Source organism: Notolepis coatsorum (genome assembly GCF_963971535.1).
Source record: "Notolepis coatsorum genome assembly, contig: SCAFFOLD_197, whole genome shotgun sequence".
Classification (NCBI taxonomy): domain Eukaryota; kingdom Metazoa; phylum Chordata; class Actinopteri; order Aulopiformes; family Paralepididae; genus Notolepis; species Notolepis coatsorum.
The window spans coordinates 196,671-268,759 of record NW_028169795.1 but is presented as its reverse complement, the minus strand read 5'-3'; the positions used below and the strand labels follow the sequence as shown (position 1 = coordinate 268,759).

Genomic DNA, 72,089 nt, shown 5'->3' with positions numbered 1-72,089 from the left:
AACAAGGTATATTAAACGAGGTAAAGTCAGGAATCAGCCATTTTTGCTCCATGGAGCCCCCCTTGAGGATTCATGTGCAGTAAGCTCCCCCTGGTGAAGAATATAGTTACCCCCTGGGGACACAGGAAAACATGGCCCTTTTTGCCGACCCCAGGTATTACCTGGTATATGCCCTGGGTGGCTTGTTGGCTTCAGGCATTCGCTGTCTGGACCCAGAACCCCGCCTCTTTCGGACATTCCGAAGCCTTTCTTCAATGAATCCAGTAGCTGGATAGTAGAAAGGTTTGCCATTCTTCATTCCCTTCCGGCCTTTGATGCACCATATGTCCTGGAAACGATAAGACAAGATAGAACTCTGTCACCCTTTGCAATGTTAAATTATGGAAAAAGTCCTGTACCTGAAACAAAGAGCAGGGAGGGGGGGGGGGGGGGATAAAATGCATCAACCCTGTACCTGGAGTACAATCAAATTGGATCTGATTGATTTTCGTGCAGGAATGGAAAGTGTTGTATTGTAAAATGCCATACATTTTTTTTAAACAGCTATTTACAAACACCACAAAATACTATACTTTATACTTATAGCACATGCATGATCCTGGTCTCTTTTGAAAGATTACATTCTGAAGTTTCTGATACAATAAAGAAAACTCACTTTTAGTGCTACTGAAATAGAGCAACATAGGTCTGAACTTGAGTTGTAGAAAAACTTGTTACTCAACAGGTTAACATTGGGTGTCCTGTATGTGATGCGAGAGAAAAATGACTCCTTATTTTCTACTAATATTACTACTCATCAAATGTTCCATTTCTCTATGAACTCGGCTGGAGGAAGAAAACTTACATAGCCACGGTCTAAATACTGACAAGAGTATAGATGAGTTAGTTTAAGTATTGAAGTTCTGAGATATGTACTGGCTCCAAGTGCTTCCAGATCCATCCATGCTTCTTGAACAACTTACAAATAGTGGAACCGGTCGTAGAATCACAATCTGGTCTGCTGCCCTCGATTCCTCTACGGTGGAGACCTCCTGGCTTGATCCAGAAGCTGCAGATTCCTCCATGGGGGATATGGTAGCAACAAGGCTTGTTGCAGGTGGCTCAGCATTCAAAGCCTTTTGCAGCAAAGAAAGGTTATCAGCTTAGAGGCATTTTATGTTAAAGTGAGTTGTTGTGTACAGATACAAAATATATTTGCAGTCAGCAGTGTCGTTTTCCATTTAACCGATTGACACCCAAGATGGCCAATAGCCTACACACATGGAAAAATTTAAATACTGGTGAAGATTTATTTTGTCATAGGGTTTAAAGTGGTTAGTGTTTAGTTGTAGAACTATTTTAATTAAACACATTCTTACTTACAACAATTAATGTCATCTCAGTAGTCCAAGGAGTTTCCCCATCCCAGCAGTCCAACAATGTATCTCAGTCATCGAAGAGTTGTAGCAGAGTAAGGCAGTCCACAGCATGAAACTAAAGACTAACTATTCAAAATATGTTCGGAATATATACTGTAGGCTATCACTGTGTTTCTAGTAAATCAAGGCAGTGTTTCTTTCCTGATTTTTTTCCTCACTATTTACAAGTGGCAGTGGCCATTCAGATGGCCATTCACAGTCTAAAAACGTCTATAGCGCAGAGAGATGAATAAAGTGTCAACATCTCTGTATGACTGGACTGCATGTAGTGGGTGATTATCAAGCAGCTCTTTCACATCGATAGCCAACAAATCTTTGGTTTGGATCACACTGTAAGCAAAGAAATGCTTCTCAAACCCCATTGTCTCCCACCTCTGAACAACTAGCTTTACAGATGGCTCTAAAACCAAAATGGCTTTAATAAGCTCAAACTGAGGCTCTCCATCTTGGTCATAGGACATAAACACTGTCATGCCTGGTCTGTATGTTGTACCCTTAACAGTGACCCTGGCCGGTACATACAATTCAGCGAAAAGGGGGATTCCTGTGAGACCACTTTGAATTTCATTATAGCCTTCAAAATGAGCCAGAAAGGTAGCATACCCTGGACCAATTTCTGTGTTGTGGCTTAACACAGACCCACACATGAAACTAGCATTGCATTATCTGATGTCGATAAGCCATGGAGGAAGATGAAGATAATGATGATGAATGGGACGAACTAGAGCAAGAGGGAATCACAGAGAGAGTAGCCCATTTTATAGCTCATCTTAGATCAAAATCTTCCCAGACCTTTACAAATATAAATGTTGTGGTTCAGCAAACCTCAAGTTTAATTGGAGATTTAGTGAGCAGACTACAAACAAAGACCATGTCGCTTTTCAGTCAGTTTGGGCATGATCAAAACCCACAGGTAGAGGAGCTCAGGCAGGACTTTTTAGATGCAGCTAACCCTTTCGAGGGTCTGGAGACAGACTATAAACAGATTAGGTATTTTACTAACTCTGGGAACTTCATCCAGCCAATTGAGGAGTGTTTCTCCGATAACCAAACCTTTGTACAGTGGAGAGACTCTGCCACTGGCACCGTTCGACAAGTTGCTCTGACTGATACCTTTCAGCGTATTCCACTAAAGCGTCTTCTGGTCAAGATACTGGAGCTTCCTGGTGTTTTACAGGCCATGATGGAATGGCAACAGAGAGAGAGTGATGCTCTTCAGGATATATTTGATGGAGATTTCTGTAAAAATCCTCCACTCTTTTTGAAAGAGGTGTCAATCCCATTGCTGTTATACAATGATGATTGTGAAACTGTGAACCCCCTCGGGTCAAAGACTGGGGTTCACAAGTTAGGATTTATATATTTTATCTTGAAGAGTTTGCCACCAGACATCCTATCCAATTTGCAGTCACACTTCTTGTTGGCAGTCTATAAATCAGATGATGCAAAAACCTATGGCATTGATGCAGTGTTGCGCCCTATTGTGGAAGAACTAAAGTGTCTTGAGAGGGATGGCATAACTGTTAACACGCCTAGCTTCCAAGGCGTTGTCAAATTCGCCGTTGTTCAGGTAGTGGGAGACAATTTAGGATTGAACGCAATACTTGGTTACATAGAGAGTTTTTCGGGGAACCATGTGTGCCGTTTATGCAAAATACACAGAGATGTCTTGAAAGTACAGACACAGGTAGACGATACGCTGTCCCGAGATGTGAATACTCACGCAGAGGATTTACGGACAGACAACCACTCTCAGACAGGCCTTAAAAGAGACAGTGTCCTCAACAGTCTGTCTTTTTATCATGTTACGGACAATATGGCACTAGACATAATGCATGACATCCTCAAAGGGGTAGGGCCATACGAATTTAAACTTGTGTTAAATGCACCCATAGAACAAAAGCTTATCTCACTAGATAAGCTAAACTATCGTATCACCAGCTTTGATTATGGCTTTTGTGATGTGGAAGCCCTCTGTAATAAGTAAGAATGATTTAAAGAACCTTGGAAGCCCTCTGCATCAGTCTTGTATTATATTGTGTGCTAATCGTAAATGTGAAAAGAGAGACTTGGCATCACCAGGAATTAGCCTTTTGCATTTAAAGCATGTATACGCCATCTGCCTTGATGTTAGAACACTTAGTGATCACTTACAAATTCTCTGTAAAGTTTTGAAAACTTGAGCCTGGGGCCTATTTTGGGGATGAGGTTCCGGATTGTTTCGCCATCTAAAAGGTGAAACGCCTCCTCATCGATATCTTGATCTGAAAGACAAAGACAGAAAACAAAAATACTTTTACAGTAATTTCAGTGCCATCCAGTGGCAGCTAACTCCAACACAGGACCAGGACCAGAGAACCAAGATGAAGAACAGAATAATGTGTGTGTGCCTGCATGTGTGTTGAAACCCTATACAATACTGCTTTGTCATGGAAACATTTTCATGGTCAAGAAAGTAAAAATTCTCACCTTTAAAACTGTCTGTGAGCTCTGGCAATTGCCACTCAATAAGCTTTTCTGCGACAAAGCTGTCCATAAAGACTGGCCTGAAACAAAAGAGAAAGCAATGTGGAAATGAACACATCTGCAATTAATTAATGCCTCATGCGTGCCCAAGTACTCAGCCACGTGTGAACGATAGGCCAAGTATACTTGCTGACATAGCAGCCTAGAATATTTAGCACTGATTTCAGGTGTAAAAAGCCTCACCACATGTCTGGCTTCCGCACTCTACTGCTTAATTTAGTATAGGATGTTGTAAATTGATGCCCGAATCGTGGGACATTAGAGAGATGATGGAAATGTAGACCTCAAAATGGCGCAAAATGGCGCTAAATCTCAGTATGTAGCTAGCTAGCGAATCAGCTATGTCACCGCATTGAGAGGACAACAACTTCATTACACACATATGGTTAATAAAGATATCAATCATATAACGTTACACAGCTATAGATAGTCTCCAGTTAATCTGGTATCATTACAACCCAAAACACGGTAAAATTAGCAATAACAGTAACGTTACTAGTACTGGTTAACTAGGCCTAGCTACTAGCCAGAACCTTTGTAATACTCATAGACTTGGTCACTTTCGGTAGCATGCTTGAACGGTAATGATTTATGTGTCGTGTCGTGTCGTGTGGCTTATTTATTAATAGAGGTTACCACATATTTTTACAAGGTTAGAGATGAACCGATTATAGAAATGAGTAGCTAAGTTGCAACTTGCGGTGGATAGCTAGCTAGCTAGCTAGCTGATGACGCGACAGATAGCTGTGAAGAGCTAGCTAATTTAGTTCCACAACGTTCACAGTGCATGGTTAACACGACGCAATATGTACAATGGATGGGTTGAGATATAAATACTGTGCTAACGAAACGAGATCTTACCTTGAGTCAGTGAAGTCTTTTCCGTGATCGTGAAGAGGGTTTGTTGGATCGTGTTGACTGTGAACGTGGGACCGTGTTGACTGTGAACATGTCTGACTGACTGGAACATATAGTTCCCAGTGGGGGAGGGGTGTAGCTTTGCAGATCCCGGCGGAAACACCCAGCTCTCTGACCCAACACATGGGTTATGTCTCAGAAAATTTACCCATAATTATTATAACTCACAAATTGGGTCAACATTGGGTCAAAATTAAATCTCAATAACCCAAATAATGGTTATGCTCAGAGAATTAACCCATAACTTTAACCCAACACGATTAACCAAGAAATTGGGTTATAGAATTGACCCATCTGTTTTTAGTGTGTACATATTTGTTAACGTTAGATCGTGCATGGCTTTTTTTTTTTTTTTTTTACTTTGACCAGTCAGCTGGTTCTTTTCGCGTTTATCGCTTTTTCTGGTCAAGTATGACCGACAGAAACAGGTTGAATGGGGTATAGATGGGGGGAAAGACACTGAGAAAATACGGCGAGTCCGGGAGTCGAACTCGTGTACCCCAGATCCGTGACGCGCACGGTTGTCCCCGACGCCGAAATAGCGTTCGAGGTACGCGGTGAGCTACTGGAGCTCCCCTCGTGCATGGCTTTTACATTGAAAAATGTACTTGTCACGTGGTTCCGTACTCTGCCCAATATTTACAAATTTTTTTCATTTGATTCTGACACCAAAATACGAAAAACAGCTCCGTATTTCAGTTTCGCCCCGTTTTTTCGATTTTGGTTTCAAACGGAAATAGGAAAACACCTCGTATTTCAGTTTTTTTCAGTTTTTTCGTATTTCCGTTTGAAACGAAAAACGAACTATCAAAACGTACACGGACCTTAAAGTTACCATTTCGAGTTTTAAGTCGTTTTTGCAAACCCTAGTCTAGATGGAAACATATAGACCACAGCAACACTTCCGGGGTTCTGAAATCGGGGAGGAGATAGCGGGGGGAGCATATGAATGAATGTGGATGAGAGCCGTGATGCTCCCCCCTCTGATGGAACAGTCCACATTCATTCGTGCGTCATCTCGCGTTGTCCAGACTCTGTTGACAATGCGCATGTGTATGGGGAGTAGGTGCTGGAAAAGGGACTTGATCTCGGCCGGTTTAGTTCTGATCGATTAGGAATGGGTCGCGCCGTGTTCAGGAAACTCAGGCGCATAAAAGTCTATTCGATCATGTCTCTAGCGCCCCCCCACAGCCGTAGCTGCAACCACTTACATCACGGCTCTCATCCACATTCATTCATTTGCTACCCCCCCCCCCCCCCCCCCCGCTATCTCTTCCCCGATTTCAATGTAACACTGAAGTGCAGTGGTCTATAGGTCCACCTACATGGTCTGGATTTTTTTTCGGCACCTGTTTTTTCTTAATCCTTGAAGTGGCTATTTTAAGATTTTAACAGGTAACAGGTTGAAATAATGTCCCATGGGGTTTATTTTTAACCCTTTATTACACCTATCCTGAACGAAAACCTGAAAAATAAGAAAAAGAAAACAGCATAACTTTTGAAGTTAACAACATATAGACAAATTAAAACATTTCCCCAAACAATATTGACCCAAGGAATTCAGTAAATTGTTATTTTTAAGATTCAAACAAATTTTTTTTTATCCACTTTTTCTCCTTATTTTCTATTTTTCTCCCATCCCAATTTTGTGTTTCCAATTCTCCCCTCCCCTGTCTTGAACGTCGCTCGCATATGCCCCCCACTGGTCAGTTGTAGGGAGGATAGAAGCCTTGCATCACGTGTCCCCTCCGGTACACGAGGAGGCAGCCTGTCACATCTTTTCACCTGCCAGTGCGGACTCATTGGCGAGGTGTAACGTGTGGGAGGCTCACGCTGCCCCCGCCACTTCCTGTCTCTGCTGTGCAGGCATCCCCCAACCAACCTGTAGGGGGTCGCTGTCCACAACATCCAGATTACCACCCATCGACTTCCACCCGCTGACTCTGCCAATTGAGCCAGTATGACGGCCGGCCCAAGCCGGAGGCAATGCTGACACCCGGATTCGAGACCGGAGTCTCTTGCATTGGTGACGAGCGCAATCTCCGCTGCGCCACCCAGCCGCCCCCTGATTCAAACACATCTTGATTATATTTCAGGACAAGAAAATGCACAAAAAAAAGCTGAAAATGTTTAGATCACATCTCTATTTTCCCACTTTACTCAAATGTAGTCCATCAGATGAGATCAATTTGAGGTTAATATTGGAAATACAATGTTAATAAAGATTGTATCATGCTGTTATGCCCTAAATATTGTAGATTTTGTGTAAACAAGGCCAAAAGTGGAAGACTAATGTGAAAAGACTAATTCGTCCTACATAGACACATTAACACAGTTTCCTATACAATTTGAAATCCAGTGAAATATGTTTTGTTATGGTTCAAACAAAGTACTATTACAGTACATGTACAGTTCTCTGTTGGCACAACATTAAAACCTAAACTACTAATCATCTCTTCTGACTCCGCTTTCTGGGCCAGTACCACAACAATCATCACCAAACATGAGACAACAAGAGAAGGAGGGACGATGGGTCCAATCGTCCAGACAGGCTCTAACACCCGAGCCTCCGCCATCATCTTCTCCGAGTCCCAGCCAGTTGGTCGTCCTATCCAATGTTGTAAGTCTAGTTCATTGTCCTTTCCTTTCAGTCCGTTCCCAAACCCTTCAATAATTATTTCCAGATTAATTCACATGTTTACAGGCAGAACACCAGGCAGTCATCCCGTCTCCACCCTCCTTATTACCTCCCATGGCAAATTATCTTTCAAACACAAGGATGTGATTCATTGGAATGACTATCAAAACAATGCAATAACATTTTCTTCTCTGAATGTTTACAATTGTAAATGTCTAAGTTCCTAATTGACCAAGGTTGAACGTAGATAGAAAACATATCTTTTGTCAGTATTTCTGTCCCTTCCCTCTGTGATGTTTACAGTATTGTTTTATCATTGTCTTTAATATGAGCTCATAGAAAATGTACGTATGTTCTGTTTTTAAGTGGAGGTCTTTCATAGAAAGCTAACATAACGTTGTTGTTTTGTGTTTAATGTATGTTGTTTTCAAGTGGAGGTTTCTCATGGGCCCGTTTGGGTCTCTGCCTCTTGCCTCTGCTTTGGCACTGACCCTTTACATTTTTTTTATTTGTTCTCCCTCCCCCTCTCCTCTCCCACTCCCTCCCTCCCCTTCTCTCTCCCTCCCTCTCCCCCTCCCTCCCCCTCTCCCTCCCTTTCCCCCTCCCTCCCCCTCTCCCTCCCTTCCCCCCTCCCTCCCTCCCCCTCCCTCCCTCCCCATCCCTCTCTCCCTCCCCCTCCCTCCCCTTCTCTCTCCCCCTCTCTCCCTCCCTCTCCCCCTCCCTCCCCCTCTCCCTCCCTTCCCCCCTCCCTTCCCCCCTCCCTCCCTCCCTCCCTCCCTCCCTCCCTCCCTCCCTCCCTCCCTCCCTCCCTCTCCTGCTCCCTCTCCCTCCCTCCCTCTCCCTCTTTCCCCCCTCTCCCTCCCCCTCTCCCCCTCCCTCCCTCCCCCTCCCTCCCTCCCTCCCTCCCTCCCTCCCTCCCTCTCCCGCTCCCTCTCCCTCCCTCCCCCTCTCCCTCTCTCCCTCTAGGGTTAGGGTTAGGGGTAGGGTTGTTAGCATTAGCATTAGGGGGAGGGTTAGGGATAGGGTTAGGGATAGGGTTATGGATAGGGTTAGGGATAGAGCCAGAGGTAGGGATTGCATTATGGCCCGTGTTATGGATAGCGCTAGGGTTCGCATTAGGGGTAGGGTTAGCATTAGGGGCAGCGGTAGGGATAGGGTTAGGGAAAGGGTTATGGAAAGGGTTAGGGGTAGGGTTAGCATTAGGAGTAGGGTTAGCATTAGGGGGAGGGTTAGGGATAGGGTTAGGGATGGAGTTGTTAGGGATAAGGATAGGGTACGGGTTAGGGGTAGGGTTAGGGTTAGTGTCATTAGGGGTAGGGTTAGGGTTAGTGTCATTAGGGGGAGGGTTAGGGTTAGGGATAGGGATGGAGTTGTTAGGGATAAGGATAGGGTACGGGTTAGGGGTAGGGTTAGGGTTAGTGTCATTAGGGGTAGGGTTAGGGTTATTATTAGGGTTTTACAAATTGTTAATTTTTGTGGTTCAGGATCTGCCCCTGGAGCAGCAGCTGAAGGTGGTGGACGTGGGCCAGGATCTGCTAACCCTGCAGCAGATCCGGGACCTCCCTCCATCGTGAGCAGCTCCCTCCCTCCCTCCCTCTCCCTCCCTCCCTCCCTCCCTCCCTCCCTCCCTCCCTCCCTCCCTCCCTCCCTCTCCCTCCCTCCCTCCCTCCCCTCTCCCTCCCTCCTCCCCCTCCCTCCCTCCTCCCCTCTCCCTCCCCCCCCCTCCCCCCTCCCCCTCTCCCTCCCTCCCTCCTCCCTCCCCCCCTGCAGCAGGTCCCAGCAGAGGTGGAGGCCGTGGTTCAGGGTCTGTCCCCAGAGCAGCAGCTGATGAACCGCCTGGACCAGGTGCTGACCTACGTGTCCTCGCTGCGCTCCGAGGTGGCTGAGCCGCGGGGGGGGCGGGGCCTGCAGGACATCAAGTGAGTGGCAGCGGGAAGCCGGAGATGCTGTGAACATGGCTCTGCATTATGTCCTGGAACACCTGGACACTGCAGGGACCTACGCCAGGATTCTGTTGGTGGACTTCAGCTCGGCCTTCAACACCATCCTCCCGCACACATCCTGGAGCACCAGATGTCCCTGCTGCAGGTGCCGGACTCTACCTGCAGGTGGATTACGGACTTCCTGACAAACAGGTCACAGCGGGTGAAGTTGGGAATTAACATCTCCGATCCCAAGTTCATCAGCACTGGCTCCCCACAGGGCTGTGTTCTGTCCCCACTACTATTCTCCCTGTACACCAGGGGCGGATTTAGGATTATAGGAGATCCGGGGCTTAGCTCAGATAGGTGCCCCCCCTTTTTTTATAATTTTTTTCCTTTTTTTTTGCAGGCAAGGAGTGGTTTGGAGGGGGTCAGACACGACCCCCTCCACGGCAGATTTTTTTTTAATTTAATTAACCTGTACGTGCAATTTCCTGCAATATAGAGCCTTCAATCTTGACCAATAAAGCTGCTCTTTTCACTATAAACTCAGTTAACCATAACGTAGTTATGGTTAGATTTATATATTGGGGGGGGATATATCATATTTTTCATATGATCAAAAAGTGGTGGAGCAAGAGCATACCTTTGCTCCCCCAAGTTCAATAGTGGGAGAGCAGAGATGCTCCGAATGCTCTTATGGCCAGGCGTCTATGATTCACTGATACAAAGTAAATTATTACATGGCGTTTTCACATTCGCCGAAATGCTTGCTTGTGATTGGTCAATAGCCCCCCGACAGCGGTCTGTTCGCAATCAAGCCCACTGACGCACACTGTTTCAGTGCAATTAGACACTGCCGGTGTTCTGCTGCCGGCGATGACAGGGGGCGGAGCGACGAGCGGAGCCAGAACGCAGCCAGAACCAGTGTAGACTGAGTCGATGTAAAATGAATTAGGTATATTGTTAGTAAGTTAGCCATGTAATAAGCGGGATAATGTATAGCTATACTCGATCATTGTCGCAAAATAATTGACCTTCACTGACGTTTAAAACACCTTGCCGAGGCGGCTCGGTATTTTAAACTCTGTGTCGGTCAATTATTTTGCGACAATGACCTTGTAGCTATACATTATCCCTTACATAGTGCAGTGCAATAAAATAGTTAGTAAAATAGAATAAAATAATGCAATAGTGCATTGCAATAAAATAGTTATCATCGTATTTTTTCGGGAGGCCGGTAAGGAGTGCATTACAGTAGTCGAGTTGGCTTGAGATAAAGGCATGGATCTGGTTTTCAGCGTCCTTTTGATTTATAAATGGCCGTACTTTAGCTATGTTTCTAAGGTGGAAGAATTACGTTTTTGTCAACTTGTTGATTGTGATTTAAAGCTTAGGTCTGAGTCTACCATGACACCAAGACTTAACTCACTCAAATACAGTTAGCAGCTGGATAGACCACAGATTGAAATTAGCTTCTGCTAAATCTGGTGCAAACATATTTTCATGTAACAATGATGAATTGTCAAAAAAAAAAAAAAAAAAAAAAAATTAAATAGATTCGGGGCTTTTCAGAAAACATTCGGGGCTTAAGCCCCAGTAGCCACCCCCTAGCTCCGCCCCTGCTGTACACCAACAGCTGCGTCTCTCTGCACCCCTCGGTCAAACTCCTGAAGTTTGCGGACGACACCACCCTGTGGGTCTCGTATCCAGGGGGGACGAGTCCGCCTACAGGAGGGAGATCGAGAGGCTGCTGAGCTGGTGCAGCTGCAACAACCTGGACCTCAACGCCCAGAAAACAGTGGAGATGGTTGTGGACTTCAGGCGGAAGGCAGCCCCCCCCACCCCGATCATTCTGGGAGGCACCCCGGTGGCCTCTGTGGAGTCCTGCCGCTTCCTCGGCATGACACTCCCGGGACCTGAAATGGGAGCTGAACACCATCGCTCTCAATAAAAAGGCCCGGAAGAGGATGTTCTTCCTACGTCAGCTGAGGAAGTTCAGGCTGCCGAGGACTATGATGGTCCAGTTCTACACTGCCATCATCCAGTCCATCCTCACCCTCTCCATCATCACCTGGTTCCCTGCAGCCACGGTCAGGGACAAGGCCAAGCTACAGCGGGTGATACGATCAGCGGAGAGGGAGATCGGCTGCCCCCTTCCCTCCCTCGAGTCCCTACATTCCTCCAGGGCCTTGAGGAGGGCGAGGAAGATCATGGCAGACCCCGCCCACCCGGGTCACAACCTCTTCACCATGCTCCCCCACGGCAGGCGGCTACGGCTGCCCAAGACATTAAAGTCCCACCGTAGACTCAGCTTCTTCCCCTCAGCAGCTCGCCTGGTAAACGAGTCAGGTGTCCCCCTGCTCCCCCCCTCTATGGCGAGCTGCTAGGGCTGGACCTCTGGACTTGAACTGTGCTGCACTGTTTCCATGTCCCCCACCACTGCACTTTTTACAGTCTATTGTTGTCTCACTGTTCTGTCCTGTCTTGCACTTTACTTATAATTATTTATTTACTGTTGTATTGTTCTTAATGTGGAAAAACGCATGCACTGTAAACGTCAAATCACGTTCCATTTGTACTGCAATATGGTGAATAAAGTAATCTGAATCTGAATCTGAAATACCAGGATCTATTCGATTAGATTCGATTTTATTGTCATTGCACGAGTACAGAGTAATAATAATAATAATGCATTTTATTTATAAGGCGCCTTTCAGGACACTCAAGGTCGCCGTACAACAATTAAAAACAGTTAATTAACAATCACAGTCAACTTTTCAAATAAAATCAGACATACGCCTGCCTAAACAGGTGGGGTTTGTTTAACCTTTATTTACCCAGGGTAGGTTCGCTGAGCACAGATGCTCTTTTTCAGCTATGCCCTGCTTCACATTCACACAGTTCAACTCCTCCACAGAATCCGAATGCAAAAACATAGAGCCCACTGATCTCCCCTCAATGGCAGCAAGGCCAGCAGGACCAGAGGCAACGAAGCAGCCCACAGAAACGACTAACGCCTAATGAATCATTCCGAAGGAGAGTTGGAGAATAGATAGTGGTCCATTTTCTCCAGTTGTTCTCGGGCGGGGCTGTTGATGGAGGCCGTAATAAGCTCCTGTTGTTTCATTAAAGGGTTTGTCTGATACTGTAGTCGTTTCTTTTCAAAACTTTGCTAAGCAAACGAAATGCAGCTCTCACAAGGTGTGCTGTAGATGGTTACTGGTTCTGACACATCAGGTCAACGATAGCTTCGTAATATTTCTGATTACAGTATGTGTCCTACTACAGTATTTCTCCTTTAATGCAACAATAATGCATTTGATGGAACATGGGTCTCTTCATTTATGTGTTCTACTGGTCAGAAAGAGACCGGTCAGGCAGGGGCACAGAGAGAGAGGTAAGACTGGACTGTGAACTAATGTTATCTTTATAAAAACCAATCCTTGTCCTTTGAGCATTCTTTTCAACTAATATCTCTGGCAGTTCATGGTCAAGAAAGTAGTTGTATTCATGAGTGTCGTCTCCCCCTCCCTTTCTACATCACAATAAATAATAATTACTATAGTGTGGTTGCAACCTGGCTTCGCCAGGTCACCCACACTAACTATACTGTTAATAACACAGCTCTGGGAGGTAATATCTTAATTTTACCAGCAGGTGGAGACATTATACCATATATAAATTATTACACTCAGGTCAACTGAGGTCCTATTTTTGGTTTGCCATTCCTGTGTACAAATGCGATTCTGTAATGCAGAATCATAATGCATGTTTAACCTCAACACTGTAATGCAGAATCATAATGCATGTTTAACCTCAACACTGTAATGCAGAATCATAATGCATGTTTAACCTCAACCCTGTCATGCACAATCATAATGCATGTTTAACTTCAACACCATAATGCAGAATCATAATGCATGTTTAACTTCAACACTGTAATGCACAATTATAATGCATGTTTAACTTCAACACTGTAGGCTAATGCAGAATCATAATGTATGTTTAACTTCAACACTGTAATGCAGAATCATAATGCATGTTTAACTTCAACACTAATGCAGAATCATAATGCATGTTTAACTTCAACACTAATGCAGAATCATAATGCATGTTTAACTTCAACACTAATGCAGAATCATAATGCATGTTTAACTTCAACACTAATGCAGAATCATAATGCATGTTTAACCTCAACACTGTAATGCAGAATCATAATGCATGTTTAACCTCAACACTGTAATGCACAATCGTGTTACAAAATACCAGGGGTGTAAAGTACTTGAGTAATTGTACTTCGTTACAATACTTAACAATTAAACAGGTTCTTTATTGTGAACATGGAGCATAATACGACAAAACAAATACTTTGAAACAGGGAAAGAAAAGGGAAGACATTAGTCTCCAAAACAAGGAAGCAGTTTAACTCAAACTGAGAAATGTTTGCAAGGCAAACATCCACACGATAAATACATTAATGAATACACGAATACTATATGGATAAAGCACGACACCAACCATGGTATCACAATTATGCTCCCAGCGTGAGCGATAACAAATGCTTTTTCTCAAAAAAACTTCGGTCTGAGCAAACACTCAAACCTCTTGAGCAGACATCAGCCACTACTGAGCAACATACGTCACCTGCCGATTAACCAGTTAGTTGATAAGCGGAAACAATCTGAGAATCTTAATTTCCCTCAATGTCTAACATAAAGATCTATACATTTAGCTGATACACAGATATAATACAAAAAGGCATATTATATTCCTTAATCAAATATTTATTTGACCATTTATTGATGATACAGAGCAAAGTCCTTACTTTGGCGGTGGCGGTGTGAGTCGTGTCACTAACTTTTGTCTTTTTAGGAGGCTGACTCGTCATTATTTTATTAAGTGAATTATCATGCGACTTCAAGGGTGACCATATTGTGATTTTTTTTTAAAGAGGACACTCTGCCTTCAGCCTCAATATACTTAATGATACTCGAAGTTTACTCAAAGATGCCTTATCATTTTAATATATTTAAAGTATGCCTCCTCTGTATGGATATAAAATTATTGTTTATATTATTTTATAACAAAATAATATCTCTATAACCAAAGTTACTCAACATTATGGAAGCAAATGAGTGCCATAAGTATTTGAATTTAATCAGACACCGCATTTATAGCATTGAAAATAATTACTTTGAAAACATGTATAATAACTTTGAAAACATGTATCTGAATTTTTTCAGACACCGCATTTATAGTTCCAGACACCGCATTTATAGTTTCAGACACCGAATTTATAGCATTGCAAATAAATACTATGAAAATCATGTATCTGAATTTTTTTGCTCAGAGTTTACCAAAAATGCAGTGTTAATAAAAAAAAGTCGAATGCATAATAAAATTCAATGTAAAAATGCAGTGTTCATTAAAAAATTCGAATGCATAATAAAATTCAATGTAAAAATGCAGTGTTCATTAAAAAATTCGATGCATAATTGCGGTGTATATAATTCGATGTCAAAAATTGCGGGGTGTGGATTTCGACGTAAAAAACCCAACATCCGGGTTACCCAGACAGGATAAAGCAATCGAGCTGGATGTGATCGAACTGACTTCTGGCCTATCACTGCACGGCTTTGTCAGTCATGTGATCACAACAACCCAGGAAGCCTTTCCTCCCGACGACAAAGAGAAGAGAAGGTGGCTGAAGCCTGAAGTTGATACAGTAAGTTTGATCTCAATGATAAACAATAATTAACAGGTAGGCTAACGGCAGGCACCACTACGAATTGAAAATGGGGGACCCTGATGTAAACAAGACGAAAGTCTTTCTCTGGTCTGCATCCCCTTAACAATTGTGTGTATTGAGCCGTACTGTATTGTACCCATTCTGCAATCTGTTAAATAAAGTTTTCAATCATTCATTCAGGCTAGGCTAACATTAGGTACTACTACTAGTTAGGTAACGTTAGCTAGAATCCAAATCGAAAATCAAGAATCCAAATCAAAAGTCTTATATAAGGTTATGAGATGAACATGTATGTTATGTAGGTTATGAAATGAATATGTATGTAATATGTAATAAAAACGCAGCTCAACGCATACATTTGATCTGAACCCCGTTTGTTGTCCCCTAACTGTTATACGAAGATGGCCGGCGGTCTCGTGACAACCAGAATACAAAACATTACCTGTTGTTATTGTTAAGTCGCTATCTTGTGATAGTAACATGGTCGTGGTGTGAATTACCTGGCTCTAAATTAAAGTATTTTTGGATGACACAACACAGTAATAAGAAGGATGGCAAGTGTATGATGGCATGCATGTACAATAATGCTGTGTATACCCTAATTATATTTATTCTTAATGTACTGTATATATCCACATGTGTTTGTACATATAACTGCATATAAACTGCTTGACCTTACTCCTAGAACCCACCTCACCCCTGCCCACTTTGACAACCTAGGATGGCTTAGAGTAGACAACAGAGTACAGCAACTTGCAATGGGCCTGGTCTACAAGATACACTACACGACCAAGGTACCCATGTACATGACTAAATACTTCCCAAAGGTCAGTGAATACCACGATCACAACACCAGAGGGAGCTCCACAAATCATGTTAAACCCAGATTCGGCTCAAACAAGGGACTAAACACGTTTCGCAATTATGCCACATCAATGTGGAACGCCCTACCCAAAGCTGTAAAGGAATGTGAATCACTACCCACTTTCAAAAACACTCTCAAAAAACACCTAAGGGAGACTGCAACTCGAAACTGGCCCCTGTAAATGTCCGAACACAACCCCCGCCAATGTACAGTAAATTACCAAGTATGGTCTTGTCAATAATCCAATGTACAGTGTTGTTTGTACAGTTGTACAGTGTCCCCCACCCACCCCTCCTACCCACCCCCCCCCCACCCACCCAACCACCTCCAATGTACAGTCCAATGTACAGTCCCATAATCCAATGTACAGTGTTGTTTGTACAGTTATACAGTGTCCCCCACCCACCCCTCCTACCCAACCCCCCCCCCCCCCCCACTCCTACCCAACACCCCCCCCCCCCCACTCCTACCCCCCCCCCCCCCCCCCAACCACCTCCAATGCACAGTCCCACCCCCACCTACCCAATCCAATGTACAGTTTCTACGCCTAATGTATATACTCTTTTCTTTCTGGACTCTTTTTGTATCACAAATACAGTACTGTAATTGCAAATCTGGTATGTCATAAATGTATAGATGTAGCAGTACTGTCTATCTGTATGTCATGTATGTCATATATGTTACGATGAATTGGAAATGGGGGACCCTGGTGTAAACAAGTCGAAAGTCTTTCTCTGGTCTGCATCCCCTTAACAATTGTATGTATTGAGCTGTACTGCACTGTACCCATTCTGCAATCTGTTAATAAAGTTTTCATTCATTCATTCATTCATTCACATATCTGTAGATACTACTATATCTATATCTGTACATATCCCTTACCTACTCTTACTAGTTACGCTGCTGGCCAGTATGACTACCATAGTGTCTTTATACCTGCTGCATCAATGTACATAATAATACTACAACTCTGTACATATATATGATCTGATTAGCATTATTACTCAGTAGTACTGATTTATATATTTTAAACAATATAATGAATTAAGGTTTTGTTTTATTTGTCACATAAGGTACATGTACATTACAGTGAAACACTTGGTTCTGTATGAGCCTCCTGAGATTGTGCTTCATAGAAGTTTTTCTAGAAGTTAGACATCTCTTTGATCCAATGAAATGAATATGTATGTAATATGTAATAAAAACGCAGCTCAACGCATACATTTGATCTGAACCCCGTTTGTTGTCCCCTAACTGTTATACGAAGATGGCCGGCGGTCTCGTGACAACCAGAATACAAAACATTACCTGTTGTTATTGTTAAGTCGCTATCTTGTGATAGTAACATGGTCGTGGTGTGAATTACCTGGCTCTAAATTCAAGTATTTTTGGATGACACAACACAGTAATAAGAAGGATGGCAAGTGTATGATGGCATGCATGTACAATAATGCTGTGTATACCCTAATTATATTTATTCTTAATGTACTGTATATATCCACATGTGTTTGTACATATAACTGCATATAAACCTTTTACATATCTGTAGATACTACTATATCTATATCTGTACATATCCCTTACCTACTCTTACTAGTTACGCTGCTGGCCAGTATGACTACCATAGTGTCTTTATACCTGCTGCATCAATGTACATAATAATACTACAACTCTGTACATATATATGATCTGATTAGCATTATTACTCAGTAGTACTGATTTATATATTTTAAACAATATAATGAATTAAGGTTTTGTTTTATTTGTCACATAAGGTACATGTACATTACAGTGAAACACTTGGTTCTGTATGAGCCTCCTGAGATTGTGCTTCATAGAAGTTTTTCTAGAAGTTAGACATCTCTTTGATCCAATGACCTTGTAGTAGACAGAAATCTATTTGTTTGTTTCTTCATATCACAGTTTACAATTTATTTTCTTTTTGCAGGCATGACTTCACCCCAACATCCCCTGAGTGGAACATGGAAAGAGTGTTGACCTTGATGTTTATCGTTGTCTTTCAACCATATTGTTTGTTACTGTTTAATAAATTGTTTGTTACTGTTGATGTTTAATAAATGTTTATCGTCGTCTTTCAACACCCTGCCTCAGACTCCTATCCATGGTAACTCCCAGCTATTACTAAAGTTGATTTCAAGACGTGACTCGGGGGCGTTCCAAGGGTGCGTTCCAGCAGAGGTGTTCATTGACTCCAGTGTTTATTATGTATTTTCACAGCAGAAAAACACTCAAGTTATTCCTTTCTTCCGTTCAGAATCAGCCAGCCTGTTGTATATTGAACAGCCCAGTATATGTATTAGGGATGCACAGTATGGACGTTTTTTCAGCCGATAACGGATCACTACCTGCTGCTCATGGCGAATACTGATAACTTCATAACCTGTAGTTTATACACAACTGAGGGTCTACAGATCTAAAGGACAACAACCAATCAGAGCACTTGTCTGCCATAAAAACATAATACATCTGTAAAATAACAAGGGAACAAAGGTGAATTGTGCCACATTTATTTTAAACGTGTTTTACGTTTACTCTGGTGTTTAAATTTCTGTGAATATAGTTTGTATTATGTACTGTTTACATTTTGTACAATCGTCGTTTCTGTAAATGAGGGAAACCTCAGAGGCGTACGATTTTAAATAAAGGTTGAAATGAAAAAATTTGGTTACAGAAAAATACCTAACCTCTCTTTCTCAGTCATCAGATAGAACATGCTCACAACATTGAACAGCAGCAATGTAGATGTCACAGACTGGGATGCAGCTCGTAGGTCAACAGCTTCTCTTAAAGCAGCCATTATTAGTCCATCAGTCAGTGGGCTCTCTGTGTTTGGGACAATGACACTAGAGTGGCCATCAGGAGCAAATCCACTGTTCTCCCACTCAATCTGAGGAATATCCACACCCTAAAAACAACAGAAATAGAAAGCCTTATTTGTGGTATTAATTATCTTGATAGACAGCAGCAGTAAGGTGGGCACTTATGGCTTTTGAAATCTGTATGCTCCTACTCATTTATCTTTCTGTTTTCACATACTGTAACTCATTTTCTAGGACTATAATCCCTAAACCACTGCCCATGTTGTTTAGCAAATGTTCATGGCTCTTATTCTGACCTACACTTTTGTAATTCACTCAGCATATGAATTGTTCCCACATGTAAGAGAAATAAAATTTTCTCATCAGGAAACCTTTCTTATGCATTTGACACATCCCAACTTTTGCCATACAGTATAACTATGCTATAGTTCAAATATTTTCACCTATTTACCTTGCTGTCAGATAGCCCTTTCTGGTGGGGAACAGGCTTTATAGCCACCTACAGTATGCTCTCTTAAAAGGGTGCTCTGGGATGAAAATACAGGGGAAGTTCAATGGAGTCTGGTAGGTGTTTGCAAGAGCATGGATAGCGGTTTCAGTTTTTGAGTGGCTGAGGGATCAATACTATTGAAAGCATTGAAGTTGTAAAAATTGGACAAAGTTACCTCCATGTTATCAGAAACTGGAATTGGGTGATGGATTCGTCCCAGCTCCCACAGCTGATTTAGGGTCATATGGCCTTCTGTTCTTATAGGATGATTTGCCCAGCCACTGCGCAATGTGTCCAGGTCATCGTGAAGCCGTGGCAGGAACACATAATGGCAACAGAAGAGGTGTGTAGCATTGCCAATGTTGAGGAACCCCTCTTCTTCAAGGTAGTGTAGAGCATCATAGTAGATGACTGTAACAGCTGTCCACATGTCTCGCCATAGCCTCTCTATCCTGGAAAATTGCGAGTTTACCAGAACATTTTAAAGTTAAAGGACAGGGAATGGCAATATTTGCATTTGTGGCAGATTTGACATGGAATTATTATGTATGTATAATAAACAACTGATCATGTAAGATCTCAGCAGTTTCTTTTGTTGAGAAAAGGTTTCCAGCAACAACAAATGCACAGATGGATTTTATTTTAAATGCAATCCAATGATCTGATGTTCATTGTGTGTATTTCTTTATCTACCCTTTCATGAGTCATTATTGTCAGTCCAAAACAAGAGATTATGTTTTTGTAACATGTTTCTAAAACATTATCTCGTGTTATTTACATACTAAGACAATAGGTGTGACATACAAATGTAATTCGACACACACTGCCCAGCAAAAACTGTAAATTTTTTTTTTTGCAGCAAGGAAGAGATTGTTTAATTTGCATGATGAAGAGGTCACAGTTAAGTACCCTTTGACTGACATCAACTCCCACCGTAGAGAGGAATTTTACCTCACACTATTGCAAATAACAGTACTGCTTCTAGTAGGTATATGTGTAGCAAACAGTACAGTTCTGGCATGGCAGCAGTGAGATGGTGTCTTTCAACTAGCTTATATACAATATAATATATACAATAATACAATAAATTCACCAAACACTACACAATACCAATGCTGTAGACTGATGAAAATATAATTTATTTATCTGGCCTTCTTCCAAGAATCTGTCAAGAAGTTTGGTTTCCCTCTTAGGTAAATATTTCCTGAGGCAGTGGGGGGCCGTTGAAACCAACACTTAATGTGGTCTTTGTTGTAATTGTTGGTATATTTTAGGGTACGAGCTGATCAGGGGGTGGAAAATGTGGACGTTCCACGTCTCATGTTTACAGTCCGTGGCACTGGAAGGGGCAGCTTTATATCTGGCAAGAGTGTTCACAACCAACGGTAAGCCCAAAAGATCAGAGATTGCTAGTTGAAAGACACCATCTCACTGCTGCCATGCCAGAACTGTACTGTTTGCTACACATATACCTACTAGAAGCAGTACTGTTATTTGCAATAGTGTGAGGTAAAATTCCTCTCTACGGTGGGAGTTGATGTCAGTCAAAGGGTACTTAACTGTGACCTCTTCATCATGCAAATTAAACAATCTCTTCCTTGCTGCAAAAAAAAAAATGTACAGTTTTTGCTGGGCAGTGTGTGTCGAATTACATTTGTATGTCACACCTATTGTCTTAGTATGTAAATAACACGAGATAATGTTTTAGAAACATGTTACAAAAACATAATCTCTTGTTTTGGACTGACAATAATGACTCATGAAAGGGTAGATAAAGAAATACACACAATGAACATCAGATCATTGGATTGCATTTAAAATAAAATCCATCTGTGCATTTGTTGTTGCTGGAAACCTTTTCTCAACAAAAGAAACTGCTGAGATCTTACATGATCAGTTGTTTATTATACATACATAATAATTCCATGTCAAATCTGCCACAAATGCAAATATTGCCATTCCCTGTCCTTTAACTTTAAAATGTTCTGGTAAACTCGCAATTTTCCAGGATAGAGAGGCTATGGCGAGACATGTGGACAGCTGTTACAGTCATCTACTATGATGCTCTACACTACCTTGAAGAAGAGGGGTTCCTCAACATTGGCAATGCTACACACCTCTTCTGTTGCCATTATGTGTTCCTGCCACGGCTTCACGATGACCTGGACACATTGCGCAGTGGCTGGGCAAATCATCCTATAAGAACAGAAGGCCATATGACCCTAAATCAGCTGTGGGAGCTGGGACGAATCCATCACCCAATTCCAGTTTCTGATAACATGGAGGTAACTTTGTCCAATTTTTACAACTTCAATGCTTTCAATAGTATTGATCCCTCAGCCACTCAAAAACTGAAACCGCTATCCATGCTCTTGCAAACACCTACCAGACTCCATTGAACTTCCCCTGTATTTTCATCCCAGAGCACCCTTTTAAGAGAGCATACTGTAGGTGGCTATAAAGCCTGTTCCCCACCAGAAAGGGCTATCTGACAGCAAGGTAAATAGGTGAAAATATTTGAACTATAGCATAGTTATACTGTATGGCAAAAGTTGGGATGTGTCAAATGCATAAGAAAGGTTTCCTGATGAGAAAATTTTATTTCTCTTACATGTGGGAACAATTCATATGCTGAGTGAATTACAAAAGTGTAGGTCAGAATAAGAGCCATGAACATTTGCTAAACAACATGGGCAGTGGTTTAGGGATTATAGTCCTAGAAAATGAGTTACAGTATGTGAAAACAGAAAGATAAATGAGTAGGAGCATACAGATTTCAAAAGCCATAAGTGCCCACCTTACTGCTGCTGTCTATCAAGATAATTAATACCACAAATAAGGCTTTCTATTTCTGTTGTTTTTAGGGTGTGGATATTCCTCAGATTGAGTGGGAGAACAGTGGATTTGCTCCTGATGGCCACTCTAGTGTCATTGTCCCAAACACAGAGAGCCCACTGACTGATGGACTAATAATGGCTGCTTTAAGAGAAGCTGTTGACCTACGAGCTGCATCCCAGTCTGTGACATCTACATTGCTGCTGTTCAATGTTGTGAGCATGTTCTATCTGATGACTGAGAAAGAGAGGTTAGGTCTTTTTCTGTAACCAAATTTTTTCATTTCAACCTTTATTTAAAATCGTACGCCTCTGAGGTTTCCCTCATTTACAGAAACGACGATTGTACAAAATGTAAACAGTACATAATACAAACTATATTCACAGAAATGTAAACACCAGAGTAAACGTAAAACACGTTTAAAATAAATGTGGCACAATTCACCTTTGTTCCCTTGTTATTTTACAGATGTATTATGTTTTTATGGCAGACAAGTGCTCTGATTGGTTGTTGTCCTTTAGATCTGTAGACCCTCAGTTGTGTATAAACTACAGGTTATGAAGTTATCAGTATTCGCCATGAGCAGCAGGTAGTGATCCGTTATCGGCTGAAAAAACGTCCATACTGTGCATCCCTAATACATATACTGGGCTGTTCAATATACAACAGGCTGGCTGATTCTGAACGGAAGAAAGGAATAACTTGAGTGTTTTTCTGCTGTGAAAATACATAATAAACACTGGAGTCAATGAACACCTCTGCTGGAACGCACCCTTGGAACGCCCCCGAGTCACGTCTTGAAATCAACTTTAGTAATAGCTGGGAGTTACCATGGATAGGAGTCTGAGGCAGGGTGTTGAAAGACGACGATAAACATTTATTAAACATCAACAGTAACAAACAATTTATTAAACAGTAACAAACAATATGGTTGAAAGACAACGATAAACATCAAGGTCAACACTCTTTCCATGTTCCACTCAGGGGATGTTGGGGTGAAGTCATGCCTGCAAAAAGAAAATAAATTGTAAACTGTGATATGAAGAAACAAACAAATAGATTTCTGTCTACTACAAGGTCATTGGATCAAAGAGATGTCTAACTTCTAGAAAAACTTCTATGAAGCACAATCTCAGGAGGCTCATACAGAACCAAGTGTTTCACTGTAATGTACATGTACCTTATGTGACAAATAAAACAAAACCTTAATTCATTATATTGTTTAAAATATATAAATCAGTACTACTGAGTAATAATGCTAATCAGATCATATATATGTACAGAGTTGTAGTATTATTATGTACATTGATGCAGCAGGTATAAAGACACTATGGTAGTCATACTGGCCAGCAGCGTAACTAGTAAGAGTAGGTAAGGGATATGTACAGATATAGATATAGTAGTATCTACAGATATGTAAAAGGTTTATATGCAGTTATATGTACAAACACATGTGGATATATACAGTACATTAAGAATAAATATAATTAGGGTATACACAGCATTATTGTACATGCATGCCATCATACACTTGCCATCCTTCTTATTACTGTGTTGTGTCATCCAAAAATACTTGAATTTAGAGCCAGGTAATTCACACCACGACCATGTTACTATCACAAGATAGCGACTTAACAATAACAACAGGTAATGTTTTGTATTCTGGTTGTCACGAGACCGCCGGCCATCTTCGTATAACAGTTAGGGGACAACAAACGGGGTTCTAGATCAAATGTATGCGTTGAGCTGCGTTTTTATTACATATTACATACATATTCATTTCATAACCTACATAACATACATGTTCATCTCATAACCTTATATAAGACTTTTGATTTGGATTCTTGATTTTCTATTTGGATTCTAGCTAACGTTACCTGATGGAAACAAGACAAACGTCTTTCTCAGGTCTGCATCCCCTTAACAATTGTATGTATTGAGCCGTACTGTATTGTACCCATTCTGCAATCTGTTAAATAAAGTTTTCATTCATTCATTCATTCACTAGTAGTAGTACCTAATGTTAGCCTAGCCTGAATGAATGATTGAAAACTTTATTTAACAGATTGCAGAATGGGTACAATACAGTACGGCTCAATACACACAATTGTTAAGGGGATGCAGACCAGAGAAAGACTTTCGTCTTGTTTACATCAGGGTCCCCCATTTTCAATTCGTAGTGGTGCCTGCCGTTAGCCTACCTGTTAATTATTGTTTATCATTGAGATCAAACTTACTGTATCAACTTCAGGCTTCAACAAAGAGACAAAAAATGCTCTGAGTTTCGTAAAAATCAGTCAAAGCTTACTAAAAGCACGAGCAGTGAACTCCAAGCCCACGTGACTGAACTCAAACTAGAAAGAAACAGACTAAGAAACGACGTAAACTCCATGATCAAAACTGCAAAAAAGAATTTCATCAATGACAAAACTGAGGAAAACAAAAACAAACCACGTGAACTTTGGAAATTACTCAATAATCAACTAGGATGCAGTAAAAAACTTAAAACCAGATTCTCAAACATAAACATAAAAACGGACAACACGCTCATCACAGACAAGCTGGATGTAGCCAATTACTTAAACATTTTCTTCACAAACATAGCCACAACACTGGTAAACAAACTACCCTCCCACTCAGGGCTTTATGGGGTAGAACACATAGTAGCTTACTACAAAAACCTAGGGGTCCGCAAGGACGACTTCAAGCTGGAAATGGTAACAACAGATGAGGTACTCAATAAACTGAGCGCCCTCCAACCTAACAAGGCCACTGGCCATGACAACATCCCCTCCAAATTCCTCAGAGACTCAGCAGCCGCCATCACCCCAATCATCACACACATAATAAACCTCTCCATAAAACAGGGACACGTCCCCAAGGACTTCAAAATTGCGAGGGTGACCCCTCTGCACAAAAAGGGCAGCAAATTAGACCCAGGCAACTACCGCCCTGTTTCTATTCTCACCTCCATCTCGAAAGTCATGGAAAAAATAGTCTACGAACAGGTCGAAAAGTACCTAGCGGAAAAAAATCTAATCTACGAATTCCAATCTGGCTTCAGAACATCCCACTCCACTGACACATGCCTTCTCTATTTGAATGACCACATCAAACAAGAGGTGGACGCAGGCAAATACTGCGGCATGGTCATGCTGGACCTACAAAAGGCCTTTGACACGGTCAATCACTCCATTCTGATTGACAAGCTAAAAGCAATTGGTTTTGATAGTCTATCAGTGAGCTGGATGCAATCCTACCTTGAGGGGAGGGAACAGATGGTGGAGGTAAACGGTACCCTATCCCCCCCTCTCACAGTGAGCTGTGGTGTTCCACAAGGAAGCATACTAGGACCGCTACTGTTCCTAATTTATGCAAATGACATGTCGTCAGCTTGTGACTGCAACTTGTTCCTGTTTGCGGACGACTCAGCCCTGCTGGTCTCTGACAAGAACAAGTTACAGGTTGAAAAAACCCTCAGCTCGGAACTAGGCAGAATCTGCATATGGCTCGCTGATAACAAACTATCATTACACATGGGCAAAACAGAGTCCATTCTCTTCGGTTCAAATAACAAACTCAGCAAGACCGACGGCTTCTCAGTTACAGTGGGTGACAATATTGTCACAAGGAAAGATGAAATTACCTACCTGGGTTCCATCCTAGAGGCTAATCTCTCCTGTGACAAAATGGCATCCAATGTAATAAAAAAAGTCAACCAACGAACTCGATTCTTGTACCGGATCTCCTCTCTGGTAAACAAGAATACCCTGAAGACTCTGGCAGGAGCACTCATTCAGGGGTACTACGACTATGCTTGCACCTCATGGTACCAAAGCACCTCAAAGGCGCTAAAAACAAAATTACAAACATCTCAAAACAAACTGGTCAGACTACTGCTTGACCTTACTCCTAGAACCCACCTCACCCCTGCCCACTTTGACAACCTAGGATGGCTTAGAGTAGATGACAGAGTACAGCAACTTGCAATGGGCCTGGTCTACAAGATACACTACACGACCAAGGTACCCATGTACATGGCAAAATACTTCCCAAAGGTCAGTGAATACCACGATCACAACACCAGAGGGAGCTCCACAAATCATGTTAAACCCAGATTCGGCTCAAATAAGGGACTAAACACGTTTCGCAATTATGCCACATCAATGTGGAACGCCCTACCCAAAGCTGTAAAGGAATGTGGATCACTACCCACTTTCAAAACCTCTCTCAAGAGACACCTACGGGAGACTGCAATTCAACACTGGCCCCTGTAAATATCCTAACCCAACCCCCTCCAATGTACAGTCATTTACCTAGTATGGTTTTGTCAATAGTCCAATGTACAATTTTGTTTGTTTGTACAGAGTCTCCCCCCCCTCAATGTACAGTTTTGCTTGTTTATACAGTGTGCCCCCCCCCCCCCAACCACCTCCAATGTAAATTACCCAGTATGGTTGTCAATATCCCAGTGTACCCAACCCCCCCCACCCAACCTCCTCCAATGTACAGTTTCTACGTCAAATGTATATACTCCCTTTTCTTGACTCCTTCTGTATCACAAACAGTACTGTATTTGCAAATCTGGTATGTCATAAATGTATAGATGTAGCAGTACTGACTATCTGTATGTCATGTATGTCATATATGTCCTGATGAATTGAAAATGGGGGACCCTGGTGGAAACAAGACGAAAGTCTTTCTCTGGTCTGCATCCCCTTAACAATTGTGTGTATTGAGCTGTACTGTATTGTACCCATTCTGCAATCTGTTAATAAAGTTTTCAATCAATCAGCCACCTTCTCTTCTCTTTGTCGTCGGGAGGAAAGGCTTCCTGGGTTGTTGTGATCACATGACTGACAAAGCCGTGCAGTGATAGGCCAGAAGTCAGTTCGATCACATCCAGCTCGATTGCTTTATCCTGTCTGGGTAACCCGGATGTTGGGTTTTTTACGTCGAAATCCACACCCCGCAATTTTTGACATAGAATTATATACACCGCAATTATGCATCGAATTTTTTAATGAACACTGCATTTTTACATTGAATTTTATTATGCATTCGAATTTTTTAATGAACACTGCATTTTTGGTAAACTCTGAGCAAAAAAATTCAGATACATGATTTTCATAGTATTTATTTGCAATGCTATAAATTCGGTGTCTGAAACTATAAATGCGGTGTCTGGAACTATAAATGCGGTGTCTGAAAAAATTCAGATACATGTTTTCAAAGTTATTATACATGTTTTCAAAGTAATTATTTTCAATGCTATAAATGCGGTGTCTGATTAAATTCAAATACTTATGGCACTCATTTGCTTCCATACAACATGCTGTATTATGCCTAAAGTAATCTATCTGACAAATCTCAAGAAAATAACTAAATCAACCTATGACAAAATAATATATATTTTCAAGTCTTACTGGACAAAATAAATAACAAGAAAAATATGAAGTAATGTTCTAAATAATACCTCATCTGTATTAGAAAATCCAGCGTTAAAAAATATATCTTTGTATCTTTTCAATGTAATGTAAATTATAAAACAGTAACCTCACAAAGATACTAATTTAAAAGTGCACAGTTTCGAATTTGTTACATTTGCATAACTTGCAATTAGTGTACAAAAATAATTTATTACACACATAATCCTTAGAATGATTGTATCATAACAAGCATCTTATCAAACCAAAACATAATTTTGAGGCATCAAAATAGTTTTAAATTATTTTCTTTCTCTCTCTGTATAGCTGCATACTTCAATCAGTCAATTCGGTCAATGCCATCAAACTCTCGCCTCACACAGCTTTGTTTGTAATGTTTTTCTGTGTCCATGTGAGCTTTGAGATCGCCAGCACCTTTATTAGACACAGAAACGGTCAAGCTTTGCACACGTTGCAACTTGCACTCTGCTTCCAAGTAGTCTCGACCGGTAGTCGAGTAGTCACGCACACACACACGCACGCACACACACACACACACACACACACACACACACACACACACACACACACACACACACACACACACACACACACACACACACACACACACACACACACACACACACACACACACACACACACACACACACACACACACACACACACACACACACACACACACACACACACACACACACACACACACACACACACACACACACACACACACACACACACACACACACACACACACACACACACACACACACACACACGGTGGTGTAGTGGTTAACACTGTTGCCTCACAGCAAGAAGGTCCAGGGTTCGATTCCCGCTTGGGAACCAGGTTTCCATGATGCCAGTTACCCAGGTGGGGTGGTATCTCCCGGGCCTTACTGTGTGGAGTTTGCATGTTCTCCCCCTCTGTGCTCACAAGGGTTCCCCCCCCCGATAAGATAAACCCAATGGAAAAACATGCACAACAACAGATCGCTAACGCTGTGGCGTCCTTGACAAAGACGGGCAGGAGCACTTGGATTGGTCCCCCGGGGGGCGCGGCTCACGTTGACGCCCTATCTGCTCCCGGCTGCCCATGTGGGGGGGGGGAAGGACGACGGGATGGGTTACGCGCAGAGACGCAATCGCATCGGCGACAGAGAAAAAAGACAATGCGTGTGTGTGTGTGTGTATCCCGGTGTGTGTGTGCCGCTCCAATTGCATGTACAGTTTGTTGCATGCCGAATAAAGACCCCTAAAAGAGGTCCTGTATTGTTTTTTTTAACACACAACACACTCAAAATGGGCCTATTAGCGTGCAGCAGAGGGGCTCTCTTGACATTGGGAGGAGCCGTCCTGTCGGTTAGTGGTCATAGGACAGATCGGTTCCTTTTTTTTTTTTTTTTTAATTGATCTTTTTCCCCCTCCATTTTCCTCCGATTTTTCTCCCATCCCAATGTTAGTCGTTATGCCAATTCCCAGTCCCCTTCCTGGTCGCTGCGCACCTACCCCCCACAGTCGGTCTGGGAGAGTGGAGGCTACCACGTGCTTCCTCCGACACACGTCCAGCCAATCAACCGCTTCTTTTCACCTGGCAGCGCGGATTCTCATTGAGAGGGCGTAGCGTGTGGGAGGATCACACTATCCCACTCAAGTCCTATCCGCGCTTAGCAGGCGCCCCGACCGAACTGTAGGAGTCGCTGTTTACAACGACCCGGACCCACCCCGCCAGCTTCTCCCACCCTCTGATACAGCCAATTGTATCAGTGCAGACGGCCAGCCAAGCTGGTGACAACCCCGGAGCTGTGAGCTGGATTCAAACAGGCGAATCTAGCCGCTCCGGGGTTTGGTGACGAACGCAATCTCCGTTACGCCACCTGACCGCCCAGATCGGTTCCTTTTAATCTTGTTCACATCCTCTCCTACTCCCTCTGGTCAGGTACTGTAGCAACTCCAGTGTTATTTAAGAAGTCAGCATTTTCACATAAAGTTTGATGCTATAGCTGGAACACACCAAGCCGCCATTCCCACAAGTCTGCTTTTGGCTTCCCCCTCCACTAAAGATCCTGCCTTGTTGATGACCGTACCACAACTCTGCAGGCAAAGTCAAACTGGGCCTGCCCTTGAGGACCTTTATTTTAAAGACCTATACCCATTCACTTTGCCCCCTGGGCAAGGCTTGGTATATACTGTAACACACACTGTAAAGTCCCAATCCATGATTCATTATGCCATCTACTGTACATTTTGGGTAGGCCTACATTTCACACAATGTTCTTATTAAAGAGTATAATAGGAAATTAACTATGTTTTTAGGCCTCGCTTATCATAACTAAAATATACTAACCGTTTATTTATGCGCATACTCATTAGTATCAACACCTGTCTGTTGCACATGGCAGGCACACTATGATGTCAGATAGGAGCATAAACATGACTTTGTCCTTGTCCTTGTACTCAATATGCTTAAAGGGGAACTATCTTATAAATGGCCTTTGAGTGTTTAGCATTGTTTCCTAGCTATGTGAACTTATATTAATATGATCTATGTCTCAAAATTCTCATATTGGTGCATTCTTCCAATTCTCCTCTCACAATATTCACCCTCACTGAACTGAGTCGTTTGAAAATGTGCCTATATGTGATGTCATATAGTCACTGCTGCATGTTAATGTTCAGGCGAACACGACGCTCCGCAGTGGTTTAGGAGCCCAGGCTCAAAACAGCTCGAAATCTTGAGGTAGAAAAATGCTGTTTTTGAGGACTTGATTAGAAATACAAAACAATGAATAAAAAAAATATATATATTACAGAGGTGTTCCATAGACTCACAGGAATTGTGTAAAAGTGCCCAAATAGTGAAAGAAATAGTAAAATAGTTCCCCTTTAACAACAGTTTTGTCTACACACTATATGTCCTGATTCTATATGAATATGTCATAGAGAAACTCAAGAAGAAAGTATCCTCTCTGAGGCTTTGAAAGGCATTAGTCACTTCTTCTCTTGTATATCATTGTATACTTGTATGCCGTGACAAATAAAACTCTTGACTTGACTTGACTTCTCTTCTCCAGACAGATGAGCAGGCAATTAGCTCTACCTGCGGTCTCCTCACTGGTTAACTGTCCAGGGCTGGAAAGTGATCGACTCTTAACGACGAGAAGGTGGAGCTCTGAGCAAACACATTCAGTCAGGTATATAAAGCCACCAAAGGAATCCAGGCATGCAATCAATCCAGGCTCCAGTTTCAGCTATAGTGTGTGGCTAATATCAGCGACGTTGTAATAATGGGGCAATTGAAGTGCGCGTTTGTCATCGTGGTGGTGGTGGTTGGGCTGTTGTTGGCCGTTGATGATGTTACTAGTGCCCGGCGTTCATGGAAGATTCAGTCGCAGAGACATCATATACCACCGAGACGACCCCAGACTCCTCCTCCGCTGCCTCACTGGCCTCAGCAGCAGCCACCGAAGACGCCCGTGGCAGAAGTTCCGCTCGAGAGATGCCAGGTAGAGGAGCCCGTGAAGGTGCAGTGTGGACCTGCAGACGTCACCGTTGAGCAGTGTGAGGCCATCAATTGTTGTTTTGATGGGAGTCTGTGTTACTACGGCAAAGCAGGTATGTTTATTATAATTGTATGCTTTGGTAACTCCTGCACAACAACATTCCAAATATTAGCATCTGTTTCTATATGGGCATTATTGGAGCTTTGCCCAATTTCTTACTTCTGTTGGCGTGTGGACGTCTGGACCCTATAGGACCATTTTCCGATGATTGGCTTACTTACACTTATTTTTATAGTTATATATTTATATATATATATATATATTTTATAGTTTATACTGAACTTGGGAAATTGCCTTTTCTCCTGACATGTGGGAACATCATACAACAAACCCTAAAACTCTTATTTTGATATCCTTTGGTCAGTTTAAAATAACCAACCATTGCCCCTTAATCTTATGTTTTTTAATTGATTGTACCATTTTATGAATTTGAGTTGAAATGAAGAATTTTACTGTATATTGTTTAAGTCATAATTCCTTTACCGTTATTGGGAGTAACTTTTGCTCTCTTCAGTGACTGTACAGTGTACCAGGGATGGCCAGTTTGTGGTGGTGGTGGCCAGGGATGCCACGCTGCCCCACATAGATGTGGACTCCGTCAGCCTGCTGGAAACTACCGATGCCTTCTGTAGCCCCGTCGCCACCAACTCTGCCTTTGCCATCTTCCAGTTCCCAGTCACTGCATGCGGCACCACCATGAATGTGGGTAGACGGGTTGCTGCAAACTGCGTAGTATTCGCTTGTATCAACGCAGACATCTTGATAGTCAACCCAATGGGGGGATTATAATTAAATGACTACTATATTCTCACTGCCATTTTGATCTTATGTCTGGTTGGGATTCCTTTCTACCGTCGGTAGAAGGGAATCTCAACCTGTGCATGACATGAGGGCAAAATGACAGCCATGTCAATAGCAAAGGGGTTGGCATTGTGCCCTTAGTAAATGAATTGACTGCATGTTGTGAAAATACCATTACTAAGCTGAGTCTTGGTCTAGAAGACATGGGTACAAGATGGATTTGTGTAACTCTGCCAAATTTTATTTTGTAGGAAGAAGAGGATTATGTGGTCTACGAGAACATCATGTCCGCTTCGTATGACGTTGGAATCGGCCCCAGAGGCTCAATCACCAGGGACAGCCATTTTGAGTGGGTTAAGTTCAATCGTAGAACTCTTTGTCACAGATATTTTCCTTTGGAATACAACTGATTTCTTCAAAGCCTCTAAAATGGCGTTTTTTTTTAAGTTGTTCCTTCTCCCATTAGGCTGTTGTTCCAGTGTAGGTACTCTGGCACAGCAGTGGAGGCTCTAGTTATTGAAGTGAACCCTCTTCCTCCTCCTGAGCCAATCACTGCTCTAGGACCTCTCAGGGCGGAGCTTAGATTGGCCAACGGAAAATGCTACAACAAGGGCTGTATTGAGGGTGAGCTGACATTAACCCCCCATCATTGCTGAATTGTTAAACTCCTATTTCTATAGTGACTTCACTCTGCCCTGGTTTTAATTGCAGAGGAAGTGGCGTACGGTTCGTTCTACGGCGCCGCAGACTATCCCGTCACCAAGGTCCTGAGGGAGCCGCTGTACGTCGAGGTTCGTATCCTGGAGAGGACTGACCCCAACATCGTCTTGACTCTGGAGCACTGCTGGGCCACGTCCACCCCTGACCGTGACGGCCTTCCCCAGTGGGACCTCCTGATAGATGGGTAAATTGAACAACTCATGACTTGGATCAGTTTCACAACTTGGTATTTTTAGTAACCAGCTTGACATTAAAAGGATACTTGGGGATGTATTTTGAATTTCACATTTCTTCACTAGATGCTTCATACTGTAGGAAAACCCTAATTAGTCATTAACCCCCCCCCCCCCCCCCCCCCTAAAATGGCACTTTTGGCATCTCATTTAACGTGAGGGGCGGTACCAGCAATAGACTTGTCACTGTAGCACGGTTTGAGGAAAGTTAATGATTCATTACATGCTGGGGTGAGATTCAGGACATCATTGTAAGACGGGGAGGACGTGACCCTCTTGCGCCGCCCCTGTGCCTCAAATAGATCCGCTATCAACTCTATCTTTAATTTTTCAAAATGTTCAGTTGCTATTGCATGCACTCATCTGTGTCTCACCACACACATGAGTGCATGCTTACCAACTGTCCGTCTGCAACACTACTATCACCGACATCTAAGAAGGGAGATCCCCCCTTGAACGGCCCTTCTAAGGTTTCTCTCCTCCACATTGCCTGTGGAGCTTTTTTTCCCTATTGTTAGGTTTTAGTGAGTTTTTCCTTACCTTCGCGTGGGGTATGTCTGGGAGTGCTTGCATTCTTTCATTTATTTGCATTCATCTAAAAAATGTTTGGACACTATGGTGTTCTTGTTCTGTTCTTGACTTATTGTTATGTTGTCTTCTTGACTTGTTTAAAGAAGACCTGTACGGCCCATGGGGACATTAACGTGTGTTGTCGGGCCCTATAAATAAATTTGATTTGATTTGATTCATTGTATACTGAAGTGTCAATGTAGCCGGTACAACACTGTACCTGCCAAACACTTCGACCATGCCTTGAGTGGGAGTCGAACCCCGGGCGTACGCACCGGGGCCAGCAACACGGACCGCTGCGCCAAGAAAGGAATTCCCTTCTAAGCGCTCAGTCTGGATGCCTCAGGGGAGTGAGTTTTACTTCTATGTACCGTAGTCACACTATCGCGGTACATATCCGTTACATCAAGAGATATCATCTGTTGAAGGGGGTATGCCAACACTATGGCTTAATATCTTAAGTCGGACAAGAAGCCAATTTCCTCTGTGCGTTCAGTAGCAGGCTATCCGGCTTCTAGCCTATAGTTTAGCACAAATGCATGGAAGCAGATGGAGGGGGGGAGGGGGGAACAATCCATAGCCACATCTGCTTCCATGCATTTGTGCTGAGCTATAGGCTAGCTTGCAGCCCGATAGCTTTCTACTGAATGCAGAGGAGATTGGCATCTTGTCTGGCTCTGGAGAAGACTGTAAGAGCATAATGTTGCGGGTGTGCCCCATAAGTAGATTAAAAATAATGCTAAATTGGACGACTTATTACAGGTGCCCTTACCAAGATGACCGTTACCAGACAAAAGTGGTCTCTGTGGACGGCTCCTCTGGACTTCTATACCCGACCCACTACAGGCGCTTCATCGTGACGATGTTCACCTTTGTGGATCACACTTACACTTACACCAAGGACAAGGTATGGTGGCTTCAAGCTCAAATGGTCATTGCCCAGTCTCGGCTCTTAATTGTAATAATCATGCTGGCTGAAGTTCCTTGGCTGCTCTTTAACATTCTGCAACCCCCACCCCCCCCCCCCCCCCCCCCCCACCCCCCCCCCCCTCAGGTGTTTATCCACTGTTCTACCGCCGTGTGCCGTCCTGGCAGCACTGAACCCTGTGAACAGCCGTGCCATAGGCGTCAACGTGAGTCCCATCTTAATTGTTGCATGTCTGTAACGTGTCCCCAGACCATTAGGGCTGGGAGGCATGCCACTTATATGTATGTATAGTTCCACAAAGGTATGATTTTTTTTATATCAATTGATCAAATGGATGTGCGATTTTGTATTGATTGAGTGAATGAATGAGAAGTTTATTTCTTGGACATGTTATTCTTCTTATTTCTTCAAACAACTCGGTGTCTTGATCCGTCGGATCTTAACAACAAATTAAAAAAAAAATCCTTCAAGGAAAAAAACATTTAAAAAAGAACAAAGAAAAAAAAACGGGATTTATAAACAAAAGAGCAATGTGTTTGGTTAGCAGACATGTCCAAAAAAAGGAGTAGAGGGAAGCTTAGCTTATTGATCCCTACCCCCTTACATTTGTATTTGTTGTTCCATTAATTTTACTAGAATTTACATAATTTAGTATATTACAATATAGAATATTATTTTTACTTATATTAAAAGTTTACAATAAAAAACATGATTCACTTGACGGCAGTGAATATAGTACATCACTACATACACAATATACCATAACTTTGTTTATCCTCACTACTCATTTCTGTATTTTAAGTAATATGTTTCTTGGCCTGGTAGACTGACTTGTCACTTTCTCTACTCCAGGAAGAGCTGCGTTTGCAACAAGTGTTGTCCCGGGACAGAGGACTGTTGTCTCCAGTGGAGAGGTGATCTTATCTGCACCTCAAAGCCCCTTCAAGCACAGTGTAACTGCAGATGACTTAATATGGGACTGATATTAAAAACTTTAAAAAAAACTAAAACCACTGACTTTGTTTCAGTTGCTAACCTATGGTATATTGGGATATTTTGTAGAGGCAGATGGTACATATATGCACTCTGGCAGAAGGGAATGCTTTGTCCTTGAAAATGGGGGACCCTGATGTAAACAAGACGAAACCTTAACCTCTCAGATGAGTGCTGATGTCAAAACTGGTTGCACGCACGCTAATGACGCCACGTGCACTGTACGCACGCTCCCGTTACCTAACCCTTAAGAGAAACTTCCGCTCTCTGTGGCTGCCACAGCGCCTAGTGAGGGTCTCTCTCCGCGGTTGCAGCTAGAGGCTATTGTGCTATGATGCCTGAATTTCCCCAAGGGGATCAATAAAGGAATATCTCTTATCTTAATGTCGATACTGAACAACTGCACGATTGGCTCTTGACAAGCATGCAATCGTTCAGTATTGACATTATTAAATGGGATGTCTGGGTGTTATCATCTGTGCATTATTACATGGTTACTATTGCACTTCACTGTTACATTTGCACTCTGGTTGGATGGTGTATTGTACTTGTGCTGTAAAATGACAATACATTTGAATCTAATCTCATTTTGAGATCAGTCGCAAATGGCTTCTTCCACGTTGACTGGGTCCTCTGCTGTTTTGCACATGCCTCCAAGTTGTCTTAAGGAGCTGGCGGGCCGGTGTACGAGAACATGCTTTGCAGTTTAAGAATGAGTGACTTATTTCATTCATGGGAACCCAGCTGCAAAGATGTTGGCCTGCACTTACGTTGACCGCTTCACACGTTAAGGACTCCGGAGGAGGATTTTTGTAAATTGTTAGTAAGAAATCTTTACCAAGATATTTACAGAAGGTACTTATGAACATGTTCGAGATTAGAATGAGGACCATTGTTTTTAATAACTTGTGTGCAGCTCCATTATGTATAAAACTTAAATCTCGACTCATGTGGTGGCATACTAAATTACTCTTCGTGGGGGCAATAACTTTACTCGAGACATCCCTAAATCCAACAGCTGATGCACATAATGCCACTTTATGTAGATGTGATTGTGTAGACGTTATGAGCAGAAGAGTTATGCTGCCACAAATTAAACCAAAATTAGTTCAAAGTTTCACTAAATCAAGCAGACACATGATGCATACTGACATTAAAGACTCCAGTCACCCGAACAACTGCCTCTTTGAACTGCTGCGGTCAGGCAAGCGATACAGGAGTCTCAAGGCGAGCACAGAGACTCAGAAGAAGCTTCTATCCCCAGGCCATCAGGCTGCTAAACGAACAATGAATGAACACTACACAACAACAACCACCAAACGCACATAGCACACACATCCACACGCACACACTCACTTTAAACAAACGCACTGTAGCACCCACTCCACACACTTATAGCACACACCCACTTTAAACAAACACACTGTAGCACCCACTCCCCACACTTTATATTTATGGATGAAGGATTGCACTACAACTTGTACACCTTACTGTAAATTGTACCAAAAATTGTACCTCATCCCATTTCTGCTTTGCACTAGATAGTACTGTACATTAGTACACTGCATAGTATTGTGTATTGTATATTATATGGTAACTCAGAACATTGTACATATGTCTATACCGAACACTGTGACCTCATTTTCTTCTAAATTCATGCTATATTATGTTATGTTATTTGATACTATCTTGTCTAGCACAGTCTCTGGAGCGTAACAGTAAGAAGCATTTTGTATGAAAGTATTCTGTACTTCTGTATGACAACTATTAAAGAACTTGAACATTTTAATGTACAGTTCACCTACATATCTGTTCAAAGTACTGGCTTTGATACTGAATAGTCAATATTCAACAACTGCCAATGCATCCATACATAAGTACTGTAGCTCAACATTTACTAAGGCTATAACATAAATCGCCATATTAGTGGCATTCTGCAGTAGTTTGAGAAACTAAATAGAAACAAACTTAAGAGTGGAAACAAATGTAGTACTGTATAGGTCCAGATTCAGGAGACTTAAACCCAGGCTCTAATACAACACATGCACGTTGTAGCCCGTCATCAGCCTAATTTTCTTTTTTAAATCGAATCTAGTTTCATTAATTCATATCTTTTGAACAATAAATGCTATTTCTAATCTGTCAGCTGTTCTATATTGCCAACAAGATTTCTACATTCCATTCATTACACATAAATCTGATATAAGCAAGGAAAGTTTAATTAAATACATTTTATCTTCCAAGTTTAATTTCAACAAGTTCAAGTGCAACTACATATGAACCATAATAATAAAAATTATGATGATTGTTATATCTGATCCTGGTAATATAACAATGAATAATCACTCTGACACGGAGGTACTCGGTAGCGAGGCTTTACTTGGTAGCAGGTAAAAACAATAACAACCGCAGGTGCGCAATCACCACGTACATATACAGGGCGAGTATGGCAATCGCCCTGGGACAAACCTAACCCAATACATAACAATGATCATACACTTATTTTATATCATTGGAAAGCCCTAGTTGTTAGCTTCAAAATGGTACAAAATATGAAGTACTTTGAAATACCCAGTAATAATCTATCACAAACCAATGCAAGTTCAAGTTCAAACTGATTTCCTAAATGGACCGTACTGTTTTTGGGGATTTGTACTTTACTCAAGTATTATTAGGTTTGTATACTTGTACTTTTACTCAATTACATTTCAGAGAAAAAAACACACTTTTTACTCCTTACATTTAAAATGCAGACCTACAAAGTACAAATCTTGCAGGTCCAACTATTTTAATTCGAATATTTAACGTTAATCCTGCGGCCGCACTTTATTTAAAAACAGCCAATCAAATCCAAATAAATGGAAAATGAACCCACCCATACCCATGCTGATTGGTCCTTGTGCAAGACTAGAAAGGATCTTTGATTAAACACCTGCTATCAGAAGAATAGACGGTCAGACATTTTTTTACTTTGACTTTTTAGTACATTTAAAAGTAGAAACTTTTTTTAACTTCTACTCAAGTGTGTTTTTAGCCAGATACTCTGACTTTACTTGAGTAATATTTCAAGACGTTACCTATACTTTCACTTAAGTATAATTTCTGGGTACTTTTTACACCCCTGCAAAATACATATTGGCAAACTGGGCTATCAGAATAAGCTGCATTGATGACACATTGATGTATAAATAGTTATACCATAACTAGTTAGTTAGTTATGGTCTAACTATAGTTAGACCATAAAGACAAAAAAGAAATGGAAGAAATGTAATCTCTCAAAATTTTATTGAAATCACCCATAGAACAATAGTGAACAAGAAATCTGTTCTTCTAGGCCTTCGTAGTCAGGGGGACACACATAGCAACCAACACACATGAACTATTTACATTTCTTCAAGATAAGTTCCTATGCATGTCTAAGGCAGGCCAAGAGAGCCATATATGTATATTAGTGCTGCCAGGCGATTAAAAAAAATTATCTAATTAATTACAGGATTTATAATTAATTCATCTAATTAATTCAATACTGTATCTACAAAACCTTCTGTTTAATCATCTTCCATCTATTAATTTGCTTAGATTGTTCAGGTCTGGTCAATTTGAGCATGGTGGTATTCACAGTCAAAGATACATTTTTTTTATTGATATTCTCATTTGGTTCATTACAATTGACTCAAGCCTAGTAACAGACACAGTATTTCTGACACTGGGAATACATTCCCTGAGATCCAGATGTCCCTAGAATCAGATACCAAGAACATGCAAATGGTCCATATATAAAAAAAAGTCTGTAAATGTGTATTCTACGTTATTATGGAATGAATGAGATACAAAAAAAGATTATTATAAAAAAAAACTATTTAAATTTTGAGTACATTTTCATAATGCGATAATTTGCCGTGTAATTAATTAATCGAATTAACGCGATAAACTGACAGCCCTAATATATATATATATTTATACTGTATATGTGCTGTGGGGGATGGCTGCTTTACATGTAAGCAGCCACACATGCCCTGGGTCAAGCTAATTAGACCCGGGAGCAGATGTGGCTGCACACCTGTTGCACATCGAGGTAATCATTATGCACAGGTTAAATCTGTCATCGCACACACCCACGCACGCAGTCTGCTGTTTGTACCATCTTGCCACTCTCTTCAATAAACGAGTCTGCTGTTTCTACCCTCTTGCCTGTGTCCCTGTGCCAGAGAGCCCTGTGAAAAGCCACTGAGGTGGCGTGTGACAGCCACAACTGCCACTATATATATATAGATTTTAAACCTTTATTTATTCTCGAAAAGGAACATTGAGGTTTTACCCTCATTTGCAATTATGCCGAGATTACAAAAACAAACAATTAGGAATACATATAAAAGGGATAATTACATTTGCATAAAAATGACAAAACACAGGTGAAAAGAGAACATTTACAAAAGAGAGAGAAAGAGAAAAGAAAGAAAAACTCTTACATAGAGGTAGGGAGGTTTGCGATCATGTTCTTATATTAAATTGTTGATAGGATAGTGGGGTATTTATTTTGAGAGTGAGTTGAAGATTGTGGCTCAATACTAACAACTGCTAAGAGGATGAAGACCAGACAAAGACTTTCGTCTTGTTTACATAAGGGTCCTCCATTTTCAACTCATCAGGATGAATCATGGGCTACATCTGGCCTGGGTAGGCTACCGATGATGGCTAACATCAACAGTCGCTTTCAACATGGATAAGTAATTGATTGATTGATTGAGAGTTGTATGTTGACTTGTTTTTTTTGTGGAGGACATCTTCAGTTTTGCAGGGTTTTTGGAGAAAGCATGGCACGTGAGACAAAACACACTATATCCTATATAATTGTATATGAATTCCTCTCGTTTCTTTGTTTACATACATTGCGTACAGCTTGTGTTATATTACATTTTATTGTATTTTCTTTTTCTTGTGGCCATCTTGGTCTATATGTCATTTGTCAAGTAATTTGTCAAGTATATTATTATATACTTATTGTTTATGTGTCTTGTAAGCCCATATGGGCTGGGCATAGACCTGTGTATGTAAGACACAAAAATAAAAAACATCAAATCAAATCAGATTGATTGAAAACTTTATTAACAGATTGCAGAATGGGTACAATACAGTACAGCTCATTACAAACAACTGCTAATCGGAAAAATACTTTTGTCTTGTTTACACAAAGGTCCTCCATTTTCAATTCATCAAGTCATTTATGACATACAAGACATACAAATATACGGTACTGTGTAAGAAAGAGAACATCATAAAAAAAAATTTAATCCGAAGGGGAAGAAACTGTACATTAGAGGGGGTGGGGTGTGGGGGGGGGGTTGACATTTACAGGGGCCAGTTTCTAATTGCAGCTACCCGTAGGTGTTCTTTGAGAGCGTTTTTGAAGGAGGGTAGGGATTCACATTCCTTTACGGCTGTGGGTAGGGCGTTCCACATTATTGTGGCATAATTGCTAAACGTGTTTAGTCCCTTGTTTGAGCCGAATCTGGGTTGAACGTGATTTGTGGAACTCCCTCTGGTGTTGTGGTCGTCGACTTCACTGACCTTTATATTTCGACATATATCTTTGTGGTGTATCTTGTAGACCAGGCCCATTGCAAGTTGCTGTACTCTGTCGTCTACTCTAAGCCATCCTAGATTGTCAAAATAGGCAAGGGTGAGGTGGGTTTTAGGAGTAATGTCAAGCAGTAGTCTGACCAGTTTTTTTGTGATGTTTGGAGCCTTGTTTTTAGCGCCTTTGAGGTGCTTTGGTACCATGAGGTGCAAGCATAGTCGTAGTACCCTTGAATGAGTGCTCCTGCCAGAGTCTTCAGGGTATTCTTATTTACCAGAGAGGAGATCCGGTACAAGAATCGAGTTTGTTGGTTGACTTTTTTGATTACATTGGTTGCTATTTTGTCACAGGAAATATTTGCCTCTAGGATGGAACCCAGGTAGGTAATTTCATCTTTCCTTGTGACAATATTGTCACCCACTGTAACTGAGAAGCCGTCGGTCTTGCTGAGTTTGTTATTTGATCCAAAGAGAATGGACTCTGTTTTACCCAGGTGTAATGATAGTTTGTTATCAGCGAGCCAGGTGCAGATTCTGCCGAGTTCAGAACTGAGGGCTTTTTCAACCTGTAACTTGTTCTTGTCAGAGACCACTCCAGCAGGGCTGAGTCATTCGCGAATAGGAACAAGTTGCAGTCACAAGCTGACGACATGTCATTTGCATTAATTAGGAACAGTAAAGGTCCTATGCTTCCTTGTGGAACACCACAGCTCACTGGGGGGGGGGACGACGACGACGACGACGACACCAGTGTACCGTTCACCTCCACCATCTGTTCTCTCCCCTCCAGGTAGGATTGCATCCAGCTCACTGATGAACTGATCAAAACCAATTGCTTTTAGCTTATCAATCAGAATGGAGTGATTGACGTGTCAAAAGCCTTTTGTAGGTCCAGCATGACCATGCCGCAGTATTTGCCCGCGTCCACCTCGTGTTTGATGTGGTCGTTCAAATCACAGAAGACATTCACAGTTGGATGTATTCGTTTTATAAAGTCTCCAAAAGGACACTGCTTTTCCATGCTGGATTACAGCGCTTCTGAAAGGGATACGTTTGGAACGTCGGAACAGTAAGCTAGTGAATAAAAAAAAAGGGAGCATCTAGAGTGCTTTGTATAGACATCGTTGACCACCACAGGGGTAAATAGCAACACCCGAGTACCTGCAACCCCCTCCCCCACAACTCCAAAAAACAGCATGGCGCTCAATGAGTTAAAGGACCATACCATTTTTTTTTTTTTTTTTTTTTTTTTTTTTACATGTGGGTTCCATGTCATTCTTGCTTGGTTCAAAAATCACTGTGAATAAATGTGATAGTTATTTTCTGCCGATTCACCACTGTCATTGGCTTCAACTTTTCAGGGCAAAAACAAAAACGTTTCTGGCAAAATAAATGTTAGCATGGTATTTGAGTCAGATTTGGTGACTTTCAAGGGTCCATGTGATGTTTAAGACACATTTTCAGATACAATGGAAGCCTATGGCAGTGGTGAATTGGCAGAACATAACTACAAAATCTTTTCAGAAACGGTGAAAGACTGAAAGAAGAACGGCACAGTGATTTTTGTATCGCAAGAAGAATGACTTTGAACCCCACATGTCAAAAAGACTGGTGGGTCGTTTGACTTTCTATTCCTATTGACCCAAAAGTGTACAACCCCCAAACGGGGCATCATCTTCCATGAGCCTCGAACGAGGGACGATCTCTTGAATCGCGTCGTTCTATTTGTACATAAAAAGACCAAAGTCCATGACAGTCCAGCGCCTCAAAAGCTTGTTTGATGTGTCTTCTTCTCTTCTTGACCAACAACACCGTTTTTCACGTCAGGGGAGTGACACCTGAAAGGAAAATAAGGGGTTTCAGAAGAGATGGCTGGTGGGAACTGGGAACCAGTGGTGTACTGCAATCTTTGGAAATCGGAGGGGAGATGACAACTGTCACCGACTGTGATTCTAGAGTGTAGACAGTGAGCATTGTAAATCCCCTGAGCCTCACCTCTACTGTACATCCCTGGTGGTAACATATCGGAATGACTGACATAAAGTTGTAATGTTTTGATCTACTGGTATTATGTTGTTCTGTAGACGGCTTCAGTGGAATGGAACACCTCAGACCCATTTTGTCCCTGATAGAGTGTTCTGTTCCGTTAGGGGCTCTGCTTGGCATCACACTGCACTCCCTCGCGTACGTGCACGCGCACTGAATAAATTCCACAAATGTACCTTTAATACCAGTATTAGTCTGACCACACCCCTCATCAGCTTACCTTCATAAGCAGGTGTGTGGTCACCTGCTCTCCTCCCTCTCGCTTTCACCACAAGGAAGTGCCTCGGTAGTACCCCACTTGACGTGTTGTTAGTTGACGTGGAGAAAAATATTGTTTACAAGGAAGGAGATACGTTGACATCATATCTTTATTTTCTCTCTCACTATTTTCGAGAAAATACGGCGATATTGTCTTCGTACTGGAGTGTCTGGAAGATGATGATCATTCTAAAAACCCTCCACCGGTTTTCGTATTGGGAGCACGCCGCTGCATGCTTCTCAACTGCAGTTCCTTGCTGTGTTTGTTGGGGTGAAACCTGTCAGGCCACAGCTGAACTGTCGGACGCGCCGCTGTTGTGAGAAGCGGTGGGTTTCAGGTTGGGTGAGTACTGTTGCTGGCGGGCTTCACTTGTCTGTTAGTGCTATGGGGGCTACTTGACAATGTTTATGGAAACCGGCCCCAGGCTAGGGTCCTTTGTTCAGCCACCTAGGCGACAGAAGACCTTGGTCTGAAGACCATTGTAGTTTAACTAGTGGGCCGCGACCATTAACACTGGTGATCCCTGTGTGTTCTGGACGAGTGGATTTCTCTCTGTCCCGTGTTAAGCCCCTTCTTTCATATCCAAATGAGAGTGTTCCTTCACGAGGAGATATGTGCATGGATGTGCGATAGCGGCAGATCTATGTTCAAGTCAGCTACACAGGCCAGTTTGGTATTGTGCTGATTCCGTCGGGTGTTGGTAAAATCACCGTTGTAAAGCAGTGTTGACATCTTGTTTCTCTTTTCTCTTAAAAAGTGAGGAGAGGTTCAGAATGGCGGCCTGTCTGGGTGAGTGTTATGTCATTGTATACATGTTCAGGTGATAGCTGCTTAGCTTACGGTTAGTCAGTCAGCTGTTAGCTGCTGCGTTAGCCTGCTGGGATCGCTGCATGGCCTACTTAGGTTGGGCCTACTGTTAGCCAGTCAGCTGTTGGCTGCGGCGCTAGCATGTCGTGATCACTAGGTAACGTTAGCTTGCTGCTATAGGCCAAGGCCTGGCACGGGGAGCTTCAGCTCCTTGCGCGCCGCCGCGAGCTTGCTTCTGGTCGCGTGCGCCGTTAGCTCGGCATCTCGCGAGCAGGGGCAGTAGCGCCCGAACGGTTGGAGCGGCCGTTAGCTTAATACTACTCTGTTGAACGTGCTTTGATTGTAACATGTTTTACACTCTTGACTACGACGTCATCCTTGACAGGGGATGTTTCGTCGACCCTGCCCTGAGCCAGGACGGCAAGGTTGCGTCAACAAAGGGGACTGTAGTGCGGGTTGGAGCGGCGACGCTGCCCAGTTCGAACAACACAGGAGCGGCTGTGTTCCTACGGTGTCTGTGACTGCACTTCGCTGATCTACGTTCCGGGTAGGCCAAGGTTTGACCAGACCTTATAACACGTCTTCTGGTTTTACTTTTCTAAATGTTTTGTGGATAACGATGTTTTCCCAAACGTGTGTTGCTGCAATGCATTTAGGATACGACGCGAGTTATGTGTGTACTGTTTTTGTCACTGGCAGTTAGCTTCTCCGTGCAAATCGGTTGTTGTTACAGATGTGAAAATGATCTGGTTGTTGTGTGAGAAACATCATGGTGTTTATATGTACCGTGTACTCACAACTAAGGTAACTAACCTATGAAGCTATGCTTGGTGACAAGTGAGTAAAAGAATGTTCTTTTCTCAGCCTGTGATGACAATGAACAGTGTGTTCACATATTAACAGGTTTTCCTGTTTTAACTGGCCGTATTGAGGGTAAAATAAGAGGATTGTGTTTCCCCCCGGTTCCCTGGGGACTTTTTCATCCTCCTATCAGACATGTTGTGCACTAGAATTGTGTCTTTTGTGTGGTAGGGATGCGATGTAACCCTTAGCTTGATTGCTGAGGTTGTGCTAAAACTGCTGGAGAAACTTTATTTTCCTAAAAGAAAAGATGGTTTGGTCGCTGTCGTGTGTGCTTAGCAAGGCCTGTGGCCGATACTAATCGAGAATTATGTATTCTCTCATTGTGAAAAACGGCGTTCCTCTGTAGAGTGTTTTTGCCATTTTTTGTAGGTGATGATGGGTTGTGTGTGTCATGTGACCTACAACTGGGTTGGACTGGCCACAGAAGCACATGTGTATGTTGGACCGGGGCTCTTAGAGCCCTCTCTATTCTGTGTTTTTTCCTTAGTAAAAATCAGATAGCAGGTTAGCTCATGCGCTGTGTGGAGCTGTCAAACGCTTCATAGAGCTGACTATGACTGTGTCATATTCTCTTTTTGTCGTTACATCGTATCATGGGTGTGGGGTCGTAAAGGGGTGAACTGGTAACCTTTCCTCTCCCCCTTGTTTCTGTCGGTCAGGGGTACACCCCCTGTCCTTCAAGGTTCCCGTCACGTGGCGGTTCGGCACGTTACGGGGGGGGGAGGGAGTTTCCTGGTCCCACGGCCTGGTATATTGGGCGTGTGCACCGCAGGAATTCCCCCGCCATAGAGTACGTCACCGTGCGCGTCTCTGTTGGTAGGACTTCCGTGTGCTGTTCAGGTCCATGTGATGGATCTGTTTCAGGGGGGTGGTCAGGGCTCCTCCTCACCAAGCGCCTATTCGGGCCTTCTGTGAGTTCGGACTCCTTCTTCCATGTGAGGGAGCCTCCATCAGAGTACAGAGCCTTCCTCCTCAGATTGTCAAAGTGAGTGGACCCTCTAGAAGGTGTCCTATTCTATTGTATATGTATTCGATTCAATTCGATTGTTGAGTGTGTATGGGTTCAGTGCCTCTTCCCCGGAGAGCCCTAAAACCAATTTTTTACATGGCTCAAGGTGCAATATATTCTTTTCAATCTGTACAGCTCGCGTGGGAAGTCTCTCTGGGGATCCCCGTCTCCTTCCTATGGGAGGGTACTTGGTTGGGAACCGCCTGGGAAGGCCAGGTGCGGTGTGCTTAGGGGCTGGTTCTCCATTCTTTTTCGCTCCTCTCTCGCGCATGGCGAAGAGGGGCCTGTTGGGGTGGTCTTTGACCTCCTCTGGTGACCCTGTGCTTCCCGTATCGCCAGGCCCGGTCCGAGGTAATGTTCGTCGACCCGTAGGCCTGGGTTAACCCTTTTTTGAAAACTGAGACACCTGTACTGCGGTATAGCCGGTGTATACCCGCAGGTGTGTTTTGGAGTTTTTTCTTGAGGGGTTATAGGAACAACCACCGCATTGGGTAACGCCAAGGTGGTTGATTCCCTGGTGTGTTGGAGCAGTGTCAACTCTCGGGTTCACCGGTTGAGGGTGCCCCTGCACGTTCATGGCGTCTGCCAATCGTGTCAGCCTTCTCTGCCTCAACCCCTCTGGGTGGGGGTTTTTAAATGGAGGCTTGGTCATTCAACAACGCCAGCATACGCCCCTTCCGCCGGTGCGGCTGTGTTCAGCTGTCCCCTCTGGCGCCTGTCTCGTCCGCAGTCTCCAGGCTAGGGTTAACAGCCTGTTGCCTGGTTTTTTCCCCGGTGCGCTGCCTGCTTCCGTTGGTTAACCTTTTTTTTGTGTGCTTACGGCCATGCTGACTGCCTGTTCTGCAGGGTCAGTGTGCCAGGCGGTGTACTATTGGGGGGACAGGGCCCGCTCGGCTTACGGCCATACCAACCTGAACACGCCCGATCTCGTCCGATCTCGGAAGCTAAGCAGGTTCTGGCCTGGTTAGTACTTGGATGGGATACCGCCTGGGAATACCAGGTGCAGTAACTGAGGGGCCTTTGTCCGAATACGCTGGCGATGTGGGGGGCGGGGCACTACGTGCCCACCTGGTGGGGTCTTGATGCTGGCATCATGGACTTCTCCGGGCCCCCATTCCAGGGAGTCCAGTCCTTTTGGTGGGTCTGGGTCTTCCTTCGCGCTCCGCTGCTACGGCCTTGCCACGGGGTTGGGTTTGCCCTTGACCCCGTGATTCTGGGGGCAGTAACGAGGTTGTTCCTCCGTTCGTTCCCGGGTGGCATGCGGGTTGTGCGTGTGTGTAGTCGTGGGGTCAAGCCACGGTCTGCTCACCCTGTGCGTTGAGTTGCTTGAGTGCCTCTTCGCACGGTCGGGTCCGTCGCCCTCCCGTGAAGCCCCTAATAGGGGGGATGCCCTCCATTAGGGGGGGTCGGGGGGGCTCGGCCCTCCCTGTTCTGATGGTTGTGGGGGGCTGTCAGCGGGGTGTATTTGTCAGCCAGCGGCTCCGCTTGGCCTCCCCTTGTGCAGTGTGATGCCAAGCAGAGCCCCTAACGGAACAGAACGTTAGGTTATGGCTATAACCAAGTTCTGTTAGTTAGGGGTGACGCTTGGCATCAGACGGCCGCTGCAGCCCTTGACCTCACCTTGTGGTGAAAGCTTGGGAAGGAGGAGAGCAGGTGACCACACACCTGCTTATGAAGGTAAGCTGATGAGGGGTGTGGTCAGACTAATACTGGTATTAAAGGTACATTTGTGGAATTTATTCAGTGCGCATGCACGTACGCGAGGGAGTGCAGTGTGATGCCAAGCGTCACCCCTAACTAACAGAACTTGGTTATAGCCATAACCTAACGTTAATATCGGTGATAATATCAATAGCTGACAGGAAATCAAATGTTGTCCATTGTACAATATTTGTTTGTTTTTGTTATATTTTGTATATATATTAGGGCTGTCAAAATTAATGCTTTAACTTTGGAGATGCATTTAAATGATTTAAAGCATTAAAATAAATTTATCTAGATTAATCTATGGAGTGAAAAATCTTCAACGTTCTTCTGAACTTTCAGCAGTATTTGCTTGTGTAGATATAAGAAAGAGGTCTAGCTGAGTCAATGTTGATGGTTTTGTTGAACATTTTGTATTTCACAGGAGAGAAACTGTATTCAAAGAAAGCTATTAAAATAGTCTTTGAATCTAAATATACTTTCTTTGTGTTGATTTTACATTAATTCCATGATTTTACTCAAGTAAATATCTGTTACAAGCTTCGGTCTTAAGTAGAAAAATGCTATTTTTAATCTAGATTAATTACAGAAAATTGTGAGATTAATTAATCAAACTTTTTTGTATCTATTGACGGCACTAATATATATATATATATATATAGCATATTCCTTATTTTCATCCATAATACTTCACCTCTTTTTTGTCTTGGTCCTTTTGTACACGGTGTAGGCAGTTGTGACTATGAACACTAGTACAAGGAACCCAGCCACTGCTGACAAGCCAATGAAAACCGGCAGCAGGATACTCTCTGGAAGGAGGGATCAATAGTTCAAGTTCAAGTTTCAAGTTTCAAGTTTCTTTATTAGTTGTCATACAGAAATACAGAATACTTTGCATGAAATGCTTCTTTCTGTTTTGCTCCTGAGAGTGTGCTAGACAATAACAAGATAGTATAAAATAAGTATAATATAAGTATAAAATAGAAAGTCAAGAAGTCAAGTACGTAAACAAGTATAAACAACAACAATTTTCAGTATACCCAGTATGTACAGCTGGTGCAAAAATGGTGAGGTATAGCTTAGCTTGTGGTGCCACCTTGTGGTGGTGAGGTGCAATGAGGTGCAATAAGGAATAAGGAATGAGAATGCTGTGCAATTTCCTAATAATATAACTATAAAGTGTAAAGTGTGTTAGTGTCTAAAGTGGTAAAGTGGGTGCTACAGTGTGTTGTTTATTTATGATGGTTTGTTATTGTTCATTGAGCATCCTGATGGCCTGGGGATAGAAGCAATAAAGAAGCAATAAAGGAATATCTTATCTCATCTTATCTTATCTTAGACACTAGACAGACAGACAGACAGACAGAAAGAAAGGCAGCTAGGTCAGCAAAGACTTGTGACATAACCAGGCAAATAGGCAATGCATATATGATAGACAAACTGTATAGGTACAAACAGATAACCAGGTTTATAATTGATAATTGGCTTCCAGTACGCTACAGGATAGAATTTAAGGTTCTCCTATTTGTTTTTAAAGCCCTTAATGGTCACCCCCCCTCCTACATCTCAGACCTCCTATCCCCCTATTCCAACACCAGGTCCCTCAGGTCAGCCGATCAGAGGCTCCTGACAGTCCGGAGGTCTAACCTCAAGCTCAGGGGGGGCCGTGTCTTTGCTGTCGCAGCCCCTGAACTGTGGAACAGCATCCCCACCTCCATTAGGCTCCTTGCCCCCTCGATAGATGCCTTCAAATCTATAGGCTCAAAACCCACTTCCACCTACTAGCCTTTCCCGTTCACTGACTCATGCCCTGGTGCCTGTGTGCCCTCCCATAAAACGGAGTGTGATTGTTGTCAATATGTATCTATCTGTATCTACCCTCTGCACAGCACTTTGGTTGACACGTGTCATGTTAAATGTGCTATATAAATAAATCTGATTGATTGATTGATTGATAACGACTAAATTGGGATGGGTGAAAAATACAGAAATATAAATAGAATAATTTTTTTTAAAGCCTTGGTGTCACATTTGATAGTGATTTTAAAATTTCAGTTAAGGCTCCTTGCCAAAATAAAGCTCTATCTCTCTCCAAAGGATCTGCAGAGGGTCATCATGCATGCGTTCATTATGTCTAGGCTCGACTGCTGTGAGTCTTTGTATGTGGGCCGAGACCAGCTCTCTCTCTACGACGCCTACAGCTAGTGCAGAACGCTGCTGCTCGCCTTTTGACCGGCACAAGAAAGCGTGACCATAATATTACACCGGTTCTGGCCTCCCTCCCTGCACTGGCTCCCTGTCAGTTTCAGGATTCATTTTAAGATCCTGATGTTTGTATTCATTTAAAATCTTTAAATGGTCCGGCCCCTCTGTATAGCTATTAGTTGAACTCCTCCATGTGCACACGCCAGCTAGAGCGCTGATGTCGTCAGATCAGTTGCTTCTGGATGTTTTTCCGAAATCTATAGGCTCAAATATAAAGGTGACCGAGCCTTTGGGGTGGCTACCCCCAAACTGTGGAACAGTTCACCTTTACATTATTAGATCTGCCCCCAAACTGTGGAACAGTTCACCTTCACATTATTAGATCTGCCCCCAAACTGTGGAACAGTTCACCTTCACATTATTAGATCTGCCCCCAAACTGTGGAACAGTTCACCTTCACATTATTAGATCTGCCCCCAAGCTGTGGAACAGTTTACCTTTTACATTATTAGATCTGCCCCTCAAGCTGTGGAACAGTTTACCTTTACATTATTAGATCTGCCCCCAACCCTATCTTTGTTAACGACTCACCTCTTCTCACTGGCTTTTCCTTCAGGTTGAGCCGTACATCCGTGCTTCTATTCTGACTGTGCATTTTATATTGTATTTCTCTGTTGTATTTGTATTGTTATACGTGTGTAGTACTGTTTGCAGTACTATTTCTGTTTGTGCAAATCGTGCACCGTGGGTTATTCCATTAGTATTGTATTTACAGTACTTTTGTACTTTGTCTTGTGCAGCACTTTGGTCAACCTTGGTTTGTTTTTAAATGTGCTATATAAATAAATATGTACCTTGACCTAACTATAATTATAGTTAGATAGTGGTGAGAGGGCACTCGCCTGCAATTACGGACTCCTGCGGTTGCGGCATTTGTTTGTACCTTTTTTCCTCGTTAGTACCTGGGACCTTACTGTACGTTTTCTGATAAGACGGTGTTAATCCTGATATCTTGGTAGCCGTGTAAATTTGCAAGTGATAAGGTGCCACAAGGGGGGTTAAATATGTGCCAATGGGTTGATCTCTTATCTGGACATAAAGATATGGATCTCGGGTTTGAGTATAATGCACTTCATCAGAAGATCTTATCTTTTATCTACCTCGTCAGCTACGCCCGTCTGTAAAGGTTTGTCGGAATTGAATCGGTACTAAAAAAGTTAGGGGACAGACTTGTTGGTTATTTTTTACGTCCTACACAATGTGTTCAACGTGAGATCAAAGGTCCACATCAAGTTAAGGTTGATTTATGCAGTGGTGGAAGAAGTACCCACTCATTAAAAGCAATTTCCTCTCTGTGTATTCAGCAGAAAGCTATCCGACTGCAAGCTAGCCTAGCTTAGCACCAAATGAATGGAAGCGGATATGGACCAGCTAGCCTAGCTGTTATCCAAATAGGTATCTATCTTATTGTCTGACTCTGGAGAAGATGGTAAGTGCATTTCCCACAATGTTGGCGTGTTTCTGTAAGTTAAAATAGTAGGACATCATATATATAAGTACAGGTGGTGGTGGTGGTGATGATGATGATGGTGACAAGAGCGTTTGCTTATTCCACTGTTTTGCGCAATTGTTACAAGTCTCTCCGGAGAAGCATCATCTAAATGCCTTAATGTACAGTAGGTGTAATCCCCTGAGTCTATAGCATCTCTAATCACATGCCCAACTGTGCACCCCCCCCCCCCCCCCCAGTGGTCTTTGGGGAAATTCGACAACACGGATGCAAATCTGGAACCAGTACTTGCTGAACTACTGAACACATCTTACTCTCAGGGATCAGCATTTGTCTGGTGTTGTCCAGGTGGCCGTCGTTGACCTCGGGCGTTATCCCCAGCAGGTGGCACATCAGTGGGTACACGTTGACCGTCTCAAAGGGTCCCACCACCAGGTTCTTCTGAAAGGCAGGCCCCACCGCCCTGAAGAAGGGCTTCATGTCCAGGCCATGGTTGTCAAAGCCGTGCTCTCCCTTGTTTGTCTGGAACGGGAAAAACTGCATAGGGAGAGGAAGTTGTTGGATATCATCTGTCATCTACTTCAAAGTAACACCGTAATTAATTATGCCAAGTTTCTCCATAGTAATGACACTCTTTTATCATATTACCATACTCACAAACAAAGTAATAATAATAATAATAATAATAATAATAATAATAATAATAATAATAATAATAATAATAATAATAATAATAATAATAATAATAATAATAATAATAATAATAATAATAATAATAATAATACAACTTTATTTGTATAGCACCTTTCATACAGAAATTGCAGCTCAGAAAGTGCTTCACAACAGAAAAAATAGCAGGCATAAAATTAGCACATAAAGTGCCGACATATAAAAAATCACAGTTTTTCACATTAGGATCTAACATCCCAACAGGCCACCTTGTTTATGGTTTGATTCAGTTTTAAAAATAGACAATAATAATACAAGATAGAATAGACAGAGTAAAATAGTGCAACAGTGCAGTGCAATAAGTAGTAGGCCTATTGTGTAATAATTAGTGCTGTCAATCGATTAAAATATTTAACTTGATTAATCGCATGATTGTCCATAGTTAACTCGCGATTAATCGCAAATTAATCGCATTTTTTTAATTATTTTCTTTTCTACCTTAAACTGATCTTTTTCAAGTTCCAAGTTTTAATACTCTTATCAACATGAGTCAACAAATGCTTGCTTTATGCAGCCATTTAACACAAAAGGATGACCCTCATGCATTGCAAATTTGCATAAAATTCAAAACAGAGTGATGCACAAAATAACTTAAAAGAAAATAATAATTTAAAACAATGAATAAAGTGTGCATGAAATAATAGGGGAAAGAAAACGTTAGGAACTTGTTACATTCACCCACACAAGGGCTGAGTAATCACCCCCCCCCCCTCTCTCTCTCTCTCTCTCTCTCTCTCTCTCTCTCTCTCTCTCACACACACACACACACTCTCGCAGATCTCTTTCTCTCTTGCCCCTTCCTCATCTCTCTCACCCCTGTCTCTCTCTACAGCAGTGGTCACCAACCTTTTTAAGCCCAAGATCACTTTTTTTATAGGCAAGATCTACCTATTGAAGCGTTGAGAGAAAAAGTCAGCCAAGATTGTACTTTAAACTAAATTACTTTTATTTGCCTGTATTCTAATTACATGCAATGCTTTGGTCCAACATTAAAACGTCAAAGTAGAACTATTATGTACTTTCTCAGTCAGTGCTAAGTGCAGTCATCTTATGCAGCATCACTTTTCACATCAAAACAAAAGTAGAACTGTAATGTGGACTTTCTCATATTATTAACATTGACAAACATATTTACAATTAGCATTTTATAAAGTAGAACTGTAATGTGTACTTTCTCAGTCAGTGCTAAGTGCAGTCAGTGCTAAGTGCAGCATCACTTTTCACATCAGAACAAAAGTAGAACTGTAATGTGGACTTTCTCATATTATTAACATTGACAAACATATTTATAATTAGCATTTTATAAAGTAGAACTGTAATGTGTACTTTCTCAGTCAGTGGTAAGTGCAGCATCACTTTTCACATCAAAACAAAAGTAGAACTGTATGTGTACTTTCTCAGTCAGTGCTAAGTGCAGTCAGTGCTAAGTGCAGCATCATTTTCACATCAAAACAAAAGTAGAACTGTATGTGTACTTTCTCAGTCAGTGCTAAGTGCAGCATCACTTTTCACATCAAAACAAAAGTAGAACTGTAATGTGGACTCTCAGGGTAAGATATCATGGAAATATCTACAGGGACAGTCTCAAAGATCGACCAGTCGATCAAGATCGACGGGTTGGTGACCACTGTTCTACAGTATATCACACACACACACACACACACACACACACACACACACACACACACACACACACACACACACACACACACACACACACACACACACACACACACACACACACACACACACACACACACACACACACACACACACACACACACACACACACACACACACACACACACACACGTCACACACACACAGACTTCAGAAACAAACATAGTATAAATGAGAGCATCAATAATACACCTGAGTGAAGTCTAGTAAAAAAAATAAAAATAAAAAAGAAAATCTTAAAAGTGAATCGTGAGTTAAAAAAAATAGTGGCATTAATATAATCGGGCGATAACACGCTAATACCGCGTTAACTTTGACAGCCTTAGTAATAATGTAATGATAGATATGTAATCATAATGGGATATAGCGATACATCTTCTGTGCTTTCAGCTTAACCCTTTCACCGCCGCAACACCAAACGGTTAACCCTTTTCACTGCGACAACACTCAGAAGAAGGTTAACCCTGTCACTGCCACACGACAGCAGGTTAACCGTCGGTCGGCGACCGTCGGTCGTCGTGTGATAGTAAAGGGTTATTTTGGGGCGACAGTGGCTCAAGAGGTAGAGCAGTCGTCTGGCAATCCGGAGGTTCCCGGTTCTGATTCCTGCTCCTCCCCGGGCAGCGTGTCGGTGTGTCCTTGAGCAAGACACTTAACCCCTAACTGCTCCCGATGAGCAGGTCGGCACCTTGCATGGTCGCCTCCGCCGTCGGTGTGTGAATGTGTGAGTGAATGGGTACAAATGTGAGGAACAAATTGTAAAGCGCTTTGGATAAAAGCTGCTATATATATATATAAAAAAAAAAGAACCCACCATAACCCACCCTTCTCTCAATCCCCCTCCTCACCCGCTACTTTACTTACTCCCCTCTCTGCCCCCCCCCTTTCCCTTGTCATGTGTATTCGTTGTTGTCCTTCATTGTCCTCAGTTGTAATTTGTTTGTCAATGTCTAGTCTGAGTTCCCCCCCTCCGAGAGGGCAATGAAATATATTTTTTAAATATTTTTCTTATTTTACTGGGTTGGGGGGGGGTGGGGGGGGGGGGGGGGGGGGGGTGGAGTGCCCTCAAAAAAGGGCAGGAAAAAAAGCAAAAAAATTAAAATAAAATAAAAAATAAAAAGCAGCCATTTATTAACTCACCCCATTGATGACGTATCCGGGATCGGCGAAGAGTATGAGGGGCAGGAGACGAGGGTGGTTTGAGTAGTGCAGTCTGGCCGGCATGTCCTCCTTCTTGTACACATGCAGGTGCGGGTGTCCCCCCTTCAGGGCCCGGTAGACCTTCTCCAGCATCCCCTCCTTGGGGAGAAGCATCCCCGACGGGCCGTAGTCCACCAGGTGGAACTGGACGTCCCTGAAGCTGAAGCCGGCGATCTTGGAGAGGGTGATCTCTTGCACCAGTCCCCCCCGCATCACCGTGGTCATCCCGTGGTCGGCGGTGATCATGACGTTGAGGCGCTCGGCGAGGCCGTGGTCTCGGATCTGGTCCCGGATGTAGCCCACGGTGCGGTCCACCTGGCGGACCATCGCCACGCGCTCCGGAGAGTCCGGTCCGAACTCGTGCCCGGCCTTGTCCGGTTCCCCGAAGTACAGGGAGACGAAGTCCACGTCCTGCCGGTGGAACCACTCGCCGATCACCTTGTCGACGTTCAGCCGCCACTCCGTCTCGTTGGAGTGGTCGTAGAAACGAGGCTCCACCTGCCGGAACTTCACGGTCTCTCCTCTGTAGGTGGCCGCCGTGCCGGGGAAGTGGAGAGAACCTGCTTTTAGACCCTGGGACAGGACAAAACACGATGATGATAATACACTTTATTTGTATACATTTACATTTAGTAATTTAGCTGACGCTTTTATCTAAAGTTCTGTACGACAAGTGAGCAGGAAGGGCACAACTCTATCAGCTGAGCAGGGGCGGATTTAGCATTGTAGGAGATCCGGGGCTTAGCCCAGATTTTTTTAACTTCGACACCATTTTTTACTTATACCACCACCTTGAAAGTGTTAATATGCGTCTTTGTTTACGGTTTGATTATCACTGATACAAAGTAAAATAGTGCAGTGCAATAAAATAGTTAGTAAAATTGAATAAAATAATGCAATAGTGCATTGCAATAAAATAGTTATCATCGTATTTTTTCGGGAGGCCGGTAAGGAGTGCATTACAGTAGTCGAGTTGGCTTGAGATAAAGGCATGGATCTGGTTTTCAGCGTCCTTTTGATTTATAAATGGCCGTACTTTAGCTATGTTTCTAAGGTGGAAGAATTATGTTTTTGTCAACTTGTTGATTGTGATTTAAAGCTTAGGTCTGAGTCTACCATAACACCAAGACTTAACTCACTCAAATACAGTTAGCAGCTGGATAGACCACAGATGGAAATTAGCTTCTGCTAAATCTGGTGCAAACATATTTTCATGTAACAATGATGAATTTTCAGATTTTTTTTTTTTTTTTTTTTTTTTTAAATAGATTCGGGGCTTTTCAGAAAACATTCAGGGCTTGAGCCCAAGTAGCCACCCCCTAGCCCCGCCCATGCAGCTGAGTAACAATGTTCATCAAAGTGTTGCGTGTTACAGTGTAGGGTTAGTTTATTAGGACAAGTGCATGACAGTAAGGTTAGCTAGGATTAGATGTATTTTTTTATTGTTTTTTTTATAATGGTTGAAGAAGTGCGTCTTTAGTCGACGGCGAAAGATTGGACGGGTTTCGGCTGTCCTAACTGGGGTGGGTAGTTCATTCCACCATTGTGGGGCAAGGACTGAGAATAGGCGACTTCTCTTTGATGACCCTCCCGGAGCTTGGATAGGAGGAGTGGGTCTGTGTGTCTGAGTCTATAGCACCTTTTATACAAGAAATGCAGCTCAAAGTGCTTCACAACAGCGAAAAAGGACAGGCATAAAATGAGCAAAACAAGGTAAGACGTAGAACACCAAGAAATAACAGCTCCCCACATTAGGATCCTAGATCCCAACAGGCCTCCCTCCTGTTTATGGCTTGATCCTCACACATACAATAGACCATTTTAAAATGATAAAAGAGTAGCAAAATAGTGCAATAGTGTAGTAGTGCAATAAAACAGTTAGAATATAATAGAACACTGCACAGCAACAACCACCAAACGCACATGGCACGCACATCCACACGCACACACTCACTTTGAACAAACACACTGTAGCACCCACTCCACACACTTTATAGCACACGCCCACTTTAAACAAACACACTGTAGCACCCACTCCCCACACTTTATATTTATGGATGAAGGATTGCACTACAACTCGTACACCTTACTGTAAATTGTACCTAAAATTGTACCTCATCCCATTTCTGCTTTGCACTAGATAGTACTGTACATTAGTACACTGCATAGTATTGTGTATTGTATATTATATGGTAACTCAGAACATTGTACATATGTCTATACCGAACACTGTGACCTCATTTTCTTCTTCTAAATTCATGCTATATTATGTTATTATGTTATTTGATACTATCTTGTCTAGCACAGTCTCTGGAGCGTAACAGTAAGAAGCATTTTGTATGAAAGTATTCTGTACTTCTGTATGACAACTATTAAAGAACTTGAACTTAAATAACTTGAATAGACAGAGTAAAATAATGCAATAGTGCAGTTCAAGCTAGTATGTTTGACTAGATGCCCTCTGTTCTCTGTTTAAAGGGGAACTATCTTATAAATGGCCTTTTTGAGTGTTTAGCATTGTTTCCTAGCTATGTGAACTTATATTAATATGATCTATGTCTCAAAATTCTCATATTGGCGCATTCTTCCAATTCTCCTCTCACAATATTCACCCTCACTGAACTGAGTCATTTGAAAATGTTCCTATATGTGATGTCAGAGAGACACCGCTGCATGTTAATGTTCAGGCGAAGACGACGCTGCGCAGTGGTTTAGGAGCCCAGGCTCAAAACAGCTCGAGATCTTGAGGTAGAAAAATGCTGTTTTTGAGGACTTGATTAGAAATACAAAACAATGAATAAAAAATATATATATATTACAGAGGTGTTCCATAGACTCACAGGAATTGTGTAAAAGTGCCCAAATAGTGAAAGAAATAGTCAAATAGTTCCCCTTTAAGAATCAGAGTAGTCTTTAGGCCTATTTCCCAAGTATCTTACATAAAAAAGACATCTAATTTGTGTATCCATGTTTTCTTCTTACATTACACAGACCTATCGACCTAGGGAAATGCTATATACCACATTAAACAAGACATTTATTGAAATACACAATATCAGAGATACAGCTCAGAGTATACAAATTAACACAAAGACTTGTTTGTCTCTCGTCTCCTCTCATCTCACGGCCTTGCAAATACGAGAGGCGGTTAGTTTGCTCACCTGTCTCTGTGCCGTTATCCAGATGGGCAAGCTGCCATTGTCCCAGTATGAATCTACAAACTGCGTCATGTAGTATTGCTTCTTCTCTAGGGTGGTGGTGTTGAACCACATGTTGTGAATCACACCGTGATTCTCTATGTACCGCCCTGAGGAACGGAGTAGAATAGACGAGGCGTTGAATGAAAAACATTAAACAGAGGAGCAGGTTCGACCATAGAATGAGTGTGGGACACACGATATAACAATTGAATACAATGAAATTGATGGTGATGGTGATGATTTGGTGAGGATAATTACGTTACGCTACTAAAGACTATTAGGCTATTCAGTGAATATGGCTTAATGTTATAAGAAACACTGTTTTTCCTCATTTCTAAAAAGGCAGAATCATGGTGTTTCATTGGCCACATTTGGCCAAGAGGTGGAATCAGGAGCACGGAAGCAGTTGTTGACGCCCCCAGTGTTTCCTTTTATTATTAATTAGTCACAAATATGCAATAACCAGTTTTTTTACATGTTTTTTTTTATATGTACAACAATTAAATTACAAAAAATACAAGGCTCCTCAAAACACAGGGCAACTTGCGTCTATAAATCATCACACAGAGACAAAAAACCAGGCCCTTGGCTATTGAACCCTAGCTCTTACTGCCTTAAAGGGGACATGCATTATAAATGGCTTTTTCCAGTATTTAGCATTGTTTTATAGCAATAGGGGTTAGTATCAATGGGTCTGTGTCTCTAATTACCTTATTGACTCATCAGTCTAGTCTCGAGTTCACGAGATCGTCCCTCACTCAACTAAGCTGTTCTGATTTGACAGTTTTGCTGACATGAATATAGCACTGATTTGCATAACTAACGCCCCCTCTACGGTTGACAGCGACAGCAGATCGAGTGGAAATATCTTCACTTCCTCAAACAGAGCGAGGCAGAGAGAGAACGAGCGAGCGAGAGGGAGAGAGAGAGATAGAGAGAGAGAGGAGCTTCTGTCGGGGAAACAAACACACGCATTTTACACACAACCTGGACCGCGTGGGGGAAGCAGTGGAGAGATAACTTTATGCTCTGTGTCCCTCTCTCTCTCCCTCTCCCTCCCTCCCTCTCCCTCTCCCCCTCTCTCTCTCTGTCTGCCAGTCGCAGACTGTGGGTGACTCTCACTCAAAGCGCTTATGGGCGGAGCCCTTCCAAAAATAGCCTGAAATCCTGAGGCTGAAAAATGATGCTTTTGAGTACTTGATCAAAAATATAAAACAATGAATCTTTGGGGAAAAAAACTTTCTGATGTGTTCCATAGACTCTCAGGAATTGTGTAAAGTTGCCCAAATAATGCAAGGAATAGCAATGCATGTCCCCTTTAAGCAATGTAACTTTCTCTTCTATCCCAGCCTTGTTCCGGTAGCTCCTTCAACAGAGACAAACCATCATCAGTATACAATCAATCAATAACTACAGAAATTTTTCCTATTGATGAATAATATACTGTTGACTATGAGACGATTCCTTCATCTATACTAATGTTAACAACAGCCATGTAAATATTAACAACAGACTGTGAGTACTTTTCAAGCCTATTCCCTTTAATTGGTTAAACACCCCTCTGTACTCGAGTGCACTTGGTACACTATAAAAATGCCTTGGACTGCACAGGACCATTAACCAGTTCTGATTCAGTGAACCTACCTATAGGATAGTCACAGATGGTCAAGTTCAGGAAAGCACAGAGACAAACACAAATTACAACAATTAATTACAATAAACAACCTTTGTTGTTGTGTGTGTTTGTGTCATGATGTAGCCTACAGTAAATGGTGTTAGTATGTATAGTATAGTTAGTATGGCTAGCTTCAGCTTAAACACATGTGAAGACCGGCAACAATACAAGTAACAATCATTCTACATGCCTGCTGCAAGATGTATTATACAATTGTGTTACTGCAGGTGAGTGGGTCTAACTCTATACAAGGCATGGAGTAGACAGTAGCACCGTGTATTTGTATAATTGGCGCTAAATCATTTCCCTGTTAGCCTAAATGAATCCATCCGTCAGTGAGCATGGCCTATCACCGGTACACCACTCCCTATACCATTGAGTCTATCCACCACAAACGGTGTCTGAGGAAGAGGCACGCAGCATTGTGTCTAGGACACCTCTCACCCCAATCATGGACTGTTTGCCCTCCTACCCTCCGGGAGACGCTACAGGAACCTCCGCTCCAGGTCAAGCATCAGACTCCGGAACAGCCGTCATCTCTCTGAACTCTGTAACACGCTGACAGCCCCACCACTCCCACCATATAACCTCTGAACTCTGACTCTGTTGCCTACACCCGAGGCTCTGTACGACTCTGAACTATGTTGCCTATACTCTTTATTTATACCTACAAATTGCTTTCACTGTAGCCATATACTCTGTATGATATCATGTACAACAGTGCTGAATATACTGCATATTTACACATATATTTATATAACCGCATATCAATCAATCAATCAATCAAATTGATTTGGACATCATAATCGGGCTACCAACTTGAAGACGTGGTCATTTTTGGATACCCATATTTATATTTATTAATATACCTGCATATAACCCCTCATATACTTGCTTGTACACCTGCATACTGTATAACCCTTAGCTCTGTAAGATGGTACTATAATGCTGTATATACCATATATATATACTGTATATTTATTCTCACCGCATATATACCTATCCTCTACCTGCACATAGTCCCTTACTATATTTATATTATGTACATATCCTACTCTTAGTAGTTACACTGCTGGCCAGTAGTAGTCATACTGTACATACTGTATCTGATTAGCACTACACTCAGTAGGCTAGTACTAACTTGGATATTTTGTACCCAGTTTAACCACCTGTACATTGGATATTACTGTTGCACTTTACCGCTACATACAACTCTGGTTGGATGCCAAACTTATTTCCGTTGTACTGTACTTGTGCTGTATAATAATTTTTTTTTTATCTAATCTAATCTAATCTGGCAGATCCCCACCCCTCGTTTGACCGGCCCTGTACTGTATCTCTTCTTTTTACACCTTTCTAAAACATTTAATTTTTACTCGTTTAATTTTATATGATGTGTTTATTGATGTTTGACACAATTTCTGGAACTGTACTTGTTTGTCCAATGTGTTTTTAAAAAATGTCTATTCTATTGTAAACAGGTCACTCGTGAAAAATATATCTCTGTCTCATAGTTCTCACCTGTATAATGTGAATGTGTCTAATATATTTAATGTTAAGATTTGAATTGAATATACTGGGTTATTGCTGACCATATTAGTCCCGTATTTGCATATAGTGATCACACTTTTTGCAAAATTATCAAATCAAACCAATCATGGTAAGACCGTAATAACATTTGACATTGCATCAAATCTTCACCCATACAGAACTGAAATCGAATCCAGTCATTGTTGGATTAAATCATTACATCTGAACAAGGGGAGAACTAATTCCTTAAAGGGGAACTTCTTTACTATTTCTTTCACTATTTGGGCAACTTTACACAATTCCTGTGAGTTTATGGAACTGTAAGGTTTAAAAAAAAATGCATTGTTTTGTATTTTTAATCAAGTACTCAAAAACTGCATTTTTCTACCTCAAAATTTTAAGCCGTTTTGAGGCTGGGCTCCGCCCATACTTGGAATGCGATTTGAGTGTGTGACTGAGTGAGTGAGTGAGTGAGTGAGTGAGTGAGTGAGTGAGTGAGTGAGTGAGTGAGTGAGTGAGTGAGTGAGTGAGTGAGTGAGTGAGTGAGTGAGTGAGTGAGTGAGTGAGTGAGTGAGTGAGTGAGTTATTATGCAGATGAGAAACCTCTGACGTCACAGATACGCAAAATTTCAGATGACTCACTTGAGTGAGGGACAATATTGTGAGATGAGAATAGGAAGAATGCGCCAAATTGAGAATTAGAGACATAGATCCTATTAATATAAGTCCACATAGCTAGAAAATAATGCTAAACACTGGAAAAGGCCATTTATAAGATAGTTCCCCTTTAAATCTATTAATAGTTTTTTTTCCCCCCTGTCTTCCGTGTGTACCTGTGAGCAGGGTGAAGTGCGTGGGGCTGGTGATGGTGAGGAAGGGCGGCGTGACGTAGGTCGCCTTCACCCCGTCCAGGGCCATCCTGTCCAGGTTGGGGGTGTCGACGTCACGGTCGTAGTCCCAGCGGAAGCCGTCGAAGGAGATCAGCAGCAGCTTGTTCCTGGAGGAGGAAGAAGAGCCAGAGCCGGCAGCATGTTGGCCAGAATCTAACCCAGAGACGGAGCCCCACCGTGGGGCAGCAGCAGCGGGAGAAGTGGCCATGAGGAGGCAGAGGAGAGCCAGGCTCGCTAGCGGCATGGCTGGAATCTATTATAGCGCCTATATATAGGAGGGAGAAACTAAACTATACACTCACTGCTCTATAGTCAGCTTGTTCCTGTCTACAAGAACATCTTGTAGAGCGTGTGTAGAGCGAACATACACTGCTCTGCTTCTTCCTCAAATGTCTTATCTTCTGCAATTTGCACCGGCAAGGACTTACTACGGAGAGTATTCAATTTTTAACTTTGTGACTAACTGACTGACTTCAACTTTCGAGTAGTGGGTCTTATCTCTTTCTTTATCTCTTTATATTATCTCTTTGTCTGCAACAGACCACGGCGTATTATGCAGAGAGTGACCGAGAACGAGAGCGTCTCTCTATATATATACTCACCCAGGGGTGTAGCTCCAGATTCTGGGCCCCATGAAAGAATGTATTTGTAGGCCCCCAGTGTATGCGAGCGCGCGTCAGCGGATCAGCAGTTCAGCACCTGCACTGTTGGTGGGTGAGCCTAGTAAAGGATGTCGCATTGCGTTCATCTTCAATGAATGGACCAATGCAATAGTCTACCAAAGCCCCCCCTCTCTCTCTATATATCTCACACACACACACACACACACACACACACACACACACACACACACACACACACACACACACACACACACACACACACACACACACACACACACACACACACACACACACACACACACACACACACACTTCAGAAACAAACATAGTATCAATGAGAGCATCAATAATACACCTGAGTGATGTCTAGTTTTTTTTTTTCTTTTTTTTTTGCCCCCCCTCAGTGCTGGGCCCTTGGAATCATCCTAAGCTACCCCCCCCAGCTACGCCCCTGTACTCACCCACCGATCATGCACGTGTCACTGACGTCTATTGTGCCTATACTACTGTACCTTATCTTATCTACTCGTATGCGGTATGCCTGAACATGACTAGATAACATCTCTGTCTTCGATTGTGGGATCATATACCAGTTTCCACACACATTTTCTGGCAGGATTGTCCACTAGAAATGCATGCCTCTGTGACTGAGAGGGCAATCCTTGGCTATATAATAGATTTTTATAGTAGAATATATAGTCCTACTTTGTTGACTTATCAATTAATTTATTGAATCGACAAATTGGTAGAATTATACGGCTGGCATGCTGAAATGTACAGAGGGACCTCTTACAATTTAGTGCTTACCCAGAGATATCAGATATGTGCATAATTATAATCCTTCAAGGAATCATTCATTCAGCATGGGGGGAAAAAACATATTAATGAACCAACATAGTCTTGGTCGAAAATGGTTTTATAAAGGAATAAGAAGGGGCAGCTATTGACATTGTCTGTTCCTTTTGACCTATTCCACAATACAATGCCCATTCTGTTGTCCCTATACTGTTCAGATTGATTAATTGATTGAAACCGTTATTGATTCTTGAAACGAGCACAATTTGCAATGTTGTCGAGATTACACGTCAATTCAAACAGTTTAAAACACATAAAATGGAAGAAATCACATTCGCATAATTTCTTTCAGGTAGAAAAAAAAGAGTTCCCCAAAGAGATCAAATTAAATGAAAATAAACAGTTGCAAAGGTTTGTGATCATGTTTCATGTCAAATGGTCCATAGGATAGTGGGTTATTGATTTTTAGTGTGAGTTGAAGATCAGAAAACCAGAATCTGGTGGGACAAAACAAAAGGCAGACTGAACTCATGGCACCTTATGTGTAAGCTGTTTGAGTTGGTCAGATAATAATCATAAGTCCAACCTGGCATCATTATGTTATATTGTGGCAGTTTTCCATCATATACCAATGCCTAATGTTCTCTTCCTCTGGTAATTCACACCGCTGCAAGAACAAAACAAGCCAAAAAAAAGTTGTCTATGTATCACAACTGGCCACAAAATTATCCTACATGGTAAATGGCTGCTTCTTTATATAGCGCTTTTATCCAAAGCGCTTTACAATTCTGTTCCTCACATTTTACCCATTCACTCACTACATTCACACACCGACGGCGGAGGCGACCATGCCAAGGTGCCAACCTGTTCATCGGGAGGAATTAGGGGGTTAAGTGTCTTGCTCAAGGACACATCAACACGCTGCCCGGGAGGAGCGGGAATCGAACCAGGAACCTCCGGATTGCCAGACGACAGCTCTACCTCCCGAGCCACTGTCGCCCCTTACATATTTATAGAGCTACTAGTAATACGACATTGTCCAATGAAAGGACAAATAAGTCAGGCCATCTTGACGTGAGGACATGGCACGCAGGCCGCCTATATGCTAATACCAACGCAGTTGTGCGTTTTGCGAATCTGATTGGCCACTGACGTTTCTGGTCATGTGACATGTGCACTAATCGTGTGACGGCAAGTTCTTTCGACGGTTAAGATTAGGCACTCTTTCGAAGTTGGTTAAGGTTAGAGTTTGTCTTAGACTTAGAGCATGGCGATAGAAGACCAGGTAGTTTGCGGGCTATTCGACGCGGAAATGGGCAAAGACACAGCTCGTCTACACGCTATTGGGCGCACATGTCACATGACCAGAAACGTCAGTGGCCAATCAGATTCGCAAATCGCACAACTGCGTTGGTATTCGCATGGACGCACGCAGGCCACATGTAAACTTCCAGAAGGTTCAGGAGGCTCTCTTGGCCTGTCAATTAAAGTTTAGCAGAAGAGAGAATAGCAGTGTACTTGTCAATACACAGCTGCCGCCAGCCAGAGAGGAACTTGCCGACACGAGATGTGAGCAGACACAAAGCCAGGGAATATAGTAATGAGATATACAGAGCAGAATGGATATTGATAGCATCAGACTTTGTTAAACCCTTCACCTTGTATCGACTGTTTTTGGTGGGTGTATTCAATTGGCAGCTCTTACCACATTCAAAATGCATTATTCCCTTCCCCCGTCTTGCTACCCCACAACCAAAAGTAAAAAATTTAATAAAAATTAAAAACTTTGACAGGGTATTAAAAAGTATTACATCATTTATTACACTCCACTGCGCGTCGGTCCTAACAACCACCCCTAGGCATGATCTAATGATCTAACACACTCCTGCGCGTGATGTAATGCTTAATTACATTCATAATTCTCAATTTTAAGGCCTTAAAATGTATTAAGAAGTCAGAGAGAGGAAATAATATAAAATATATAAAATGTTTTTGTATTCAAGTCGTTGTTTTTTGCTGGGCTACTGGGAGCTTGTTGTGAGAGCTTCTATGGAACGCACACAAACAAAAATGTGTGCGCAAGTGCAGCCGCCAGTTCAGTCTTTATGTTTTCTTTTTTTGCTAGTATGGTTGTGAAATTGTTATTAAATGTAGCTCTAAGTTGTATTAAAAAGGCCTTAAAAAGTCTTAAATATAACTTGTTGAAACCGGCAGATCCCCCGTTTTAGAAACAATAGATTAAGTAGGCAGTGCTCCTGACTCCAAAATGGACCACTAATTGATTAATTAAAGTTAACTAATTGCTTAGTGTTACGAAGGATCAGATTAAACCGAATATATATATTTATTTATGGATATATATTGAATAGTATTTGTATATCGTTTGATATCCCTTGTATATTCCTTGTACATATACACGGAATATCCCTTTAGCCTACTATAGCCCATAATAGTTCATTCTCTTATTGGACAAAAGGACCAGGCGCCAGGGGACCAGCCCCTGGCGTCAAGTTCAAAGGTACCGACGAGACATGTCCGTACTAGCCCCGGCTCCGCTCAGGGATACGGCTACCGAAATGAGAGTGGCACTATTTGTTCACCGTGCATATAAATATGGCGCAAGTAAATGTAGAAGACCCTTAGTCCCTTACCCTTCTACCCAACTTAGTAACATAACGTGAAGCCTCACCCACGATACGACGTGCGGTGAAGTATGGCCTGTTTGGCCTTAGAATAGCATCGAGACCTCGTGCAAATTAATAGCTGAATTGTCAGAGTTTGGCACTGTACCGTCGAGTGCGACGTATTTCTATTAAGTAATAATAGTCTATCGTGTATGGTGCATCGTGCGGTTAGAGTTCTAACGTGACCAGCATCTCCAACGCTTCCTCGTGTTATCTAGAGTCTTATCCAGGCTGGGCCGACCACATGGCGCTTTCATCCGAGGAGATCTAGGCGAGGACCGAGGGACATGTACACTGGATTACCTACCCAACGACTGCTGAGCCCTATGCGGCTGGAATATATATTTGCTTTGGTACTGTGATTTGTGGAGCGGATAATCGCCGACGCCTGTGAGTGTTGGATTTACCCCCGAGAGGAGTCAAGTTGAGTCGGCGCTCAGAGAGACTGAGGTCGCCTAGCTTCTTCTTCATTGTGGAGCTACAGCCTACAAGAGAACCAAGGTGTATTCATCTGCGGATCAAGAGTCTACTGCACTGTCTTCTGTACTTGAAGTCTCCCTAGATATCGTTGACCAGACGGTCTACTACCGACGGCTCTCCTACCCCCCCTACCGGCTTACAACCGGGAGGACCCCTTCCAGAATATCCCGCTATATCATTAAGTGTACCATAGATCTAATTCCCTAAGAGCCAGGTTGTATACTTGCTTCCTGCGTAACCAGAGATTGGACATTCAGTGTTGATTTGCCTACGAGTACTCATTTGCCTTACAAGTGCATTCAAATCATAAATGTAATAGTAAATATCATATGTACCCTTTGCTATATTAAATATTTGATTATTACCTTTGTCTGGAACCGATTTCATTGTGGAAAGTGTTCATCATATTTAGATATCGTGTACTGTATGGCCAGTAGTTAAAGTACATAAAGCGGTAGTGGTTTAATGATACCATACTTATCAATACAGTCAGGGAATTGTACCCCTCAGTTACAATTGGTCCTTCGAGCGGGAGGGTAATTAGTGTAATATTAATATAGTGGTATTAATATTGAAATGGCCTATGATGAACACTCCACGAAACGGTCCTCCTAAAGTAGAACGCCCGCAGCGTAGACGGCAGCCACCTCAGTACTTAGAGGATTACGCTGCCAGTATACTACCTAGCCTTCTACAAACGGTAAACGCGGTAAAAGTAGAAAGTAAAATTATGTCCGACCCTATCAACCAGGATACCCCGACCACAGAGGCCCTAGTGGGTTCTAATGTAACTGACTCACGGTGGGGACCAGGAGGGAACTGACACGACTTTACCCCCCGCCAAGACTGAAGAAGTAGTCCCCGAAGAGCTCTGGGAGGAAGACAACCCTCCAGAGATGGAACTCTGCACGGAACAAGATGAGGAGAGCGCCGAGGAGATAGAGCCCCAGGACTCCCCGCAGGAGAACGCATCCCCAACGAGTACTGCCAGGAGCGGATCACCTCAACCAGCGTCTTCCCCCAGCGAGGCGGACAAGATGCTGGCACAGGCGTTCCTCGCCAGCCTAGCAGCCTCTACGGAGCGCGATCGACTCCAAGCACAGACGCTTAGCGAGCGCGAACAACTCCAAGCACAGATGCTTAGCGAGCACGAACATTCTACCATTGAAAGAGAACGCCTCCAAGCGCAGCAACGGAGCGACGAAGAGCGCATACGTCTGGAGATGAGACGCCTTCAGACGGAAGAGAATATGGCAAGAGACCGGGCCGACACCCAGCGTGCCGCTGCCGGTGCCCAAAGAGAAGCAGATCTCACCAAGCGCGAAGCCGAGCGCGACAGACTACAAGCGCAGCTAATGGAGCAGCTGATCGCCAGGGCAACACCCCCTCCCTCCACAAGGGGTTCCAGGGCCTCGTCAAGACACGGGTCAAGGGCACCCTCCCCTAACCGATTAAGCGACCCTGAGCCCGACCACCAGAGAGAGCCTATACCCCCCTCCGAACTCCTTCCCCGACTGGTCCCAGTGAGACCCAGCTACAAGGAAGGAACGGCGTACACCGCGGAGAGGCTAAATAGACGACTACAGGATCTAGATGACCTGACAGAGGAAGAAGAGGGAGAAGAGGAGAGTCAAGCCCGACAGCAGCACATTGCTCCACAGGACCAGGAGGTCCAGTACAGCCCAGGCTATACCCCCGCGGCTCTGCGCTACAGACCCCCGACTCTATTCACGGGTGAGCATGACGCACGACCAGTCCCGAGGAATAGTACCTGGACCAGCGGGCCATGGTACCCTGCCGGTACCAGCCCACCGAGAGGCGTAAGAGGAGACTCGCCTAGGAGGCCTCTCTTCCAACGCTCACCGATGTGCCAGCCATCCATGGCGTCATACATTGGCACACCGACGTTTCCAGACTTCACCCATGAGAACCGAGCACAGTACACGGAGCTACGGATGTGCTTAGAGACAATGATGGTGGATGTAGCTGATGAACGCCACAAGTATGCTATCCTATTGAAGCACCTGAAAGTGCCCAGAGCGCACAACATAGCGCTGGCCTATGCCACCTCTACTACCCCCTACACAGCGGCTCTAGCAGCACTAGACCAAAGATATGGACGTATATGGGATTACGTAATACAAGAGATAAGGCATATTGACCGCCTACCCCCAGCAACAGACAATCGCTCACTAGACGACCTGTCTATCAAAGTACAATCCCTGGTAGGGATGCTGGGGGCGCAACGAGAAAAGGGTATGCATGAACTATACGCAAACTCGAATGTCGAGAGGATTTTAGAGAAGCTGCCGCCCGCCCGACAGGAGCGCTTCAGGCGGCAAAGAGACCACCGTGATCCTAACGGTCCCGAGCCATCCCTCCTAGACCTAGCCGACTTCCTGGCGAGAGAAGTCAGCAGCCTACGGTTGGATACGTTCGTGCGGAGCACACCAAGCTCCAGAGAGGGACCTAGGAGAGCAAACGATGGCCGAAGATCGGTGACTGTCATGCACCAATCAGAATCAGTACCGAGCAGCAAGAACCACAGTACCCCCTCGATGAAAGAGAAGTGGAAGATGGTGTGCCCGTACTGCGAAAAGGAACACTGGTTGTCACAATGTGACCTGTTCAAGAAGATGACCGCTGAAGAAGTGAGTCACTGGATAAAGTCCAACCGACGCTGTTACCGATGTGCGCGCAGTCACATGGCAGCCGAGTGCCGCCTAAAGAAGAGGTGTAGTCGGTGTGACGGAGCCCACCTAGATGTCCTACACGACAGTAACAGAAGAAAGCCTGCACCATCCAGCAGCACAAAGGCAAGTGTTATGTACATTGACCCCGCTAGCAGCGGGGGCGCCCAGGTGCTCTTAAAGGTGGTCCGCGTAACACTGAGTTACCAAGATAAGGTCATGGACACTTACGCCGTCCTTGATGACGGGTCAGAGAAGACCCTTCTCCTCGCGTCCGCTGCGGCCCAGCTGGGGCTGCGGGGGAGCGAGAACCAGATGACGATTCGGACAATAAGAAGAGATCTAAAGACGATAACGGGCGAGAATGTCTCCTTCACTATCGCAGCAAGCGGGCAACCAGAGAGACGGTATAGGATCACTAATGCTTTCACCAGCCAAGAAATAGGACTATCGCAGTACACCTACCCCATCGCCAAGCTGATGGATAAATATGTGCACCTGCGTCAACTACCTATCCCGCTCATAGACGGTGCCACCCCGACCCTGCTGATAGGCTCCGACCATGCAGACCTCATAGTCCCGATAGACCGGGTCCATACAGGACCCAGAGGTTGTCCTGCAGCAGTCGAGACCCGCCTAGGGTGGACATTACAAGGCCCCCTCGCCAAGTCTCTTAACCGAACAGCAGCCACTAGCTGCCTCCACTCCAGAGCGACAGAAGAAGACACCACACTCCTGCAGCATGTCGAGAGGCAATGGACACTAGAGACAATGCCCTTTAAGAACGAAAAGAAAGACATTCGTTCCAAGGACGACATTTACGCTATAGCCCTCCTCGAGCAAGGGACAAAGAGAGTCAACGTCAACGGAGTGATGAGATACGCAACTCCACTCCTGAGGCGAGAGGGAATGCCCACCTTTCATGCCACAAAGGAAGCGACGGAGCGGTATCTATTGAACACAGAGCGGCGCCTAGCCAAAGACCCCGCTCAAGAGGCTGTGTACCGCGCTGAGATTAACAAGCTAATCACAGCGGGACACATAAAGAAAATTGACATTAAAGAGGCCGATCAGATGACCGAATCATGGTACGTGCCGCACCACAAGGTCCACCACAACGGCAAGGATCGTATTGTGTTTAACTGCAGCTACCAGATCGGATCACAAAATCTGAATAAAGAGCTCTTGCCCGGCCCAACACTCGGCCCCTCTCTACTAGGCGTGCTACTACGCTTCCGCCAGGACAAGGTGGCTATCAGCGGCGACATCAAAGGGATGTTCCTGCAGGTGAGACTAGTGGAGGAGGACAAGCCCCTGCTGCGGTTCCTATGGAGAGAGAGGATCGGAGATGAGCACCCAGCCATCTATCAATGGGAAGTCCTCCCTTTCGGAACCACATGCAGCCCATGCTGTGCTACGTTTGCACTACAAAAACACGTTGCAGAGGACCCAGCAGCAGATGAAGAGGTCCGACAAAGTGTGACAAATAGTTTCTACGTGGACAACTGTTTACAAAGCGTCTCGACGCCAGAAGAAGCCGAGGCTCTTCTACTCAAGCTCCGCGCCTCCCTGATCAAAGGCGGCTTTGATCTCAGGCAGTGGGCCAGCAGCGACCCGCAAGTACTGCGCAGCCTCTCCCCCGAGGACAAGGCAGCGAGCAGCGACACCTGGATGGCGACCATCCCAGGAGAAGCCCAAGAAATGACACTAGGACTAGTCTGGCGCTTCAAAACAGACTCGCTCCATTATAGACACAAACCCCTGACCAAGGAGCAGGGAAGGTCGACGGCAATACCGACCACCAGACGGAGTGTATACAGAACACTCGCCAGACAATATGACCCGTTGGGATGTATTCTACCTTACACCACCAGGGCAAAGATGATTGTAAGAGCGCTATGGGACAAGGACCAGGGCTGGGACGATCCCATACCCGAACACCTTGCATCCACATGGAGAGAGTGGGAGACGGAACTCCGCTCACTCCCAGGTGTTAATATACGCCGCAGCTACTTCCCACCCACAGTGAGGCCAGAGACATGCAAGATGGACCTGCACGTATTCAGCGACGCCTCCGAAGTAGCCTACGGTTCGGTGGCCTACTTGCGTGCCCGAGAGGAGGGAGGAGAAATACATACTGCTTTCATCCTGGCTCGCTCAAGAATAGCCCCACGAAAGCAACAATCTATCCCGCGTCTAGAGCTCTGCGCAGCCCTAGCAGGAGCGCAGCTCGTCACGTTAATCCAACGTGAACTCACCATCCCGGTGCAAAGAACAATCTTGTGGTCAGACTCCACGACAGTACTCACATGGATCCGGTCTGATTCGTGCAGATACAAGGTCTTCGTGGGAGTCAGAGTCACCGAGATTCAAGAGTTAACAGAAGTAGCGAGCTGGAGGTATGTGGACACCAAACACAACCCAGCTGACGTCATCACCCGGGGAATGTCCCTGGATGACCTCACCCGTCACAACC

General features: G+C 43.2%; 2 protein-coding genes across 2 annotated transcripts; one reads left to right on the top strand and one right to left on the bottom strand.

Moving 5' to 3' along the window:
* Window positions 1-30,935: 30,935 nt before the first annotated feature.
* Window positions 30,936-39,687, top strand: LOC311248024 (zona pellucida sperm-binding protein 4-like; the record flags this gene model as incomplete). Its single annotated transcript, XM_084338988.1, has 8 exons — window positions 30,936-31,263; window positions 31,726-31,913; window positions 32,264-32,361; window positions 32,479-32,636; window positions 32,724-32,916; window positions 34,298-34,442; window positions 34,590-34,668; window positions 39,665-39,687. The coding sequence occupies 8 exons, from the start codon at window positions 30,936-30,938 to the stop codon at window positions 39,685-39,687; spliced, it is 1,212 nt and encodes a 403-aa protein (XP_084195114.1).
* Window positions 39,688-42,851: 3,164 nt separating this feature from the next.
* On the bottom strand, window positions 42,852-62,447 carry LOC311248023 (ectonucleotide pyrophosphatase/phosphodiesterase family member 7-like; the record flags this gene model as incomplete). Its single annotated transcript, XM_084338987.1, has 5 exons — window positions 62,285-62,447; window positions 58,208-58,353; window positions 54,987-55,619; window positions 51,752-51,974; window positions 42,852-42,871 (listed from the first exon to the last, which is right to left on the bottom strand). Exons 1-5 carry the CDS (start codon window positions 62,367-62,369, stop codon window positions 42,852-42,854), a joined length of 1,107 nt encoding a protein of 368 aa, XP_084195113.1. The 5' UTR covers window positions 62,370-62,447.
* Between the last annotated feature and the right edge of the window lie 9,642 nt (window positions 62,448-72,089).